Raw genomic sequence first — 72,089 nt, forward strand, 5'->3', positions numbered from 1 at the left:
TAAGTCAAATCAAAGGAAGAAAGGATTAAGCAACGAATTTTGGTGTTGCACTAGCTGAGAGATAAAATATCGCAGGAATTGATTTGACTGCTGTAAGAAAGCAAAGAAGGCTATAATATGACCAATTTTGAAATTATCTCAAGGGGAAAATGCATCAACCCCAACAAAACAAAGGCCGGGGATATTTGTGAAGGATACGTAGAGATCAGAGAGAACAAGAATTCTAGAATAAAATGAAGATGGGATTGGAAATTGGATAAAAGTATGTACCGGGAAAAAAGAGCATATAAAAGTGCAGACAATGGAGGTGAAAAGATAATTAGAATGACTAGGCACGAAGAGTTAGTAAGAAAAAGGGGCGACCTTGAGCACGAGCATAAATTTTTGCCACAAAAGAAGAAGGATAGATGGCGCAATTCAAATAAGTTCAGTCTTAATGAGCAGGTCAGACTTCCCGTAAGTAAGTAAATACCAGCAAATACAGGTATGGACAGAACTACACCCCGTAGTTCTGTACGTTGAGATTTATAAGTGTTGGTTGTTTTAGGTATGGAATCTGGAGTTGCCTTTAAGGATATATATGATTGTATGCACTTATCTTATGGTTATGAGGGTTTAAGTTCATATAATAAGCTACGGAAGAATTGGAAGGCAAGTGAATCAAGGAAATTAAGTTTGTTGGACTTTGGAGAAAATATGAGGGCAATTTTGGTCAAACTTGGAGAAAGAATTTATTTTAGTATATGAGGAGTTTTGGAGCAAAGCAAAAGCCTAAATTGAAGCTCATGAAGTCAAGTTTCCAATACAATAAACCGTTCGTCGATAGGACATCGGAATAGAGAGTTATGGATGTTACAAATTAGGCCACCAGAGTAGAAATTAACCTTTCGCGAACACAACCAAAGGGCCGCGAACGTGAAGAGAAGTTCTGAATAACCCTTTGCGAATGCCACCCAAGGCCGCGAACGCAAAGGGAAAATTCTGAGTCGGTACAAACCGACTTAAACACTCTATAAAAGGAGCAAAAACCCTCATTTTCACGGAAAAAAAAACATTTCCCCAAAGCTCAGCCAACATATGAGAGTAATAATTGAGGATTTTGAGTGATTTCAAGCAACGAAGTATTAATTGAGGCTCGGGTAATGTGCAGTTGTGGTTATAGTATTGTTTTGCGATGGAGTTGGCTTGGATTCAAAGCAAATATTTAAAATCTTGTGGATCTAGTGAGAATAAGGTATTAATCTCTCCTTATTAATATTAATTTCGGTTTATTTGTGGAGAAAAAGTTATTAAATAGTCGTATTACAAGTTGGCTAGTTGAAAAATTTGGAAAACATCATGTGAGATGTTTTAGGGAATATATTGGTATTGATAATGATGTTGTTGATGTTGGTATTGTTATTGTTGTTGTTGGTTGTTGATATTATGATTTCGGGCTAAGCATATAAATAGGGGAGATGGTGCCCGAATTTCGGCAAATTCTAAATGGATTTAAATTGAAGGCTTAAGATAAGCATGTGAAAATGAGCCTAACAATAGTATGAATAGTTTATATGCAGATTTACGAGCTTGAAAGGATAAACGTTGAGTAGTTAAGGAGACCAAAAGATATGCAAGGCTAATCCCTTTCTTTCTAAAGGCATGATTCCGTCCTTACGAACCCATGCATGAATTCCATAAAATCCTCATTTCCAAGAACGTTAAAAGTATATGATTCTCCAAGTTCCTATGATGCTAAAGACGAATGTTTTCTATAATGACCATGATGATGATTATGATGACCCCATTTCTGGAGATTCCAAAGTTATGGTTTTAATGTCATTATGAGATAACTGAGCTGGTTTCAAGATTATTGATTATATTTGTTGATCTTGATCTCATCTTATGATTTTTTTCTTTCAAGGTGAGATATATGCATGTTGATAATTCCATAATGAAAATCGAAGGTTACCGACCTTACGTCACTCCGATGTATTTATAGCTTTTATTTGGCTCTCATGCATGCTTTATATATATATATAAATATATATATATATATATATATATATGTATATATATATATATATATATATATGTATGTATGTATTTTCTCACACCGAGCCGTGCTACAGTCTGGTGGGTACGGAACCTATTGTGCAACCACTAATCAGTTGGTATTACATATCGAGTCCCGAAAGGGCCGGGTACATTACACATTGAGTCCCGAAAGGGTCGGGTACGTTACACACCGAGTCCCGAAAGGGCCGGGTACGTTACACACCGAGTCCTGAAAAGGACGGGTACGTTATGATGATGATATTATATATACGTATGTATGAAAAAGTCTTTTTAAAAGCTGAGCATGCATGACATCCGCCTTTTGAGGCATCCAGATGTACAGGTTATCTCTCTTATTCCATGTGTCTTTCCAATCTATATTATGTTGTTATTCATGCCTTACATACTCAGTACATTGCTTGTAATGACGTCCTTTTGTTATGGACGCTGCGTTCATGCCCGCAGGTTCAGGCAGTCAGGCCAGTAGCCCAGCGCAATAGGATATCCAATCAGTCGTAGTCAGAGCGCTCCACTTGGTTCTGAGCTACAGTTTCTTTTGGTATGCCATTTTGATTTGTACATATAGGTATGATCAGGCCTTGTCCCGTCCCCTCTACAGTTTATGTTCCATAGAGTTCTGTAGATAGTTGTACGTAGTTTGGAAGTTATGCCGTCTTGTCGGCTCTTATTTTTATCATATAGCATATCTAGTAGCCTAGTCGGCATGCACTGTTATCTTCTGCACACACACAGACACACAGACACACACAAATATATATATATATATATATATATGTTATGAGTTCGTGGCGCAGAGTCGGTTATATTGTTAGTACATAAAAGTATAATTCAGTTAAAAGTCCGATATGGGCCACCATGTTGTTCAGTGAGTATCAGGTACGAATGTAAGGGTGCTTGATCAGAAGAGGCCGGGCACTCGTCACGACTCCTCAGTTTAGGGCGTGACAGACAGTGAGTTCAGAGGTGGCCCAAGGCAGCAGTTTTCTAAGTGCTCAACTCATCCAGCAGCTAGTGTGCCTCCACAGTTTCCTGGACCCAGGTTTGGTAGACCCTCTTATTTTAGGCCAGCTCAGGGTTCCAGAGCTTCTAGTTCTCAGATTATGATTGGTTCCAGTCAGATGAGACCATCTATACCATGATGTACTCAGTGTGGTAAGCTACATTGGAGACCATGGCGATTGAGTTCAGATGTTTATTATGCTTGTGGTTAGCCAGGCCATATTATGTGTGAGTGTCCATTTCGAGGTGGTAGAAGTATGGTTCAGCACACAGGATCAGCAGCGGGTTCCTCATTATCCATACGCCCCCTGGGAAAAGATCACAGGCACCAGTAGGCCGTGGTGGAGGTAGAGGGAGAGTATCTGGTTCGAGCGGTCCTCAGAACTGCATCTATACATTAGCTGGGCAACAGGATTTTGACTCTTCACCTGATGTGGTTACAGTTATATTACAGTGTCTTCTCATGATGTATATTCATTGATTGATCCAGGTTCTACATTGTCATATATTACTCCTTATACTGCTGGTCGGATTGGGGTGAAACCTGAACCAATTAAACCTTTCGGAGTGTCTACACCCGTTGGTGACCCAGTGATAGCTAGTCGGGTATACAAAAATTGTGTGGTTATAGTCTGTGACCGTCGCACCATGGCATATTTGATTAAGTTGAATATGGTAGATTTTGATGTCACCATCGGTGTGGATTGGTTGGCTTCTTGTTATGCCAATGTTGATTGTAAGGCAAAATGGTTTGTTTCCAGTTCCCAGGAGAGCCAATTCTTGAATGGAAGGGTAATACAGCATCTCCGAGGGGTAGGTTTATTTTCTATCTAAAGGCAAGGAAGATGATTGCTAAGGGATATATTTATTATCTAATTCGGGTTCAGGATACCGAAGCAAAGGCACCAACTCTTCAATCTGTCCCAGTAGTGAATGAGTTTCTGGATGTATTCCCGGACGAGCTTCCAGGCCTTCCACTAGAGCGAGAGATTGGTTTTTCCATTGATGTGTTACCGGATACTAAGAAGATATCTATTCCTCCTTATAGAATAGCTCCTGCAGAATTGAGGGAGTTGAAGGAATAATTAAGTGATTTGCTAGAAAAAGGCTTTATTAGGCCTAGTTCATCGCTGTGGGGAGCACCTGTGTTGTTTGTAAGAAAGAAAGATGGTTCCTTGCGGATGTGTATAGACTACAGGCAGTTGAATAAGGTGACAATAAAAAATAAATATCCGCTTCCAGGGATTAATGATTTATTTGATCAGCTGTAGGGTGCCAAATGGTTTTTAAAGATAGAATTAAGATCTGGGTGTCACCAGGTGAGAGTTAGAGAGGAGGACATTCCAAAGACGGCCTTCAGAACCAGATATGGTCATTTCAAGTTTCGGGTGGATAACCAGAAGATTGAAGCTGTAAAGACTTGGCCAAGGCCTACAATACCTACTGAAGTTCGTAGTTTTCTGGGTTTAGCAGGTTATTACAGAATATTGGTAGAAGGCTTTCCTTCTATTTCTGCACCACTGACGAAGTTGACTCAGAAATCAGCTAAATTTCAACAGACGAATGTTTGCGAGCGCAGTTTTTAGGAGTTGAAAAAAAAATAAGTTGACTTCGGCCCCGGTTCTAACACTTCCAAAAGGATCGGAGGGCTATGTTATTTATTGTGATACTTCAGGTGTTGGACTAGGGTGTGTATTGATGCAGCACGGTAAAGTTATTGCCTATGCTTCAAGACAATTATGGAAAAACGAGCAATACTATCCAACCCATGATCTAGAGTCAGCTGCTAAGATTTATACATTGACGATGTGGAGGCATTATTTGTATGGTGTTCACATTGATATTTATACAGATCATAAGAGTCTTTAATATATTTTCAAGCAAAAAGATTTGAATTTACGGCAAAGGTGATAGTTGGAGCCGTTGAAAGATTATGATGTTAGCATTCTATATCATCCAGGGAAAGAGAACGTCATAGCTAATGCTCTTAGCTATAGATCTATGGGTAGTTTATGTGACGTTCGGCCAGAGAAGAGAGAGTTAGCTCGTGAGCTTCAGCAATTAGCTAGCCTAGGAGTTCAGTTAATGGACTCGGGAAATATAGGAGTTACTATTCAGAATTCAATTGTTTCGTCATTGGTATTTGAGGTGAAAGGACCAGTATGAGGATGCCATGTTGGTTCATTATAGGGATACACTTCCTCAGAATGAAAAGTCATCCTTTGAGATCTATGTAGATGGAGTTCTCAGACATCGAGGCAGATTGTGTGTTCCTGATGTTCTAGGATTACGTCGGCAGATTTTGGATGACGCCCGTTGTTCTAGTATCCATTATTTCTGATAGAGCAGTATGGGTTACAGCTAATTTCCAAGAGTCTTTCTAACAAGTTTTAGGGACTCAGGTGAGTCTTAGCACAACATTTCATCCGCATATTTATGAAAAAGCTTAGCGCACTATTCAGACTCGCGAAGATATGTTAAGAGCATGTCTGCTAGACTTCGGAGTCAGTCGGAATGATCATTTACCACTTATTGAGTTCGCATACAACAATAGCTATCACTCCAGTATTCAGATGGGCCTATATGAACCTTTATACGGACGAAAGTGTAGATCACCAATCGGATGGTTCAAAGTAGCAGAGACTAAATTAGTAGGGCCAGATTTGATCCAGCAACCAGTGGAAAATATCAAACTTATTCAGGACCAATTATTGATAGCCCAAAGTCGACAGAAGTCTTATACGAACAATCGCCGGTGAGATTTAGAATTCCAAGTTAGTGACTGGGTATTCTTGAAGGTATCACCTATGAAAGGCGTTATGAGATTTGGTAAGACGGGTAAGCTTATCCCTTGATACATTAAACCCTACAGGATTATACACAAAGTGGACCTGGTAGCCTATGAGTTAGATCTACCTTAAGACTTGGAGTTAGTTCACCCAGTTTTCCATATATCAATGCTTCGTAAGTGTATTGGAGATCCTTCCAGAGTTGTACCTGTAACTGATGTACAAATTACCGAGCAATTATCCTATGAAGAGGTTCCCATTGCTACCCTAGATAAGTTCGGAGATTAAGGACTAAAGATTTAGCTTCAGTTAAGGTTCTATGGAAGAACAGGAATAAGGAAGAAATGACTTGGAAGCTGAACAAAATATGAATTCCAGGTATCCACATTTGTTTCTACTCCCAGAGGACGTTCAGGCAGAGCCACCATTGTCTTCAGGTGCGTAATGCTTTTTTTTATGATTTCTTGGTCGTGTGAGGCCAATATTGTTGTAGCCCTGTAAAGCATTGTATATTTTGGCTTGTTGTGACAGGATGGCAGTGGTACAGTTACAGGGCAAACTATGGCAAAATTTATGTAGAATCCCTAAAAGCCAAACATTCGAGGACGAATGTTCTTAAGGGGGGAAGGATGTTCCACCTCGTAGTTTTGTACGTTGAGATTCGTTAGGTGCTAGTTGTCCTAATCTTGGACACTGGAGTTATCTTCTAGGATATATGAGATTATATGTGTCTATCTTATGGTTATGAGGGTATAAGTTCATGAAATATGCTATGGAAGGATTTGAGAACAAGCGAATTAAGTTTGGGAAAACTTGACAGAATTTTGAACAGGTTTTTTGGTCCAATTTGAGAGAGGTATATCTCCTAGAATATGAGGAGTTTTGGTATGTTTATCTATCCAAATTGAATTTCATTGAGTCTAGTTTCCAATGCAACAAACCGTTCGTCAACGTGACATCGGAGTAAAAAGTTCTGAGTGTTTTAAGATAGACTGCTCGGGCAAAGAAATTTGACGGTTCAGTTAGACGGACAACAAAACTTTCTGTGGCCCATCAAATGGAATTTTTCCCACCGTAAAACAGTTCCAGTGAGGCCATTTTGGGTGGTCCATTTGACATACCAATTTGACAGAGCGTCAACTATTCTGCGGTCCATCAAAGTGGCCGCAAAAAGTAAGTCGGTGTCCGACTTTTTGATGTTATAAATTTGACCCAAAGTTCATTTTTCACCATTTCCACCTCAAAATTCATCTAAATACTCTCCAAAACCCTCTCCTCAAGTTCATATGCTAATCAAGGCCAAACGCAAAAGGATCAAGGGATTCAAGTGCTAGGAAGCTCACTAGGGTTAGTAAAGTTTAAGTATCTCTTTGATGTTGAAGTTGGAGGTTTTATCCTAGTGAAGTAATTCGATCAAAAGCTTGCTCTTATGTGATTAAGGTAAGTTTTCTCATATATTGCATGTTGTTTGATTGTTATACAATTTGGTTGAAGGAGGAAAATGAAAAGAGAGTTCAAATATGAATATGAGGATATTTTGAGCTATACATTAACTTGAGTTATAATTTTATCATGTTATGTGTTACACCTCGGAAATTTCCCCGCGAACGTACCATGAAAAGTTGCAAGTTTGCACTTTGACCCACTTGGTCGTAAAGTGGAATACGGCCCGTAAAGTGATTTACGGACCGTAAACTGTTGTCGTCCTCCAACCTTCCAAGATTTCAACTTTCTGTCAAATGTTGAAATGGTAAAATACGACTCAGTTTACGGACCGTAAATTGAAATACGGCCCGTAACCTGCGACCGTAAACCACCATGATCCCAGCAGACCTTTCTGTTTCTGATATGCTTAAATACGGCCGTGGAGGACGGACCGTAAACCAGTATACGGCCCGTAAACTGGGTTTACGACCACTGTACACTCCGACCACTGTTCATTAAAAATCAGATTTTTGTGATTAATATAAAGGACCCTTTCATTCTATTTTTCATTTCATTCACTCTCCACTCCTCAAGAACCATCTAGAAAACTCTCCACTCTTCCAATACAAGAGAAATCAAAGGAAAACTAAGATCATCAATACCAAATCTATGAAACAAAGTGTATGAAACCTAATTGGAAGTCATCTCCTTCAAGAAATTCCAAAAGAGGTGAAGAAGGGTTTTAGTGCTAGAGGAGTATTCTCACTCAAGGCTTGTTCAATCAACCTCCAAGGTAAGTTTCATTACTATCCCATGTTGTTCAAGGCATTGAAAGGCTAAAATACTTAAATTATAGAAAGACATAGAAAATGGACCATTACTGAGTGAATAGTGCCATAGTTGGGAGATAGCTAGGTTGGATCATGAATGTTGGTGTGCTATGATTATGAATATGTTGTAAATGACGTTTAGGTCATGAAATAAGTATTATATACAAGGAAATGCGGTAACGAGCTATAACCATAAATGTGAAGAAATTGGAGAAAAATGGTGGATTTTGCTTAAGGTATATAAATGATGATTGTTGCTTGCAATGTTATGAGTGTTGTTGTAAATGTTTGGGAGTTGAAATAGAACATGGGGAAAGTAGTAGAAACAAAGGAAATGCTGCCCAATTTTCCCCAGAAATAACGATGCATTTTTATAGTCGATTAACTAACATTAGTCCAAATTCTCTCGTGAAGGTAAAGACGTGATATCGAAGGAGAACAAGTGAACGATAGCGTAGCTAAACGTGAAAGGTATGTGAGGCTATTCCTTTCTTTCTAATGGCATGAATACTATGACATAACTTTCTTTCTTATCCAAGAATCTCTTAAGTTCCGAAAGATAGGAGTCTACGTCCATAATTAGCTATACAAGGTAATGAATTAAAGTATAGAGATGCTAAGATGTATGATGTCATCTATCGTTTATACTCACCTTATACGCTAATTTCTTCAAGGTGAGGCAGATTATCGATGAATGTTCCATAATGACATCGGGGGATTACGACCTTACGTCACCCCGATAGAGTACAGTTGCCTTGAGTCTTATGCATATGTTATGATAATCATATTATGATGAGCATGTCATGATGATATTACACCGCGCCTAGTTGGCCGGGCAGTCACCGCTAAGGCGGGCAGCTATGTTACACACCATGGCCAAATGGCATGGGCAGACACCACTAGTGGGCGGCATGAGAGGATACCCCGGGCGCGGGAGGCCTGGACGCGGGCTAATGTTATTGATTATCACACCGTACCTATATGGCCGGGCAGTTTATTTACACATATACATGTTATGCATACATGAGATGATGATAAGCATAAAGTAAGTCAGTATGCATTACTTCTTATATGATTCACAGTTAGATACAGTTTGCTCCATATTCGATACTTCTCTTATTTCTTTGATGTATTGTTATTGTTCATGCCTCTCATACTCGGTACAATATTCGTACTGACGTCCGTTTTCCTTGGACGCTGTGTTCATGGCCACAGGTAGACAGGGAGGCGAGCCTGACCTAGATACTTAGGAGCTGACAGCTGATTGAGACCACTCCATCATTCGGAGGTGCCTATGATTATTCTTTTGGTACATATGTATATTCTGGGCACGACGGAGTCTTGTTCCGTCTATATGTATAGTATGTCAGTAAAGGCTCGTAGATGCGCAGTATGGGTAGTATGGTCTCACATTTTTCATATATGTGTACATTTATTATTTTGACATCCTAAAGGCATATATATATATAAAAAAGTATTTACGTTTTCATATGAAATATGATTTTCCCATGCTTTGGATATAAATGTGATAAAAAGGGCATTAAACGGATAAGGTGAGCAATAGAGCGAGCGGTGCTCGGTGGTTATCCCCGAGTACCCGTCGCGGCCCCTAGCTGGGTCGTGACATTATGAGTATAATCATGCTATGAGTGGTAATAATGATGATGAGGAGGAAGTGTTGTATACAAGTGTATATGGAGTTGTGTTGAAATTGTTGTTATGGGTTGATTATGAAAAGGGGTGTTGGGATTGAATGGAGCATAACTCGAATGAAGTCTCTTAATTATGGTATTGTTGATGATGTTATTGTTAATTGAGAGTTGTTTTGGAATTTGGTAGAAGTAGATGAAATACGGGAATGCTGCCCAATTTCCGCTAGCTCACAAATTACTCTAGTTTGAACTTAAGAGTGTTTTTAAGACTTAACCTTAGTATGAATCCTTTTGAATGTAGACTTGCGGGATTTGGAGGAGAACCTTAAGTAATTAAGGAGACGTAAAGGTATGTTAAGGCTAACCCTTTCTTTCTAAAGGCATGATTCCCTTATTGTGAACCCGTACTTGATATCCATAACGTCCTACAACCAAGAGATGCTAGAAATACATGATTTTCAAGGTTCTTATGGTATTGTTGATAAACATTCTTCATGATGATGGTGATGATGATTTCATTTCTAAAGATATCAAAGCTTATGTTTCTTAATGTTCTCATGACATTGTTGAGCTTGTTCCATGATTATTGATTTCATTCCTTGTTGTTGGTCTCACCTTATGGTAGTTGTTCTTTTGAGGTGAGACATAATGATGATGATGTTTCCATAGTAGAAATCAGAGGTTTACCGATAGAAATTGGAGGTTTACCGACCTTACGTCTTTTCGATAGAGTAGTAACGTTTTATTTGGCCTCTCATGCATGCTTTATATATGTGTATGTATTTTCTCACACCGCGATACGCTATAGACGGCAGGGCAAGCACGTAGATGTGCACACTACTGCAGTGGGTAGCTTATGATATCATCTCGGACACGGGTTGGCCGGACGCGGGAGGATGATGATATGATATATGGATCGGGATGCACATTCCGCAGCAATACGTATGTGTGTGTGTGTGTGTGTCTATATATATATATATATATATATATATATGAATGGAAGACGTTTTTCTTTAAGAGCCTAAGCATGCATGACATCCTCCTCAAGAGGCATCCAGATGTACAGGTTATCTCTCGTATATCATGTTATTTCCATATATTTATTATGTTGTTATTCATGCCTTACATACTCAGTACATTATTCATACTGATGTGGACGCTACGTTCATGTCCGCAGGTAGGCAGGGAGATGGATTAGATCCTTAGGTTCTTCATCAGCTATCTCAAGGAGCGCTTCATTTGCCTCGGAGTTATAGCCTAGTAGTACTATTCTTTTGTGTACATATGGGCATGGCGGGTTCCTGTCCCGTCCTTATGATGTCATGCACTCCATGTAGAGGCTCATAGACAGATTTATATAGCTAGGTGTCCTATAGCCTCATCGGTTCATATTTTTGTATATCACTTTTGGCAGCCTTGTCAGCTTGTATATATGTGGGCATAGTTAATGATGATCATATAAATGAGCTATTATTTTGTGGATTCATGCCCTTATAGATTATGATGTTCATAGGTTATCTTTATGGTCCACCTAGAATGATAATGTGAAGCATGTTAAGAGGTGCTCGGTAGGTTAGCTCCGAGTGCCCGTCATGGCCCTCTGGTTGGGTCATGACATATTCTCTTCCGCTTGATTGATTTATTTATTTATGCCTTTATTATCGTCGGGTTGAGGGTTCACTTACCAAGGTGGGAAAGGTAAGTTCCCACACGGCTTAGCCAAATTGGGTCATGACAAGTTGCTGTCAAAGCCCTAGTTTACCCGATCTATAATACAAGAGCGTGTCTAGTAGAGTCTCATGGATCAGTACGATGAGCTTCGTATTTGTCTGCGAGAGGCTACAGGGCATTTAGGAAATCTCACTTTCTTCCATTCTTTCGTGCTACTTTATTCTAATTGGTATCTGGAACAATTAAATTGGTATCTGACTCTTATCGCTTCTCGCACAGATAGTGAGGAATCGAGCTACTATAGCCCGAGGTCAGGTGCTAGAGCTCGCAGCTGCGGCTAGCACCAGAGGATGAGCGATAGCCCAAGGACTCAGTAGCGCTAGAGGTCGTGGGGCTGCCCCAACCCTGGGCAGGGCTCCTGCAGTCGGATAGCGATGTGAGAGATCTCCATCTCTAGAGCCTGAGGATCAGCAGGATCAAGGCCAGGCCGCAGAGGATGTGGCCCCAGCACGGACACAGCCTGATGTTACTTCTGATCAAACTATGCGGGATACTATGGCCAGGGTCTTACTTCATCTAGATGCCCGGCAGGCTACCACTGGTGTTACTACTCCTGGCGGAGGTTCACATACTAGAGTTGGGGCGCAAATACCTACTCGAGTACCACACCCCGCTACAGCTATGGCTCCCCGTATTGATGCGATACCAGCCACGGGTGATAATCTTCAGGAAGTTAGAGCCGCCGAGGTTTTTGGGTACTTCTTCTGAGGACTCTTATGAGTTCATCCTGGATATGCATGAGTTGCTACATAGGATGGGGATCTTGGAGACCCGTGGATTTGACTATGTTTTCTACCAATTTTCCAGCAACGCGAGACTTGGTAGAGGTATTTTCTTGCTTACAGACCAGAGGGTTCCCCTCCCCTAACTTGGATTCAGTTCTACCGGGCCTTCTTGAGAAGCATATGCCCCGATCTTTAGGAGAGGTGCGTAGGGAGAAGTTTCTACATCTTCAGCAGAAGGGTATATGTGTGGATGCCTATGTGACCCTCTATCTGTATCTAGCCCATTATCCCACTCCTTTGATCCCTACTGAGCCTGACAAGATCAGGCGTTTTGTTGGTAGGCTAGTCGGCTCTCTTCAGATTCCTTGCCTTCAGACGAAAGCTATAGGGGCTTTCCTCCAGTCCATCGTTGAGCATGCTTCTTTGATTGAGGGCGCTAAGGCCCATGTATTTGGAGGTGGTGGTGACAAGAGATCGCGTCACACTGGGAGTTATGGTGGTTCTAGTTCGAAGGGCGCCGGTCAGTCTTCTAGGCCATATCAACCATATTCTAGCCACCCTGTGCACTCAGCTTTGCAAGTTTTCTCAAGTGAGCCACCCAGACAGAGAGCTCTCGAGCGTTCATTTTCTCGACCGGTAGACAGGGTTGTTTCATTCGAGTCCTCAGCTTCAGTTTATCAGCCATCGTCCTCTTTGATCTATTTTTCATGCGAAGAGATTGGGTATATTTCTAGGAGATGTTCCTGACCCCGACGGGATTATCAGTCACAGAGGACTCCGAAATCATCTGGTGGTCGAGGTGGTGCTTCGAAGAGGGGCGGTGCTCAGTCAGGCCGTGGTGGTTCTCAGAGTTCTAGAGGTGGATCCCAGGCAGTTAGAGGTGAGTCCCAGAGTGTGAGAAGGGGATCTCAGGCTGGACATGGCGGGGCCTATTTTTATTCGTTTTCAAGTAGGCCCGAGGTAGAGGCCTCGGATGCTGTTATCTCGGTGCCATTTCTGTCCGTCATAGAGCAGCATCTGTGTTATTTGATCCTGGATCCACTTATTCATATGTATCTGCATATCATGCCGTTGATTGGGATTTGCCTTGTGATATCACAGCTATACCTGTTCATGTTTCTACTCTGGTTGGAGATTCGGTGGTTGTTGATCGAGTTCACCGGTCCTGTTTGGTTACTTATATGGGGTATGACACTTGGCTAGATTTGATGATTCTTGATATGGTGGACTTTGATATTATCTTGGGTATGTCCTGGCTTTCTCCTTATCACGCGATATTAGACTGTCACGCCAAGACACTTACTTTAGCCATGCCAGGCATTCTAAGACTTGAGTGAAGGGATACTCCTAGTCCCACTCCGAAGAAGATCATTTCCTTCCTTCAGGCGAAGAAGTTAGTGAATAAGGGGTGTTTATCCTATCTCGTTCATGTGTGAGACACGACTATTGCATCTCCACCCCTTGAGTCTATTCCTATCGTGAGCGAGTTCGCGGAGGTATTCCCGTCTGATCTGCCGAGTATGCCACCCAACCGTGACATTGATTTTTGTATTGACTTGGATCCAAGCACTCGCCCTATTTATATTTTGCCATGTCGGATGGCACCTGCCTAGTTGAGAGAGCTTAAGGAGCAGTTACAGGATTTATTAAGCAAGGGGTTTATTAGACCGAGTGTCTCCCCTTAAGGTGTTCCTGTGTTATTTGTGAAGAAGAAAGATGGGACCATGAGAATGTGCATTGATTATCGCCAGCTGAATAAGGTTACCATTCGGCACAAGTGCCCTATGCCTCGTATTGATGATATATTTGACCTGCTTCAGGGTGCTTCAGTATTTTTGAAGATTGACTTGTGTTCAAGCTACCACCAGTTGAGGATCATGGCTTTCGGACGAGATATAGACACTATGAGTTTCTGGTAATGACTTTTGGGCTTACCAATACCCCGGCTGCATTTATGACTTTGATGAATGGGATCTTTTGGCCATTCCTTGACTCCTTCGCGATTGCGTTTATTGATGATATGTTGGTGTATTCCAAGAGTAGAGAGGAGCATGAGAGCCATCATCGTACTGTTCTTGAATAAGGAAATCTTGTTTGCTAAGCTTTTGAAGTGTGAGTTTTGGTTGGAGTCTGTGGCATTCTGGTGCCATGCTGTGTCTAAGGATGGGATTATGGTTGACTCACAGAAAATTGAGGCTGTGAGAGGTTAGGCGAGGCCCATTACTGTTACTAAGGTTCATACTTTTGTGGGTTTGGCCAGCTATTACTGCCGTTTTGTGAAGGGTTTTGATGCTATTGCTTCATCTTTGACCAGATTGACTCAGAAAGATGCTCCCTTCCAGTGGTCAGATAATTGTGAGGAGAGATTTCAAAAGCTCAACCTTCTTTTAACTTCAACCCCGATCTTAGCATTACCCGTGAAGGGTAAGGATTTCGCGGTCTACTATGATGCATCCCGTATGGGTTTGGGTGTTGTGTTAATGCAGGAGGGTAGAGTGATAACTTATGCTTCCCGTCAGTTGAAGATTCATAAGAAGAATTACCCTAGCCATGACTTGGAGTTATTGGCCGTGGTCTTCGCTTTGAGGATGTGGAGGCACTATTTGGACGGTGTCCGTTGTGAGGTTTTCACATATCACCGTAATCTTCAACATGTTTTTACCCATAGAGATCTTAATTCCTGGCAACGCCGATGGATGGAGCTCCTGAAGTACTATGACATCTCTATTCTTTATCATCCCGGGAAAGCCAATGTGATGGTTGATGCCTTGAGTTGCAAGATAGTGAGTATGGCGAGTTTAACTCATTTGATTATTTCCGAGCATTCGTTGTCCATGGAGGTTCAGACTCTGGCCAACAGTTCCGTTCGCCTTGATATTTTAGCCCCAGGCTGGGTTTTGGCTTGTGTAGAGGCGAGGTCATCTTTATTAGACCAAATTAGGACTCATCAGTTCGAGGATGCTCAATTTAGCAAGATTCGAGATAGAGTTTTGAGGGGTGAGGCCAAGGAGGCCGTGATTGACCCCGAGGGCATTTTGAGGATTAAGGGACGCGTGTACTTCCTCATGTTGGTGATTTGATTCAGTTGATCTTGTCTGCGGCTCATAGATCTCGCTATTCCATTTATCCGAGGGAGACTAAGATGTACCGTGATTTAAGACAGCACTATTGGTGGTGTTGGATGAAGAGGGATATAGTTGATTTTGTGGCTAAGTGTAGGAATTGCCAGCAAGTTAAGTATGATCACCAGTGACTCGGTAGTGTACTTCAGCGGATGCCCATTCTCGAATGGAAGTGGGAGAGGATTGCTATTGTTTTGTTGTGGGTCTTCTGAAGACCCTGGGTAAATTTGATTCTATTTGGATGATAATTGATCGGCTGACTAAGTCTGCTCACTTTGTTGTGGTTCAGGTTTCTTATACCGCGGAGAAGTTAGCCAAGTTATACATCTAGGATATTATGAGGTTGCATGGGGTTCCTATTTCTATCGTATCTAATCAGCTTGCTATCTTCACTTCCCGATTCTAGAGGGTTTTTCATGAAGAGTTGGGTACCCGATTGGATTTCAGTAAAACTTTTCATCCCCAGACCGATGGCCAGTTCGAGCGAACCATTCAGGTGTTCGAGGATATGTTGAGAGCGTGTGTTATTGATTTTGGTGGTCATTGGGATCAGCACTTACCACTGGCGGAGTTTGCGTACAATAACAGTTATCATTCGAGTATTGGCATGGCGCCGTTTGAGGCTTTATATGGTAGGAGGTGTAGATCTCCGGTTGGCTGGTTTGATAGGTTTGAGGTTTGACCTTAGGATACGGATCTGTTGAGAGAGTCCCTTGTTTGAGTGAGAGTTATTCAGGCAAATCTTTTGACAGCTTAAAGTCGGTAGAAGATGTATGCGGACCGGAAGGTCCGAGATTTAGAGTTTGTTGTTGGTGACCAGGTTCTATTGAAGATTTCACCTATGAAGGGTGTTATGCGGTTTGGGAAGAGGGGCAAGTTGAGCCCCAGGTATATTGGCCTGTTTGAGATTGTTGACCGTGTGGGCGATGTTGCTTATGAGTTAGCCTTACCGCTAGGTTTGGCGGGAGTTCATCTGATTTTTTATATTTCTATGCTGAAGAAGTACCATGCCGACGGTACTTACATTTTTTGTTGGGATTCGATATAACTTGATGAGAATTTCACCTATGAGGAGGAGCCTATTGCGATCTTAGATAGGCAGGTTCGAAAGTTGAGATCGAAAGAGACTACTTCTGTAAATGTGCAATGAAAGCATCATCCTGTTAGGAGGCGACTTGGGATACTGAGTCCGACATGTGTAGCCGATATCCCCAGTTGTTCACTGATTCAGGTATTTTCCCGCTCTTTTCCCTTCACCGCTTGAGGACGAGCGATGATTTAATTGATATCTGATGTAACAACCCATTTGGTCGTTATAGTCTTTCCGGCACTTTCGCCCCTTTTTGAGCTTGGTTAGCTCATTTTTGACCCGAGGGGACCGTTGCCATGCTTCACGAGGTGTCTAGATCTGATTGGGGGGACTTTTTGTGAAATTTGGGCTTAAAGCAAAAAAGAGTTGACTCAAAGTTGACTTCTGGGTAAACAGACTTTTTTTAGAAATTCGTCAATTCCCAGAGGATCGGATGGTCGTTTAGAACTTGTGTGTATATCTGGTTCGATTCCAAATGCACTCAAATGCATTTTGAGACTTGGGTTGGGAAGTTGGAAATGAGGTATCGAGGGTTGACTCGGTCAATGAGACCTCCGTTGGAAATTCTGAGGCCACAAATGCGTTCGTAGCGTGATTTTATGTGTGTATGTGTATGTGGTTTGAGAGCAGATGGCCTCGGGAATTAGACGAAAATTCAAGTTGAAGTGTGAAAGCTTGGGAAAGTTTCTAGTGTCTGGTGCCCGCTTTGGCGGCACCAGCACCGCGGTAGTGGTACCGCTGAAACGATCATCCTGCCTCTGAAAAGGTCTTTGCCAATTGGGTATGACCGCTGTAGTGATCATGGGACTGCTAGAGCGGTAGTAGTGTCGCGGAAGCGGGTGACGGGCACTTAGTTCATTAAATGAAGTGTTAAAAGCCCTTAGTCTATCATTTGATACAATTCCGAAAATTGAGCTCTTAAGAACTATTCTGGTGGATTCTTGGAGGAGATTCTTGGTGGTAAGTCCTCTTAACCTTCTTGCTAATTCATTATTCCTAATCATCTTAGAACCCTTTCTTCCATGATTAGTTCATTAGTAATGAAAGATTAAAAAGGGGTTTGATGGATTTTTCTATTTAGGCTTTTTAATGATGAAATTGATTGGGTTTATGCTAGATTATGATGTATCTAAGGTTGTTAATCATACATCTCCCATTATTAGTGTTGAATTCTTGAATCTAAGAGTTAGGGTTTATACCCAAAATTGGGGGTTTAGCTTGAATTTCGAAATTGGGTGAATCTTTGAGTTAATTTAACAATTAGTTGATGGGTTTTGATCACCTGGTGTTTAATTGGATATTTTACCCCCGAAATTCCCGTTTTAACCTTCTGGGTCCCGTTTTTCCAAATTCTAGGGCTGGGTTTTGACATAATTTGAATGATAGCAATATAGGTATCAATCTTCATAATTTCTAACCTAGATTTCTAATATGCCTAGACTTTCTTGATCTTGAGGCTCAACGGAAGGGCAAGGCTAAGGAGTGATTGTTGGTGTATTGATGTCCGGCCATCCAGGTAGGCTATGGCTTGCCCTTGGTGAGACTTCATGTAGCAAAGCATATATTTAGATGATACTGTCATAGACAGCATGTAGACCTTCGGGTATGAAGTTGGGTTGGATAATGTCTTAGGTTAGGCCCTGTTGTGTGATTGGGGTTAGACAACCCGTTGTGTTGTGACTTGATTATTCTATTGTTGTTAGCTTGAGGCCACGTGATGATAGTAGATTTTGGGGATTGTTGTTACATCCTGATTGTGATATTGTAGTACCTTATTTGTTGATGTTGGTATGAGGATAGAGTTCTATATGACTTGTGTAGTCTTTCATGATATTGTTGGCGTACCCGTGTTTGGTAATTGTGATATTGATCTGATTATTCATGTTGACACATACATTGGATGCATTCTCATCCTTCATGATATACTGTTGATACATTGTTGATACTTGATGAAACACCGTGATGAGCTGGGCTCGGTTTGGATGAGAGTAACGTGAGAGTCTAATATCTGATGTTTCTCCCGAAATCGTGGATTAGGTGAGTGCATGGACTCCTTGGGTCCCTCGGGGTGGTGTTAATGAAAATCCTCCGTGAGCAAAGAACCGAAGTCTCATCTGTCTGTTCGGCAAAGATCCGAGACGAGTAACACATAGACTTCGCGAGTCACCTTGGGTTGTGCTACTGAGACGTCGATACTTCCGTCTGGAGTACATGTGTACACAGCATTGCATTGCATTGCATTTTCATTCATACATTATTGCATTGCATTATGGCTTATAATGTGATGATCTGGTGTTTTACTTGTGATGTTGGTTTCGGATTGGATATATTGAGACTTGGCACACTTGGGTTTAGATTTTTCTACCTAGGTGATGACGTGTACTTGGTTCAGATTATGTTTGACTTATACTTGTTGATTTATCTTCCTGTCTTGCTTTATTGTCTGAATTATGTTAGCTATACTTTGTCGGCCTATGATACTTACCAGTACTGTGGTTTTGTACTGACCTGCACTTGCTACATTCTTTTATGAATGCAGGTTTCCAGGTTGGATCTTCTTCCGTCTCCAGTGGATGATAGTCACTGTCAAGATTGCTTTGAGTCTACAGGGTGAGCACGAGAAGTCTGCGGCCTTAAAGACTCTTCTTATTTATGTCTTACTTCCCATTCTGAAACACATATAGATTTGATATATTATTATATTTCCAGACTTGTATATTTCGGATCTAGATGCTCTTGTATGGCTTAGACCAGACCTTAGGTGTATTTTCTTACTTCTCTACTATTATCGTAAGACTTACGTGAATTATTCTCTTCCGCTTAATTGATTTATTTATTTAAGCCTTTATTATCTTTGGGTTGAGGGTTCGCTTATCGAGGTAGGAAAGGTAAGTGCCTGCACAGCTTAACCAAATTGGGTCGTGATAAGGTTTCGGCGCGGTAGTATATGTATGTATGTTCTATACCTTAGGGAATAAGTTTATTTTGACTTTAGCCATAGAGCCACAACTATGAGGATGATAGATCGGATTTGAGACCCTAAGGAATAATAGGTTATGAAGTTGGCCGCGACAGGCATAAATTGCTCGCGATAGTTTGGTCAGAAAAGGGCCTAATGGCAACAAACAAAAAAATCATAGGAGTCAGACAAGTTTGATGTTGCAAAAGAGGTGATTTCAGTAGGTTCAAGTTTAATCAGGTTAGAACTAGAGAGTACTACGTTAGTAAGTTACTACAACAACTATTACTATAAGATAAGAATAGCTAACAGTTCCCTCTCAGGTCATGTGATTAAGTGTTTACCCCAGATGTGTATAGTTTGTCATGATTTTAAAGTGCATAGAAAGCTTGGGGTTAGGTATTTTAAATCTTTTATTTAAGAGAGACGTGATTGCCATAAGATTGATCCATGACGATAGTCAGAAAAGATAGTATGCGATCGCAGAATAGGTTAGGGGATGAGGGAAGTTATAAATAACCTTATGCTTCACGCTAGTTATTCAAAACAGAACAATAGAACATGATGATTAGCAGGTGCTTAGTAGAAAAATAGTAAGTCGTGAGTAGATGTAGTGAATTACCAATTCCATCAGGGCTAGTAGAAATACGATTTGGTATCCTTGGTCAGGTTAACGCTAGTAAGTGGATAACAGTTGGAGTACACAAAGTGTGTGTTAAAGCCTAATGAGTTAAAATTAAACTCGAATTACAGTGTCAGTGGTAGAAGAAAACCAGCTAGGCAGAACCAACATAATGATCAGATAGCGAGTTATTGCTAAACTTAAGGAATCCTCAGGCTTAAAATGTCAGCTTTTGAACTAAGGGGGAGATGGTACGACAAGGTAACAAGGTATACCATGTGTTCCTTATATTAATAAGCATCGAGAGAGAGAAAATTTCGAGGTAATGTTACGTTCCTAATCCTGGAGTAATTCATGTACTAGGTGGTACTTAGGCCCAGAAGTACTCTACTCATACCTTACATACTATATGGTGCCCATGTTAGCATTTTACACTCATGAATATGATTCAAGAATGATGACTTCATCACGATGTGCTCTATGCAAAAGAAGTGTTCTTTCATGTTTTGTATATCATGTTATGCTCATGTCTAAAACAAAAACAAAAAAGAATTGTATCCATGTCTCACGTATCCATCATGTTTTTTTTGTACCCATGTCATGTTTATGCTTTTAAAACGAAGTGTCCCTTATGATTCGTACCTATAATTCATTTTCCCTCAATCATTCATAATCCTCGCACGATAATAATCAAGATGATCCAAGGTATTAATATGTATGTTTCAAAGAGAACAAGGTAAGGTCCGAAGTAAGGTATGTTCCAATTTCAAAGTGAGATCCTTTCAGGTACTCTATGGTTCATCTCAAAAGTATTCTACACAGATTCATTCATGTCATGCCCACGATAGAGCTTATGCTATATGTTAGGATCATATTTCTGTTATATGACTCAATTCTGTCTCATTCGCACCGAGTTGCACTTACGTTCAAAGCCCAAGTAGTACTCCTACCTAATATGTCTATCATAGTGATATATGAACATCTATGATCAAATCTCTAAGTGTTCGGATCCTATCTCCACTCAGCATACAGATCTCCTACTATAACATAACATTTATGTTTTTCAACATTGAGGTTTCATGTTATGATATCCATGTTTTCACGCATTCAAATCTAATGTCAGTTCAGTACTCATGTATCCATGTCGGTCAGTATTCATGCTCCGCACGTCCATGCAATCATGTCATGTCTATGCTAGTGTTCCAGTACTAATGTCATTCATGCCTACGAAATCTTCTCAAATCTCGTGTATAGTATCCATGTATTCTTTCTATTCAGTACCTATGTGTTCATCTCAGACCGGGATTCACGAAAATCATCATTCACGTATTCATCTCAGTCCAGTATTCATGTTAGCCACGTTCATCTTCTAATACCCTGTTATGCCATGTCATGCGTGTTATGATGCCCTTTCCAGCTTGTGTTGTGCTCTGGTTAGGTGGTAGGGGTTGAGTTTTTAGGGCTAGATTTGATGTATCAGGCTATGGAAAAATTCAAGTTGATCCAAGGGTATTTGAGAACGGCTCAGAGACTCCAGAAGTCTTATACCATTGAGAGGAGAAAGGACTTAGAGTTTCAAGTTGATGATTGGGAGTTTTTAAAGATTTCACCTAGGAAAGGTGTGAGTAGATTTTGACAAGAAAGGGAAGCTTAGTCTCAGATATATTGGGCCTTACAGAATCCTACGGAGGGTTGGTCAAGTAGCTTATGAACTTAAGTTGCCACAATATTTGGCTGTTATACACCCAGTGTTTCATGTATCCATGTTGAGGAAGTGTGTGGGTGACCCGTCATTGGTTGTTCCTATTGATACTATTACGGTTAAGGACGGTTTGACCTATGTGGAGATCCCCGTAGCCATTCTTGATCGTCAGGTTTATAAGTTGAGAACTAAGGAACTAGCCTCAGTTAAAGTTTTATGGGGAATTCAGAAAGTTGAGTAGGCTACATGTAAAGCCGAAGAAGATATGAAATCCAAGTATCCGTATTTGTTTGAGAAACCGGCAGAGAATACTCAAGGTAACTAACTTCTATATCTATGTCATGTCCCTTACATATTCATGTCCCATGTTTCACGTTCACATTAATGTATTCAGCAGTCAAGTCTCATGCTTCAGTATTCACGTTTCCACATAATCATGTCATGTCAGCTCAGTCCCTATGTTTCATGTCATGTTTCCTACACGTTCATGTATTCAAACCATGTCCAGCCATATTCTTAACCATGACCCATCATTCGAGGATGAATGATCCCAAGGGGGAGATAATGTTACACCCCGTATCTTAGAACTAAGGTTAGACTCGTATCGTTAAAGTTTTAGCGAAAAATTTGAAAGTTTGTACGTATTATGAAATGATTGACAAGCCTACTTCGGGCATCCATAACCCGTTGATTCATTGAGAATTTGGAAAAGGTTCCTTAATGAAAGTTGTAGTACATAAAAATACCTTTGTAGGAAAATAAGGACCAGGCCAATTGGAGTTCAGAACAAGGAGATATGATCATCTTAAAATGGCTAATAGAGAGGTGCTTAAGATTTGGTAGAATCGATTAAGTTTTCGATACGTCTGCCTTCCAGCCCAATTACAAGAAAATCCGTTGATAATATGAGAAAGCTTAAAACATGAAAATTGTAGCCCTTTCAAATATCTTTTCAATGGTATATTGAAAAGCCCTAACGGAGCTTTGTGCTAGGAGTTATGCCCATTTTACTGAACACTGTCGACTTAGCATAAAAGTGACAGGGGAGCTAACTGAGCTCGACCCAAAGCGAGGCAGGGGAAAGCCATAGACTGTACTTGGCGAGCTTGAGGGTCCAAAATACCCCATGCTATAAATTCAACACTTAACTCCAAATTTCATTTATCAGACATTCCAACTTCGTTCTAAAGCCCTAAGCAGTCGTTTTCCTCCTCTCCTCATCCTCTCACGTCAAGGTAAAATCACTCTAACGATTCCTAAGTAATTCTAACATTAATTCATGAATTGTAACATGATTCTTTAACCAAAACATAGGATTTCCAATGTAAATCCTTCCCAAGCAATTCAAAGCTAGATTTTTGGTGTTCTGCATCAGAGAAGCAGTTTAGCTCATTGGATTGGAGCGTTTACATGTATGTAGGTTTTTGTCTACGTGTGGGAACATCTTTGTTCTTCCCCACGCCACGTTCTTCCATGATTATGCAAGAGTTCACTAAACTAATGTTTTTAGCCAAGTCCATGATAACCCTAAGTTCATGTACCATGATTTACCATGTTTGAAATATATATTCATTGTTGTATTCCTAATCTTCCTTTTTGGTTATTGGAAATCCGTCTGTAATCCATGAAAACCCATATATTGCATTTCATGGGTTCCTGCGTGCAAGTTATGAAATATTGTGCTTACTTTCATGAATATCCTACATGTCTACATGTTTTCATGCAAATAAATTAAATAATCCTTATCCATGTTATGAATAAGATATCTATGTTATAATAAAAGTCATGTTTTTACGAAATTCATGGGCTTCTTAGCCAAGTATATCATGTTCATGTTATTGGGAGTTGTATAGATTACCCAGTAGGACGATTCCTCTATATATTCTCCATTGAGGAATTTTGGATCTATTCATGTCAAGTTCACGTCTTGTAGCCCGGCAAGGTACAGGACGGCTTAACTGATCAGGCAGAGATCAAACGCCACGTGTTAACGTAGTGGTTACATGTCGGTTATACTAATGCTCTCCCACAAATATTTTTTATTATGTCATATATATGTATGTATTAATGCCCATATTCATGACCAGATTTCAATTTCAGTTTCAGTTTCAGCTCTTATCATGTTATTTCATGTGCCGTGTTTATTTCATTCAGTTGCTTTACAAACCAGTACATTCAATATGCTGACGTCCCCTTTCTATTGCCTGGGGCTTGCATTTCACGATGCAAGTATGGATTTACAGGATGATGCATCTGCTCAGTAGGACTTTACACGTATCAGCTTGTTGATGAGCCCCATCTTCTTTAAGGTTTAGTCATAATTTACATGTTAGTTATGCATTTATGGTATGCGGGGGCCTTGTCCCAGCAGTTATTTTTAGCAGTTCAGACTCATATTAGAGGTTTCATAGAATAGTCAGTCAGTCATGGTATGCCAGATAATCAGATTCATTTAGCCATCTTTGGCTCAGCATTTATGACAATCCGCATTCATGTTTTAAACAAGTATTTTTATTTGATATTTTGAAATTTCATGTTTATTAAGGATCATCATGTTTTATGTCATATTCCGCCCACGTTATGCCTCATGATGATTCAGCAAGCCATGTGGTTCGCTCGGTCACATGCAGTAAAGCACCGAGTGCCGTGTAACTCCCAGGCCATGGTTCGGGCGTGACACTATAGGAGTTAGTTCCTAGGTTACAAAAGTGTAATTATATAGATAAACAAAAGTGTAATTATAAGGGTAAGGGATTATAGGAGTTAGTTCCTAGCTTACGATAGAGTTGTAACCTGAAGTTGCTCGGTGTAGTGGAGTTGAAATCCTACTAGGGTAGCTCGTGATTTTTAATCCCTTGAGCAAGGAGCTTTCCACGTAAAAATCTTGTGTTGATTCCCATACTACACTGCATAAGGGAACTGGTACACAACCAGGTCCCCCATGCACTATTTGTTGGACGCATAGCCTATATCAATTGGTATTAGAGCAGGTTCTTTCTAAAAGGTTAACACCTACAAAGGATCTTCACTATGGCCAGTTCACTAAACCAAATGAAGGGAGAGCGTATCACTAGTCCTCCAAGATTCAGTGCGGAACACTATGACTGGTGAAAGGCTAGAATGCAAGACTTCATCACTGATGAGGATCCAGAACTGTGGAACATCATTTGTGATGGTCCATCTGCTTTTTCTCACCAAAGCCATACTCTGCGACAAGACCAGAGAGCTAAGCACATTCTTCTTCGAAGCCTTGGACAAAAAGAGCACAATCAAGTTTCTTCGTATAAAACAGCAAACGAAATCTGGGAAGCTCTTAAAAGTACATGTGTTGGAATAAACAAAATCAGCACAAAGTTAGATCTCTTAATATGAAGGATGGTGAGACCACTCAAGATCCAGAAAGAAGAAACAGTCTTGATGATGAGAGCAGAAATGAGTCAGGCGATGATGACTTAGAAATCGCATATCTTACTCACAGATTTCAAAGAATTGTTCAGAAAAATGCTGAATCTTTGAAGAGAAGGAGTAACAGTAAAGATCTGAAGGATAAATCTAATAAGACAGCTACAGGAAGTTAGACTTATGTCAAAAAGGTTACAGAGAGAAGGGCGGCTGAGAAATTGATGAAGGAGGCTCAAACTGCACTGAGAGATTCAATAAGGGAATCCGAAGATGAAGTAGACTCAAGTAATACACCTAAGGGTGGATTCAATCATGAAGCCTCAATGAGTAACTTAAATCTCTGTCTCCTAAAAGAATATGGGACCTATGATGAAGCCAACAAAAAAGAGGCAAATCCTCTTAAAGATTAGGCAGAACTGGAAGGTCACTCTCACAAAAGGTTGATCTCAGTCGTAAAAGGATTGATAAGTAAGCTTCATGGACTCGCTAAAGAAAAGAATGAGTTAACTAAGAAGCTTGACAGTGCTGAATAAGAGAGTTATGATATGGTTGTCAGCATCGTAGATTTATAAGAACAAGTGGAAGAAGTTACAAAGGAAAATCGTCTACTAAACAGCCAGATCAAAAAGCAGATGAATACGATTTATGGAAAGAAGGAGATAGCAAAAGGAGATCAGGTAGGGCATAAAGGTAACAAGAATGTGAACCCCAAAAGATCAGCAGTATCAATCATCATAAAAATGAAGATACCGCCAAACAAAGGTCAAGGGATGAGGAACACGGTCCGCATCAGAAAAAAGAAGACGTACCTAGTTTAGAAGGAGGAATATCAAGCTTCACTGGTCATCATCCTAAGGGACACGATCTGATACTGGTTCCCAAATGGAGCCAGTAGTTCAGTTTGGAGACCTAGGTAGAAAAGGACAATCAAAAGGTAGCATATGAAGTGTTGTTGCTCAGAATCCTTTTGAAAAACTTGAAGAATGTCATCTCACTCAAGGAACTCTAAGAGGAGTGTGCGCTTTTGAAAAACACTTTCCTGTTATATTGAATATTCTTGCTGCTGAAGAAAATGCTACAAGGTTCAAAAACCTCAGGGTGAAGTTATTTCTTCATAGATGCTTAGTGGAGCAAGCACCAAGGGACCTGGTCTCTATGACTCAGGTTACTAGTATTTCTAATGCTTATATCTGCTAAATTTATAAATGCCATGTCATTAAACTCCTCTCGCCCTCTTTTCAAAACTTAAGACCAAACGTTACTTTTTATCCTGAACCGAACCGGTTTGCAAGAAAACTTTGGTGATCCCTCCTCTTCTTACTAAATCTTGCCCTTATCAATTATGGATAAAATGAATCTACCTCTCAAGCTGTCCCAGACATGAACAGTTCTTCCTTACTCTTTAAGAACGCATTCTCGTTGGAACCATAGTCACCAAAATCCTCCACACCATCTCCAGCTTTGAAAGAACAAAATTTGTCCTCTGCACGCTTAGATTCCCTCACGACAGGTCCCTCTACAACTCAAAATGACCAAACTCATGAAAAATTAGTGTGCCAATCCTTAAATTCTATTCCATCTGGTAAACTTGATCCGATGAGAGCGGTCAAAACACTTTCTGCTTCCAAATTCCTCCAAACCACTGAGATAATCAATGCAAAGGATGATGGAGCAGAGATATCTAGCAAAATAAGGGATTTTGAATTGTAACTACTAAGGTCCAAAGTTCTGCTGCTGAAAAGTCGAGTCGTAGGGGCATAGGTGACTCTAAAAGTACCGATACTACTGAGCAAAATGAATTTGCAGCGGGAATTTTAGGTAACCCCATCTCCTTCAATTGGGTTAAAGATGCAGAGGACTCTGTCTTAAATGTAGATGGTAACTTGGCCCGGAAAAAAAAAAAAAAAAAAAAAACTTAGATAGTGAAGTGGTAATTGTGGCTAGGTGTGTTGATGCCCTGCAGGCTGCAAGGGATGATGAAAAGGTTAAAGGGGAAGGAAGTAAAATAAGAAATGTGTAAGAGGGACCTGGTCTCTAAACTCCAGGAGTGTTCGAATCATTCATTCGTCGGACCACTCCTACCTCAACTGAAATTCCAGACCCCTCTAGGGTGATAAAAGATAGCATCCCTATGGTTATGCTCTTAAAAGAACCTTCTCTGAGAAGGCAAATGAGTATAACAACTCCGTTCTTGAAATAGATTCTGATAAGGATGTACAGAGTAAACAAAAAGTCAAAGAAAAGAGCATGGGTCGACCTCCTAAAAGGTAAAGGAAGCAAAGCAAGCAAGTAACCCTGTTCCTCCAAGAAAAAGAGCAAGATACAAGACTAGAATAATGAAAAGCAAGTCTCTCTGATAAATCAAAAGGTGCTACCTGGCAGAGTATTTAACCCAGACATCTCTGAAAAACATGGCATGAAAGAGCTTCTGGAGATGTCGAGTTTCAGCAGTGGGAATAAGGAAGCAGATGATCACTCTAGGGATCTTGGAAGAATGTGAATGCAAACCCAAAAAGGAAGGTATGGGGAGCAGTTATGTTATCTCTGACCTAATCAAAACACAGCAAGCTAAAAATAATAGTCTGACAGCTGAATTGGTTGGACAGACACACAAACCTGGTCCCACCAGTGAGCTTGTCCGTGCAAATGCTGAGCTCCATGCTGAAAATGCTCACTTAAAGAAGAATGAGGTCAGCTTCATGATTAGTTTATAAAGAATTAACGAGCTGCTGGTGCACAAGCCCCCTAGCTCGTGCTCCCTAGCTCTTCTCCCTGTTATGTCCTCTATATTTCAGTCTCTTAAGCCCTAAAGTCCCTTTTGGCTACCTCCAGTCCTCTCTGCCTCTGACATGATGTTTTAGCTCTATAATTATCATGTTTGTATTATCTAGACTAGTGCTTTGGATAATTACCTCATCCTTCCATTACGCATGCCTGTGTTTTTTATCTTTTTGATGATGTCAAAAGGGGGGAAGACGATACTGAATTAAAAGGGAAAACATTGTGCATGATGTCGAATTAAAGGGAATGTTGAACTCAGGAGGAACATTGTATGCTAAACTCAGGGGGAACATTGTCTATGAATTTGACATCATCAAAAAGAGGAAATTGATAGTTCCAAGTGCATTTATGTTTTGATGATTGTCAAACTGTTTTAGAAGTTGTTCTTCTGGTTCACACAGAAACTATATTTTATTGTTACAATGTTACAGGTGCCTTAAAAATAATGGTCTGCTTCGAAGGGAGAACAAGTGGAAATCTGGTTCTCAGGGGGAACATTGTCTATGAGTTTGTCATCATCAAAAAAGGGGAAATTGATAGTTCCAAGTGCATTCGTATTTTGATGATTTTCAAATTGTTTCAGAACCAGATAGAGACCTGGTCTATGATCTTCTCACTGTGTACCTCGTAATGTCGGCAAAAACAGCTGTAAAGTTGTGCCACTCACTGCACACACAAGTACAGCAGTGAGTTGTCCTATACTTTAGGTAAAAATTGAAGAGTGGTCTCTTTTCAACCCGCATGCCCCCACTATATATACAACATGATGGCAACAAATTGAACAGACTTAGAAACCTAATCTGAATCGTGCAAAGCTGCCGACACAAGTTCTCAAGATCTCTCAATAACAAAGTTACCTACAAGTTGAAGAACCTGATCCAGACACAAGATTTAGTCGAAGTTCTTTATATTGTTATGAGTCTTTGTTCGTTTGTGCTTAAATTGTAAACCTACTCTTCTCTTCCTACTCTTCTCTTCAAAGGAAGCTATTTGTAGGTAGATCAAAAGTCTCAAAGGGCGCTTGTTGGAAGTATGTTTCCTCAAGCTGTTTAGTGGTACATTAGGCTAAGATTAGTCTAAGTGTATTAGTGTCCTTATCTAGAGTCGGCTAAGTGGATTTGCTTTCAATCGAAGTATTGCAAAGGTTAAGGGACTACGGGAGTTTGTTCCTAGGTTACAAAAGAGTTATTGTAAGGGTGAGGGATTATGGGAGTTAATTCCTATCTTACGATAGAGTTGTAACCTGAAGTTGCTCGGTGTAGTGGAGTTGAAATCCTACTGGGGTAGGTCATGTTTTTTAATCCCTTGAGCAAGGAGTTTTCCACGTAAAAATCTTATGTTGATTGTCGTACTGCACTGCATAAGGAAACTGATACACAATTAGGTCCCTCATACACTGTTTGGTGGACGTTTAGCCTATATTAATAACTATCAAAGAAACCATTAAGAATCATAAATTACAAATCCATTATGCCATAAATTACAATTTGAGTCTTTCCATTTAGAGTTCAATATCATCAATAATCCACTCACAGGCAAACAAGTTCATTATCGTCAACAAGCCACTCACAGGCAACAAATATACGAAACAAGCCACTCCCAGGCAACCAAATTATAAAACATGCCAATATAGGACTAAGTCAATAAAACGAAGGGATGACCATGTAAGGTTCCTTAAACAGCATAGAATCACCACACCGGGGCAATTTGACCCGTGATGACTATCTTCCTCCCAAATAGTTAGGCAAATACCACATCGGGGTGTGTAACCCTCAATGACCACTCTTCCTCCCGAATGACTAGGCTAACCCCACTAGGATCCATAGTGACTACCCTTCCTCCTTACTAGCTAGGCCAAGCACAAACAATATAATTCATGGCAAAAGAGCCGAATCACAATCCCAGCATAGAAGCCGAATCACTCAAATCATGGCATGAAAAGCCGAATGACAAGTCATATCATGATAGTCACATTATTTATTAAGGATTATGTTCATCATCCTATTATATGGGTACATCAAATCATTTCAGTTTTAGAAATTCGGATTCACTTCTTTAAACAAGTTTCAAGTTCAACACAATCCATTATAGAGCATTCACATGAGATAGTCAAGCTTTTCAATTATCAAGTTTAAACATCCCTTATAGGGTAGTTCAAGTTTGAATACCACAGCTTTATATCTCAATTTTCAATCATCCTTTAGAGAGGAAAACAATCATGAATACGTATATATAATATAATACAAATAAGGTTTAATGTGGGCTTGTCCCTCACGCACACAAACCACAACCAAAGAGTTCATAAAAACCGTTCGAAAGAGTATGTTCAAAAAGAGATATACCTCAAATCCCGTTATAAGCTAGAAATCGGATTCTTCCAAGCTCAACAATCACACTACAATGATTTTTAAATGACAAAGTTTAGAACTTTAACGAACTCTAGGGGTTTCTACCCTTATTCGAAAACTAGGGCTTTTTCTAAGCCCATAAACGGGTTCTTGAACCCTTTCATGGATCACTAACGGATTCCAACCTTGTAGAAATTTCTACTCTAACCCAAAACTTTACTAATACTAGGAAAAATTTATAAACTTTACCTCTTAGACAAACTCCACGCCCCTATCTTCTTCTTCTTAAGATTTTAAGAACTGAGGATTTTAGAGAGATGATTAACTATCAAGAGGGGATGAATATGGTGTGGGAATGATAAAGATTGAGAGGGAACTCATGTTAGAGTTAGAGAGACTTTTCTAGGATTCTTTTCCTTGGAAATATTAATTTTGAACAAAGTGGAAAATAACACAACGAGGTAGGACTTAAAGAAAATTCGGAACCAGAAACAATAACCCGCTCTACGTTGAGCCTGCGTCGCGGGTGCAATGCCTGATCATGGGATCCATGCTGTCCACGCTCTCCAACACCTGAACATGTTTTTGTCTATAACTGGATTCTACGCGATGGGCCCACGACGCACGTTTAACACACATTTTTGATAATCAATATTCCCATAGTAAAACGATCATAACTCCATGTATGTATCTCGGTTTGAGCCCCACTTTATATGATTGGAAAGGTATTTCAAAGACCTACAACTTTCATGTTTTGAGTTTTCCCAAATTCCCAACGCAAGTACCCGAAAACTGGACATAACTGAAAACTATCTTCGACTTAAACGAATTTCAAGATTTCCAACGACCTTCCTTACCTCGTTTGACCCCGAAAAGATCATTTAACACCTGCACCCATCCCGAAGGGATCCATATAGCTAAGATGACATCTAAACCCAATTACTTCACATTCAGATCTAACTCAGATTTACGGGATGTTACAAGTTCTGTGTCGAGGTAGGTTACAGTTTACTTGAGTTAGACTTTGATTAGTTGATTGTATATGTTATGAAATTGATAGGAGAAAGCATGATTAGGGCTTCAGACACTAAGTGTCGTTGGAAATTCCTAAGTTTGATATTGATTGATTGATTATGTGATGAACTATTATAATATAATAAAGAAGAAGTTAATGAACACTCTTCTTATTGACTTGGAGAAATCCCTTATTCATGCTATTGATAAATTGATCCTTGAGTCTTGATATGACTTGTGGCATGGTGACTTACGTTCCGTGATATTTATTCATTGATTGTTCACATTCCTTATTAATTGTGGAACGAAAATACATTGAGATGAGAAAGAGCATATAAATATGAAATGGCACATTTGACAGGGGGTAAGGATGTGGCCTAGTTAATGGGATCGTGATCCAAGATCAGTTCTGGAGCGAGTGGTACATGGACATCATGGGTCCCCTGCGGGTCATGGCTATTTAGGCAAACAATACCATTTATCATGTGGGTACGGATATGTGGCAGAGTTGATTTGTGAGTTACAATTGCCTTGGTGACGACATGGGTTGAGTTACTTTTATTGATTGCTGTTTGTGTGGGCTTATCTTATTTCGATGATTCTTGTTGATAATTTTCATATAGTTATGTGTTGTTATGCCTATCTGTCTATTCTATTGATTTGGATTAACTGTATGACAAGCAAAGCTGGGATGTAGCTTTGCTTTGAGCTTATTTGCTACACAATTGTTTAGTTGTAAAAAAAAAGTGACGTCTTTTTGGCAAAAACTATTAGAAACCACATTAAAACTTGAAAAAAACTTTTTTGCCAAGACCAGGTGAGAGAGATAATCCGATATAGAATTTGAAATTAAGGGTCATTTGGTCGGAGGGATTAAATGGGTTATTCCTATATAGAATTTGAAATTAAACTTATCCTATATTTGATTTAGGGTATTAACTAAAACCAGGTGAGAGAGATAATTGTAGTTATACTAGAGGGGTCATTTGGGACAAGGTATTAGCTGGGATATCCCAGCACTAACTGTAGGATTAATTTTATATCTTGTTTGGTAGAAGGTATAATTTTTTTCTGGGATAAATTTATACTTTGTACCAAACAAAGTATAAAATGCATCCCAAACTTAAAGATGAGATATTGCATCTTATCCCATTAATCCTGGGATTATTTTATCCCATCTCCTAGATGGAATAAATTAGTCCCAAGAGATGGGATAAATTAGTCTCAGAAGTATAATCGTGGGATAATTTTGTCTACGTACCAAATGACAACTCTGGATTATAATTTTGGTTAGTATAATTTTAGGACAACCAGATATTGCACCAAATGACCACTCGTAGCTTTAAAGAACGCCTCAACTAACCCTGGCAACCGGTTTGGACCGGACCGGACCGGTAACCGATTGGTAAACCAGCCGGTTTCCGGTCTAAAACCTGAAACCAGCCACCGGTTCCGGTTTACCGGTTTCAAACTAGAAACCAGATCGGTCCGATCCAAAACGTTACAAAACCTCTCTTTTTTTTGTTTTTTGTATAGTATATATATATATATATATATTATAGTATTTATTAGTATATTGTAGGTATATTTACATATGTTATATAGGTTTATGAGTAAATTTTATATATTTACTGACTAACAGCATATACGTATATATATATTAAGTTATATGCTTAAGTTATACTACATATACCTAAAATATATTAAGAATTAAGTTTTTTCTAAGTTTATAAATTCCTATTTTATAAATTAAGTATATTTATATTATAAGTATATTCTTAGTATATTTTAGTTATTTTTCAAGTATATAACTTTCTAGTTTTTAATTTAAGTAGATGTATATTATAAGTATATTCTTAGTATATTTTAGGTATATTCCTAACTTAATATAAGTAAATAGAAGAAAGCTCAATGAGCCATATATTTTATTCATTCATGGATAACATTTATTTGCAAGTTGTAATTTTTTTTAACTTGCAAATAATACATGAGTTGTAAAGAAATAGTAGAATAATAAAATCAAAAATTGTCAATCATTTGGTTAATATCTGCCATATCATATTCGGTCATGGAGATATCTTCAAAGTCTTCCATTTGATCCGCTCCACTTGCTATCAAATCTTCCATCTCTTCCTCTTCGCCTTTCAACGCTTCTAAGTTTTGGTCGCGTCGCTCCGATCTAATCCAATCGCGAATGCACACTAGTACTTGCAAGATAAATCCGGATAATGAATGTCTATGGTCTCCAATTTGTTGTCATCCTTGGCTAAATGCACTCTCCGAAGCCACGGTTGATATTTGAACCGTAAGAATATCTCGAGCCATTCTTGAAAGTATCGGATGACTCGCCTTGTATTTCTTCCACCATGCTAAGACGTCCAAATCATCTAGTTGGTCGATATCCACATTTTGCTGCATCAAATAGAGGTGATATTCATCAAAGTTTGCATTAGAAGAAGAAGTTGGATGTGAATGTAAAACTTTTAAATGCGACAAACCCGACAAGTCCTTTTTGCTACTTTGAGAAGTAACAGGGCGTGGAGCAACGGGTATAGCATTTTCTTCCAAATTAGAATAATGACTAAAAACTTTTCTAAACTCAGCATCAATAGCGAGCTCGACTTCAGCAAAAGATGGTTCAACTTCCTCTTCAACTTCTAAAAAGGTATAAATTTGATTAACCAATGCTCTAGTATAAGACATTTTTAAACAAGGATTTAAAAGAGAACTCAATATAAATAAAGTTGGGATGGAAAAAAAATACTTCTTAAATTTTGTTGTCATATTAAAAATAACCGCTTGATAACCGGATTTATTTTTATACTCTTGTAAAACTCTAGCTATTTCCGCTAAGTAGGCTAAAATTCTGATTACCGTGGGATAGAATTGTCTAAAAAAAGCAAGAGTTGCATTATAAAAATTTTGTAAACGTTCAACACGTTCCTTAACATCTTCCCAATCGGTAATATTTAACCAATCATTACTATTTGTATTAAAATGGTTGTGAACTTGTTGTATGTGAATCCTATACTCATATGCTTATTGTAACATAATGTAAGTGTAGTTCCACCTTGTCTCAACTTCTACTTGAATTTTCCTAGGTCTAAGGCCATTTTCCACACAAGAATTCTTAAAATCTCTCAATTTTGCCCTATTATCATTACAAAAAAGAAACGCAACCGCATTTCTAACTTTTTCAATAGAATCTTCAAAACACTCAAGACCATCTTTAACAAGTTTAAAATGTGACAACTACATCTCACATGAAAAATATTTTTTAGCAGAGGGTTTAATTCCCTTTTTAAAAGACCAACCGAATTTGTATTATTAGAAGCATTATCTAAAGCAATACAAAGTGTTTTTCTATAAATGTTAAAAAATCTCATAATAGTAGATATTGAATCTGCTAAAAAATTTCCATCGTGACGACCTTTCCGTTCATCATATAAAAAAGTTATAATTCTTTTTTGCATCACTCAATTATCATCAACCCAATGACATGTAATAGCAAAAAAAATCTAACTTGTTAAGACTAAGACCCAAATCGGCGGTAAGAGAAACATTACAATTTAAAGAATTAAATACATAGCACAAATAAAATCTATATTTTTTATACAAATCTATAACATTCGCTCTACAAGTACTTCTAGGAATACCCTCAAATAACGGATTATAACAACGTTGAATATAAGTAACAAACCTCAAACCCCAAGGAAAGGAAAATGGTAGAGCATCAAAAGCAACCATTTTAGCTATTTCTACACACTCTTTTTTCTTGTCATACTTAAAAAAAAATCCGATTCATGGGTCTATCGTCATTTGAATACCCCCAGATTTAAACCCGTTTGCTCTCCCCAAACATCTTTATGTCTACTTTTCATATGATTCGTTAGTGTACCCGTTCTACCATCATTACTAGTTTGTTGCTTAAAAATAAATTCTTGTTTACATATATTGCATGTAGTTGTTTGTCTTTCCTTATTCTTAGTCATAAATCCCCAGAATTTAGCGGTTGGCTTACGAGTTCTAAGCGGTTTGTCTTGCGTATGTGATTGTGCAGGACCTGTATCTCCTATGGGATTTTCGGGGGCTTGTGTTTCATCATCATCAATTTCATTAAAAGTGTCGGTATAATGTTGTTGCATTGCCTCATGATCTAAAAGTGGATTATTTCCACCAACATCAATACCTAAATTAGGTGTTTCGTTCACAAATGTTTCCTCATTAAACTCACCCCTAACAATACCACTACTACCGGCACCACGTCTAAATCTCTTCGCCGTTATTAAATAGAATTAATTTAAATCACACTCAAATAAATCACAAGAAAATAAATTGCAACAAATTAAATTGCGTAAATTAAATAGCGAAAAATAAAGATAGAGTTGGAACGAAGGTACCAAATTGCCGGACTAATTTCCAACAAAGTGAAGGCGGCTAGAATTGCAAATCCACCAAAGCTACTTCGGATTGTTGCAAAATCACCAACTCCACCAACGATATTATAATTGCAAAATTAATAATTGAAACTAGAATAAGAATTTATAATATTTAATTGAGAGAAATTTAAAGTAGCTAATTGTTGCAAAGTAACTATAATTGAGAGATTGAGAGAAAGAGAAGAGTGAATTGGTGTTGATTAAAATGGAAATGGAGAGGGGTTTATATAGGGGTGGGGGATGGGTTAAAGTGTTAAAAAAAAGTTTGGAGGGGTTGGGGGGGCCAAAAGGGGAGTTTGGAACCGTTTGCCAACGGCCATTTTTGCAAATGGACCGTTGGCCAACGGTCCAGCCCATATACCCAACGGCTACATTTTAAAAAAAAAAAAAAAAAAAATTTGATCGGTTTAACTGGTCTGTTTCTGGTTTAACCGGTTCTGGTTCCAAAAAATCGAAACCGGATCGGTATGTATTAAACGGTTAACCGGTAAACCGGTTCCACGGGTTCCGATTCCGGTTCCGATTTTACTGATCCGGTTACTGGTTTGAACCGGATAACCCAAACCGGTTGACAGGCTTAGCCTCAGCATAAGCAGCAAGATTATTTACAAAAATTGGAACTCGACCCTCTTCATTAACTGGCACGCAAATTTGAGTTCAACCTAAATACTTGAAGACTTACTGCAGAAAGTTGGAAAATGCTGTACGAGTATCATTATCTTCGGTTATGGAAGACTCAGTAGGGAAGCATTCAATGTTTTCTACAATAAGTACCCAAAAAGAAAAGAAAAAATTATGAATCCATGAACAACAATGAAGCTACATTTTATTGAAGATATATATAAATTGTTACTTATCACACATATTGCTGCAAAACTTCAAAGTGTAAGAAAGCAAGTTGAACAATTTTTCGGTTGTGGCTTAGGGATGACATTGATCTCTTTTTTATTTTTATTTTTTGGGTCGGTTGGTCCATAAGAAAAAATACAAACAAAAGGTGCATAGTGACCAAAAATGGTTTGGATATTTTCAAACTTTGACGGGAACATTTTTAAAATTTTTTTTTTTTTGGACCATTTGACTATTCCATTTGGTCTGACTTCAAGGTAGCCTCCACATTTTTTATTTTTTTTTTGGCTCATGCAAAGAGTAAAGAGTATATTTCTCTTCACCAAATTTTTGCTAATCCAAGGCGCTTGTAGACTGTCAAGGCGCTTTCTCTCTCTCTCTCTGTAAGGAATTGTCAAGCTTTGGTTTTGTTACTTATTGCTATTGTTTTGCAAAAATTACTTAATGCCATCGTTGACTCTGATAGCTGTGTAATTTCCAGTCAATACTCACTTCCTTTTACTCTTTGATTGCTTGTTGTCAAATCCTCTTCTTCTTTGGAAGCATGGGTATGTTGATTTTTGTTCGTTTCTTGATAGATGTAGTAAATTAGTTAAGTGGTCGCAATGATAAATTCTTGTTGTCTGCTAAATGGCTAGCTGAAATTAACAGATTATCTATGATTCACATTTTGCATCATTGCAGTGATATGATGCCAGAATATTGTCAATTAGGAGAATTTTTAGTAGCTAGTTTGTGGATTCATTCATTGTTCCTTCTTTTGGTTTAGTTTACTAACTTCATTATTGCCATGTATTTAACTTGGGTTAGCAAAGTTAAAAACTTACCAAATCTATTGAATCTAAACGGTATATTATAGATGTGGCCATTTAGCGTTGGACATATTTTACTAACTGTGTCCATTCCTTGCATATATAGTAATGCGGTTCTATAACGTCTTGGTCTTGTCTAATTTATGCTGATTGTTGAAATTCAATAATGGTAAAGAAATTCAATAATGATAAATATAGATGAGCAGTACGAATAATTAAAAGGTTGTAAGGAGGATGATGATTCTCTAGTCATCAGGTGTCATTAGGGCAAGTGATATTGAGAGGTAATGCTGAGAAGTGAATTTACCTTATCAAAAAGAGAAAAAATAAGTAATAGTGGGAAGTATAATGGCCAAATATATAACCAGCCCCTCAAACTTGTCATAAAATTCCATTTAGACACTTCAACTAGGGGTGTAACCTATTGAGCACCTAAAGTGTATTAAAAATGTACCCATTAAACCCTTGGTGCTGATGTGGCATATGTGATGTTTTTAGGCGCGTGACTTTGTTTTTAATCCCTCTCTTTTCCCATTTTACCCCTTCGTAATTCCAACCAGATTCCTCTTTGGTATTCATCTTCATCATCGAACAAAACCCACTCTAACAATATTCATCTTCTTCTTATTGCAAATAAAAACCCCTTCATCTTCATCCTCTTATATTATACGCAAATAAGCCCAATTTATCTTGTAGGTTAAATTAAGCAAATTTCAATTTTACTGGAGCAGAAAATTCAGAGCTAGTCATATATATTTCCTCGACCTAATCGATCTTCTATCATCTACTAAAGAGGACACAAATATGCAAATCTTAATCTCTAAAATTCTCCCAAGTTTTTTGTGACTATTTGGTGGAAGAAGAAAAAGTGAAAAAATCAGTTCTGCGTCTCGACCTCTGCCTTTTCAGGTACACTACTTGGGGACGCCGATCGTTTTCTAGATTGTGAGAGCAACAATGGAGTGGCTTGTGAAAGATGCTTAGTGGGTTCTGTAATTTATTCATTGAGGAAACATAGTAAAAGGACTTCTTAAAGAATGATGAATTTAGTATAAGCAGTTTTTTTTTGGCCCCTTAGCGTTTAACTATGTGTTTTACGTTCCAGATTGGTAAATCATTTGTGTTTCGTTCACCAAGGATTTTATTAAGGTGTATGAAGATGATGGGTTAAAGGTAGGTGTTAATGGTGGTAACTGGTAAAATATGAACAGGGGTGCTGACGGAGTAAAAGCAGCACGGGTGGCCACCTATATCTTAGGTCTAGGTGTCTTTTTTATTTTTCCATTTATTTACTTGCGTGTCTTTGTTATTGGTTGTATTGCCACATCATCAGAGATTGATCTTCACACAACCAAAAGCGTTTGGTAATTGTTAATGGAAGGTTTAATAGGTACATTTTTAATACACTTTAAGTGCTTAATAGGTTACAACCCTAGTTGAGGTGTCTAAACGAAATTTTATGACAAGTTCAGGGGGCTGCTTATGTATTTGTATAATTGTTGGTGATTTATCCCTACTCCATACAACATTTTCTATTGTTTATGACAATTACTCACCAAAAATAGGCAGATATTTGTAAGTTACAATTGTGTTAATATCTGATGGAATCTTGAACTGCTTAAAACCGTTGCCATTGATGCATCTAGCTCTCACAGTTGAATTTCTTGATCTAACTGGAGATGTATTAGCTTTTACTGCCCTCGTCGTATTCAGTTCTCATTAGAATATTTCAATTAGCAACCTGCATTTAACTGGTACTTGGGTCAAATTAATATCGAGATACCAAATTTTGCAAAATTGGTAGGAAATGGAAGATTCATCTACCGAAACATTTAAAGATGTCACATCTAAAAAAATCGGAACAGGATCGCCACCCGATAGGTTTAACTCCATACGGCAAACCATAATAATTTAGCCAATTGATTAGCAAGCATCATCAATATCTTACAGGAAACTGGGATGAGTTTTCCCTATCTATAGAACTATCCATGATTTCAGGCCTAAAGCTGAATCCCGTACAACAACAAAATGCATTAAGCCTTATCCTTAAACCACATAATATGTCCCAAAACCAAGTATATAGTGTCAGCTTACAATATGTAAAGCATAAATTTCAGGGTAGAGCCCCGATACAATCATAGCAACTCGTAAAACGGATGCTATTACTATTACAATCCGAGGGAGTCGATAGAGGGAGTGCAGAGTTTAATACAAAATAACTAAACTACTAAAATGAAAAAAAGCTCAAAGGCACAGATGAAAAGTGTGGCTCACAAAGATAGCCATCTCAAAGCTAACAATGCTTCTGCTCTAGTGTGGCGTCTCAACATCTAAATCTCTAAATGTAAAGGAGCAAGTCTACCGACTCAACAAGTGATAACTTCATCCAAATTAAGAGACAAGTTAAAAACTTCATATATCGTTACCACAGTGACAGAGTCTACATCCACAATGGCATCATATAAATATGGAAATATATACCACATATAAAGGTGTCAACCGGTTCATTGTAACCGGTTTTAACCGGTAACCGGACCGGTTAAACCGGAACCGGAACCGGTATAACCGGTTAACCGGTTCCGGTTAACCGGATATTAGTTTACCGGTCCGGTTCCAAAAAAATTTTAACCGGAACCGGACCGGTTAAACCGGTTAAAATTAAAAAAAAAAAAAAAAAAAAAAAAAAAAAAAAGAGCCGTTGGGCCTCGGTAATGGACCGTTGGCAACGGTCCATTTGCAAAAATGACCGTTGCCAAACGGTCATTTTCTTAATTTTTGGCCCCCAAATTTTTTTTTTTAACACTTTAACCCCTCCCCCACCCCTATATAAACCCTTCTTCATTTTCATTTCAATTCACTCTTCTTCATCTTTCTCTCAAATCTCAATCTCTCAATTATAGTTACTTTGCAATAATTAGCCACAAAGTCTTATTATAGTTTCAACTTTCAATTATTAATTTTGCAATTATAATATTGTTGGTGGAGTTGGTGATTTTGCAACAATCCGAAGTAGCTTTGGTGGATTTGCAATTCTAGCCGCCTTCGCTTTGTTGGAAATTAATTCGGCAATTTGGTACCTTCGTTCCAACTCTATCTTTAATTTTCGCAATTTAATTCTAGCAATTTATTTTTCGAAATTTAATTTACGCAATTTAATTCTAGCAAATTTAATTTGTTGTAATTTATTTTCTTGTGATTTATTTGATTGTGATTTAAATTATTTCTATTTAATAATGTCAAAGAGATTAAGACGTGGTGTCGGTAGTAGTAGTCGTACTGTTAGGGGTGCGCTTAATGAGGAAACATTTGTGGAAGAAACACCTAATTTAGGTATTGATGTTGGTGGAAATAATCCACTTTTAGGTCATGAGGCAATGCAACAACATTTTACCGCACTTTTAATGAAGACTTAGATGATGATGATGATGAAACACAACCCCCCGAAAATCCCATAGGAGATACAGGTCCTGCACAATCACATACACAAGACAAACCGCCTAGAACTCGTAAGCCAACAGCTAAAGTTTGGAAATTTATGACTAAGGATAGGGAAAACCAATCAGTTACATGTACCCTATGTGCACAAGTATTTAGTTTTAAGCAAGGAACTGGTAAGGATGGTGGAACAGGTACACTAAATGCTCATATGAGAACCAAACATATGGATATTTGGGGAGAACAAACGGGTTCAAATGTGGGGGGGATTCAAATGACGATAGACCCACGAACCGGTAGAAATTTTAAGTATGACAAGAAAAAAGAACGCGTAGAAATAGCTAAAATGGTAGCTTATGATTGTTTACCATTTTCCTTTCCCTCGGGTTTGGGGTTTGTTACTTACATTCAACGTTGTTATAACCCGTTATTTGAGGTATTCCTAGAAGTACTTGTAGAGCCGATGTTATAGATTTGTTTAAAAAATATAGATTTTATTTGCGCCATGTATTTAATTCTTTAAATTGTAATGTTTGTCTTACCGCTGATTTGGGTCTTAGTATTAACCATTTAGATTTTTTTGCTATTACATGTCATTGGGTTGATGACAACTGGGTTATGCAAAAAAGAATTATAGCTTTTTTATACGACGAAGGAAAAGGTCGTCACGATGGAAAATTTTTAGCCGATTCAATGTCTACTATAATGAGATTTTTAACATTTATAGAAAAACACTTTGTATTGCTTTAGATAATGCTTCTAATAATACAAAGGCAATTGGTCTTTTAAAAAGAGAAATAAACCCTCCTCTAAAAAATATTTTTCATGTAAGATGTAGTTGTCACATTTTAAATTTAATTGTTAAAGATGGTCTTATGCATTTTGATGATTCTGTTCAAAAAGTTAGAAATGCTGTTGCGTTTCTTTTTTGTAATGCTAATAGGGGAAGAATTAGAGATTTTAAGAATGCTTGTGTGGAAAATAACCTTAGACCTAGGAAAATTCAAGTAGAAATTGAGACTAGGTGGAACTACACTTACATTATGCTACAACAAGCATATGAGTATAGGATTCCCATACAACAAGTTCACAACAAGTATAATATTGATAGTGAGGATTGGTTAACTTTTAGGCATTGGGAAGATGTTAAAGAATGTATTGAACTCTTAGAAAATTTTTATAATGCAACTCTTGCTTTTTCTAGACAATTATATCCCACGGTAACCGGAATTTTAGCCTACTTAGCGGAAATAGCTATAGTTTTACAAGAGTATAAATATAAACCCGATTATCAAGTGGCTATTTTTGAAATGATAATCAAATTTAAGAAGTATTTTTTTCCCATCCCAACTTTATTTATATTGGGTTCCCTTTTAAATCCTTGTTTAAAAGTGTCTTATACTAAAAATTTGGTTAGTCAAATTTATACATTTTTAGAAATTGAAGAGGGAGTTCAACCATCTTTAGCTGAAGCCGATCTCGCTATTGATGATGAGTTTTTACTCATTATTCTAGTTTGGAAGAACGTGCTACACCCGTTGCTCCACGCCCTACTACTTCTCAGAGTAGCAAAAAGGGCTTGTCGGGTTTAAAAGTTTTACATTCACAGCCAACGTCTTCTTCTACTGCAAACTTTGATGAATTTAACTTTTATTTGATGCAGCCAAATGTGGATATCAAGGATGACTTGGACGTCTTAGCATGGTGGAAGAAGTACAAGGCAAGTTATCCGGTACTTTCAAGAATGGCTCGAGATATCCTTACGGTTCAAGTATCAACCGTGGCTTCGGAGAGCGCATTTAGCCAAGAAAGACAACAAATTGGAGACCATAGACATTCATTATCCGGCTTTAGCTTGCAAGTACTAGTGTGCATTCGAGATTGGATTAGATCGGAGCGACGCAACCAAAACTCAGAAGCGGAGCAAGGCGAAGAGGAAGAAATTGAAGATTTGATAGCTAGTAGACCGGACCAAATGGAAGACTTTGAAGATATTTCCATGACCGAATATGATGTGGGGGAAATTAACGAAATGGTTCAAAATTGGTGATTTTATTATTCTACTATTTTTGTATAACTCATGTATTATTTGCAAGTTAAAAAAAATACAACTTGCAAATAAATGTTATCCAAGAATGAATAAAATATATGGCTCATTGAGCTTTCTTCTATTTACTTGTGTTCATATTTTTACTTTTATTAAGTTAGGAATATAAGTATATATAGTATATAAGTAAGTATATATAGTATATAGTACATATATACAAGTATATATAAGTAAGTATATATACTATATATATTAAGTTATACACATATATAAGTATATATAGTATATAAGTATATATAGTATATATAGTATATAAGTAAGTATATATAGTATATAGTACATATATACAAGTATATATAGTATATAAGTAAGTGTATATAGTATATAAGTAAGTATATATAGTATATAGTACATATATATATAAGTATATATACTATATATACTATATATATTAAGTTATACACATATATAAGTATATATAGTATATAAGTATATATTAAGTTATACATATATATAAGTATATATATTAAGTTATACATATATATAAGTATATATATTAAGTTATACATATATATAAGTATATATATTAAGTTATACATATATATAAGTATATAGAGTATAGTATGTAAGTTATACATATATATGTGTACGAAAAACACTATTCTGTATTGCTGACTTGCTGTTAGGTTGTTAGTCAGTAAATATTTAAACTTTAATTATAAAGTTGTATAACATATGTAAATATACCTATAATATACAAATAAATACTATAATATATATAATACAAAAAATAAAAAAACAATATTTTAACCAATCCAAACCGGACCGGTTCCGGTTTGGACTTTAAAACCGGTTAACCGGAACCGGCCGGTTTCCTAACCGGTTCCCGGTCCGGTTCCGGTTGGAACCGGTTGACAGGTCTAACCACATAGCACCATTTATGCACATTAACCATTTCCATACTCAAAATAGGATAAGGGTACAATCATCATTCATCACTTACTTCTAACCTCTTTATTAGCCCAAACCTTGATAAAACACCTCTCTACAATGCTACAATGTCTATACTAGAAAAGATAATCACAAGTACCTGGATAATTAAAAAAAAAAAGGAAAAATAATTAAAAAAATTGGTTAACTCATCAATGATCTAGTTAAGATGCTTAAAACAAGGTTATGAATAAACCTCAAACATGCCTATGGTCAAACTCCATTAATTGAATAAACCTAAGTGAGAATAACTCTTTCCAAGTGTAAACTTGAGTTCTTCACTTGAATTCTTATGGAGAATCTTGATGGGATGTTATCCCCTTCGATCGCTCTCCACAATTTGGCGAGCAAGAGCTTATTTTATTGTTTCTTCTTCAGCAAAAGCAATTCCATTTCTTGTGCATCTTCCTCCAACAGAGTTAATGGCATTGAATCTAGCTTTACGCTCTTCTTTTCTCGCTTAGGCTACAACTCTGTGTATTAGTATTTTAACCTCTGCAGCCGCTGCTGGAAGTCCTGTCCAGGGGATAATCCTATTTGATATGGTAGGTGTTTGAAAAAGGTGTTTTTCCCATCCTTAGGTCGTGCTGACATTGAGAAAATAGATGGGAGTCGTGGTTTATATAAGTGGAGGGTTCGGACACACTTGAAATGGCCTAAGTACCCTCAAAGCTTCACCGCCGGAAGCCTTTGACGCGACAAATCAAGCATTCCATAAAATTTCTTGGCCAAAATGACCTCTAACACATCGCATCAACATTTTCTGTTGTGCCATGTCAAGTGTTATCCCTCAGTAGTGTGCACGTTCACTAAATGGTCGTAACTTTGTCCAAATGGCAAAATGTTTGAACACTTGGAAACGAGACTTCAAGGGTTACAAGTTTTATTCATAGCTCATTATCACGTCTTTATAGATTGAGACTTGTGCATCTTTAAAGTTAAGCTATATTTCACTTGTTAGCATAAGTGCAAGGTTCCACCTCCTCTTGTTTCCAGAGCACTCAGATAACACCAACACATTAAGCACATATGCTTTCTCATGTTGTGTGTATATATATATCTAGTCAAGAAATGGGACATTACTGTTACATTGGGACTCACACACTTGGTTTGTAAGATTAATTGTTGAACTGGATTTCATTTGTCTTGCATATTTTTCTTTTTCATGCTGTTTTTCAGCTGGTGCCAGTCAGCAGTAATTTTATTTGACTTCGTATTTTTCATCTTCTTAAAAGACAAAGAAGAATGGAGAAACTGGTGGTAATCCTCATTTTTACAACTGTAATTATGAGTCTTGAATGCCTAGTACAATCAGATGCCTCTACACATCGGTATAAAAGTGGAGATGAAGTCCCTCTCTATGCAAACAAGGTCGGCCCGTTCTCTAATCCCAGGTAGATGCCTTGACATTTCCATCACTATGTGTTTGATGCTTTTTTCTTATGTCTTTCTTGGAATATCATCCATACTTCAGTTTGTGTCAGGTAAATATAATTTCATTAATGGTTTAGTTCACCTGCTAAAAGAATCACTTCATCAACACTTCGGCATCACATACAAACAAGGAAATTCCTGTCCCTTTCTCCAAAAAGTCACCGTCCATCTAGTTTCTATTTGAAGACACTTTGTTCATTGCTGCATACGTATTAATAGATCAAACTTCTTCAATTGTTTTCTGATCAATCTTATTATTTACTTGCTGCTTGATGTGGAAGGTTAGCTTGGTGAAGCAGATGTTGATTCTACCTGATTATAAATCTGCTAATACCCTTAGGACTGGTCAATAGAAAACGAGCATAATATAATTTAATAAATCAGATATATCTCTTTGTGGATTAAACTAAGGCGGTCATCAAAGGCCTTAGATAATCTTGTTAGGCATTTTAATGTAGCAAATGCAATGAAATATTCCTCTAATATTTCTTACTGTTTTTCTCTGTTTCCATAATATTTTTCATTTTTCCTATTGCAGTGAAACTTATGCTTATTTCGATCTTCCATTTTGTCGACCAGGTTTTCTTCTTGCACTTTTGTTACCTTGATTGTCGTTTACTCTGATAAGAATCCTCTATATTATCGCACATTACATCCTTTTCTTTCCTTTCCTTTCTTTTGTTTTTGTCAATCTGCTCTTAAGGTCTTCTTATTAATCTTACATATTGTGCTGAAACATTGGCAGATAATTTGGAAAAGAAAAAAGAATCTCTGGGTGAAGTGTTGAATGGAGATCGCCTTATGTTTGCTCCATATAAGCTCGAATTTTTAGTGGACAAAGATGCCAAGGTTTTATGTAAGAAAAAGTTGACAGTGGAGGAAGTTGCACAATTCAGAACCGCTGTTGCACTGGATTACTACGTCCAGATGTACTATGATGACTTGCCAATATGGGCATTCCTTGGGCAAGTCGAGAAGGAGGGAATCGATGACCCTAATGAGTACAAATATCACATTTATACGTTTTATCACTTCGAAATTTATTACAACAAGGATCGTGTTATTGAGATCATCAATCGAATCGACCCATCTTTTACAACTGATGTAACAAATGATGAGGAAGTTAATGTAGAATTCCGGTACACAGTGGTGTGGAAGGAAACTGAAACCCCATTTGAAAAGAGAATGGACAAATACACGATGTCTTCTTCTCTGCCCCATCACTTAGAAACTCACTGGTTCTCCATTTTAAACTCATGTGTGACAATTTTCATCTTGGTGTCATGTCTGGGAACAGTTTACTTGCGAGTCCTGAGGAGAGATATTTATAAGTAAGAAGATATATCCATTTTGTTCTTTTAGTATGATATAGTTTGATCTTTGTATCAGACTAAAGATACTCATTTTTCCTCAATCTTGTAAAGGCTTGCACAGGATGAGGAATTTTCTGATAACCAAGAAGAAACTGGGTGGAAAAGCCTCCATGGTGATGTCTTCCGGTACCCAAAGTACAAGTATTTGCTTTCTTCAGCGCTTGGTTGTGGAACACAATGTTGGCAGTGTCAGTATTTTCTGAGATCATCTTGTTTAAAGAAGAAGGAGAACTTCAGCATGAACTATTTGTGAAAATTTATGCTCATTAGAAATTCTTTCTTAATCATGTTTCTGCAGCGGGATGACCATTCTAGGTTTAGGCGTGCTTGGTGTTTTTCAACCGTATGATCGAGGAGTTTTGCCCACTGCTTTGATCATAATATATGTAATAACTTCTGCAGTTGCTGGATTTTCCGCTGTATCTTTTTATCATCAGCTCGAAGGAAGCAACTGGGTATGAAATGCAGGATTCTGCCTATCTTTAACTCTTCTTTCAAACTGAGCTCTTAAGAGAAGACTGTACAGATAACCTTATTAACTTGTTTTTGGCATGACAGCTAAGAATTCTGTTGCTGGCGGGAGGAATATTCTTTTGCCCCTTGTTGCTAACCTTTTTCTTCCTTAATCCTGTTGCCATCAACTATGGGTCTACCGCAGCACTTCCTCTGGACACAATTGTTGTTATACTTCTCCTTTGGGTTTTGCTAGCATTACCTTCACTTATATTAGGTGGGGTTTCTGGGAAGAGAATAAAATCGGAGTTTCAAGCTCCTTGTCACACCACAAAGTGTCCTCGTGAGGTTCCACCACAGCCTTGGTACAGGAGTATCGTAATTAAAATGGCAGCGGCAGGAGTTTTGTCTTTTGCTGTCATCTATGTTGAGCTATATTACATACTTGCAAGTGTTTGGGGTCACAGGATATACACAATATATAGCATTCTTTTTGTGGTATTCATTCTCCTTCTGATTACAACTGCTCGTCTCTATTGCTATGACATACTTCCAACTCGCAAGAGAAGATCATCAATGGTGGTGGAGGTGCGGCTTTCTCATCTTATTACTATGATGCTTTTGTTACTGTATATTGGTTTCTTTTCATAAGGTGTAAATTATCATGATCTCCTACCCAAATCAGATTGATTTTCTATTGGTAAAAGGAATTGGTGGGAGAATTTCCATGTCTTTGTTTCCCTGAATTCTTGTGTCTCCCTTTAGTTTGTTCTTGTCTATATTTGCCATTTTATGACCATAAGATAGTGAATGCTCTTTAAACAAGTGCTGCTTTCATGTTTTCTGTTATATGTGCAAATTCATAGTTCTAAGAAAATTTTCGTCTTTATTCATCAAGCAGTAAGGATGAAAAGCTTTGCTTGAAAGGCTTGGGTTTGATTCTTGTTCTCAGCAGTTCTCTTGGTGGATGATCCGTAAATCTAAATTAAGTTTTCATTCAGGCCTGTGGCATGCCATGGCCCTGTAGTGCTGGTAATCTCCCCTTGAACTTTTTTGAATCGAGAAATTCCTGAGGGCCAGTAGCGCACGGTTTGAAACTCGATGGATAGTGGGCTCACCCCTTTACCCTTCTCCACTTCAATACCATGCTTTTGTATGCGGAAGAGTTCAATCCATGATGTGCGCTTCACCCACACGTCATGTGCTGCGCTCTTGCCTCTAGACCAAAGCCCTGTGGACCCTCACTTAAACTTTTAGTTAACAAAAAGGAATGCAAACTACAAGAGCCTCATGCTACTATTTCTCTTGTTGTTTTGGCTCTTTACAGCTGATATGATACTAATATAAGTTTCAGGATTTTACAAAGGTCATAAAAGTGAATCAAATTATCTGTTGAACAGTCATTTGTTCATGCATCTGAGTTGTTGGGGTTCATCCACCTGACTGTTGGATGAATGATTGGGTATTGATCTAATACTAAGGGACTGTTACCTGACAATGCCATAGATAATCGTGGGGAACTCCTCACATGAAAGAGTGCTTAGAATATGTACCTCGTTTTTGTCTCTCCTAAATTTTGTTTGCAGTTCTACCTCGGCACATTAAATTTTTTAGTTTCTAACATCTGTTAAAGGTCTCCATTCTAACCCTTGTCTCTTTAAACAAAGCCAATAGCGAGCATTTGTCTGAATTTAAGTGCCATACCAGCGTGGGATTTCGTTTAATTTGTGAATCTTTCCAGTCTTAATCAACAGGAGAGAATTCCCTAATCTTCATTAGCTTGTATTTTCCCCCAAAATGCAGCAAGTCAGGTTCGAACCCCTGACTTTTCTTAGAGAATTGAGGGGCTTGACCAGCATACTAAGAAGCTCTTTGTTTTCATTTGCTTTTATACTTTCTAAAGAATGTGAGTAGATTTTTCTAAGTAATCTTTTGTTGAAGTCACCTGAATCTCTACCTTTCTGTTACGGTTGTATAAGAGGTGCCAGAGTCTTGCCTTACCGTATAGTGGTTCATGAAGATATCCTTAATTTAACCATCTTATCCATTTAGCTTATTGGAGAGCATAGCCTTAACTTTGCACTATAGGAACTCCCTGCTAGTTCCACAAGGACAGTAGCGCACCGAGTTTTTTTGGTCTTGCAGGCTGTACTTATCTTCATTTCCAGTATTTTTCCTGTAAATTATCTTTGCAAGAGGATTGTCTTAGTCACCTATAATTGCTTGAACTTCAGCATTTTGCACTGATTGCTATTGAAATATTCTGCTATGCCTTTGTGGCTGACTAATTGCTCACTTGAAACAGGTCTTTTCTTTGTGGTGGATCGACTGGCTTGTACTTATTTGGTTACTCCTTCTACTATTACTTTTCCCGGTCAGATATGAATGGTTTCATGCAAACCTCATTCTTCTTTGGATATATGGCTTGCGTCAGCTATGGCGTCTTTCTCATGCTAGGCACTGTCAGCTTTCATGCCTCTTTGCTATTTGTTCGTCTCCTGTATGGCAGTATCAAATGTGAATAGCCGGTTGCTTTCATGAACATCCTTAGCTTGTTTGGAGGAAGTATTCATGCCGTATTTTTCATTTACCTGTAATGCTGACAGTTCAATTTAATGTCTTTACATTCTGAGATGTTGGCAAAGTTTAAGAGGCTGTTCTTATAGGAGGAGGACACAATGTGCCTATATTGTGGGAATAAAGAGATTTTCTTGTTCCAAGTTTAGCTCAATGAATGAAAATAGTTTTTTGTGTTTTCATACTCCTTGAACTGGGGCCTTTACAATTTACTAGCTTATAGTCTTGTTCAAATTACTGCATTTGTGCTTTGTACTACTCAAAAGCTCTACTACCACCACAACTCCTTTAACCCTTTCATTTTCTTAATCTATTGCTTTGGTGCCACTGCAGAAGACATTGTTAGTCAAAGTTGAGGAATAGATAAGTAAATTGAGGGATGTAAACAAAGATCTCCTTAAAACAAGAGAGGATGCAGAGTAATAGGTTTAGCATTTTGAAAAACTGGTTTATCAACTGTGGCTCAATGCTTGCCTGAGGGCTGAAACTTTTCTAGAGAAGAAACAATCAACAATGACGCTCCAAATTTAAAGCATTTATTCAGATACATCAAGCACCACTTGCATTATTAAATCGCTTAACCATGATAAGTTGTATTGGTTTGGTGCCCCCACCGAGTATTTACACTAAGTCAATATATGTATGTCACGTGTGTGAATATAGTGTCCTTTTACTTAACCATGATTAATTAATATGTATTTTTACTTTATTAATCACTATCATAATAAATTGTATTGGTTTGATGTAAACACTGAATGCAGGTTAACGATCACTAATTTAGAAAAAATATCTTCACCTACTTGACTCGAAAACAAGAATCAGATATGCGCAGTAGCTGAGATCTTGTAAACCTAATAAATCAATAAATGAAAAGGGTCAAAATGCTCCTAATGTGTTGGAAATGACTTAGATTTGTTCTCCTTCCATCTATTGGGCCTCAGTTGCTCTCCTTCTTCCGACTATTGGACCCCAATTGACTTTAAGGTTAATTTTCAAGTTAAAAACACTCTTGCTTCAACCTATTGGACCCCAATCGCACGTAACATCAATTTTTGTGTAAAAAATACTGCTTCGTGAAATGGAATTATGTGATTGCACATAGAGAACTTAATGAAATCGGAGGTAATTATTTATTGGTCCACATAGCTCCAATCATAATTAACCCATCCCGGTTAATCCAAAGCAATTAGAAATCATTGTTTTGTACCTAGTTTCTTCAATGCTTCACGTTTTGGAGCTAAATAGATCTAAAAGACAATGATGCCTTATTCATTTGAGCTGCGAATTTTGGGTTTATTTATCGATCGGGTCCAATATCCACGTCGACCAATAAATCAGTATGACCTCTATAATTAAAGTCGGGCAATTTGCAGATGCCCTTCGCTGGGGGTGGTCTTTAATTTTTGTCCCTCAAAATGGTGGTCTTTAACTTTTGCCCTTCTGGCAGAATTTGCATGGGCAGAATTCTGCTTTGCGAATTTTTATTTTTTTTACTGAGCTGGGATTCGAACCCACAACCTCGGGGTATTAGGCGAAGGGCAAAAATTAAAGACCGCCCCAAATGAAGGACAATCCGCACAAAAAAAAGATTAAAGTCTCGCATACGTCACCTCATAATTCTGTTAAAAGAAGGGATATATTTAACCGTAAGGGCAAGTGGGATCCAATAGGTGCGAGGGGAAAATTTATTATGATAATTAACATTAAGGGAAATTGGGGTTCAATAAATGGAAGAAAGGCAAATTTAAACTGTTTTCAATACGTTAGGAGCATTTTTAATCCTTTCCCGGTAAATAAACAAAACTATTTCCGCTATCAATTTAAGCCTTTTTATAAGGTAATTCATACGGTTCAACAATGCTCTCCTGAACCTTTAAGGAAATTTTGGGATTTACTTGTACAATTTTTCTTCTATGTTAAACTTTGGCCTCATGGTTATTTGTCAATTTTATTATGATTTAACATGTATCTTGATAGCAAATGAAGCGCTGACCATGTTTGTTGCAAAGTCACGGTAGACGTGTGGACGCCCAAAAATATTATTTTAATTGAAATGTGAGTAGGTGTCCAACTTACATGTTATGTATTATTTCTGTTAGTGTACGCTGAAGCATATCAATTGACACTTATATAAGTATTTTAAATTTAAATATTTTCATATTATTTGACAGAAAAATATATTATGAGTTAATTTACACGCAAAAAGATCAATCCAAAAATTCAGTTCCAACTGTATACTCCCCAAAACCAAACATATGACAAAATATTAATCAATCCAAAAAATAGATCCATGATACCCTCCCCCAGGGGCGGAGCCAGCCCTTCGGGTGTGGGTTCGGCCGAACCAGTAACTTTTGTCCGAACCATATATTTTGTATTAAAATTTTTGTCAAATATATACAAATTATTAATTAAAAACCCAATAACTTTAAAGAATTAGAACCCCGAATCCACAAATTTCGAATCCTGGCTCCGTCTCTGCCTCCCTCACAAGCCCATTGCCACAATATGTTGGTACTAAAATCTCACGTTATCTTAGTCAGCAAATAAACGAAATGCAACTATCAAAAGCAAATGCATATATTCTCTAATTAGTTAATGCCAAACGCAAATGTCCTATTACTATCTTGACTTATTAGTACATCTATTTTTTAGTCAGACACTCTTATTCCTGTTCTTTTTTCAGTTTAATAATCAGATATAGACAGCGGCATGATATACTACGACATAATGTTTAAAGAGATTCAATATTGAATCATTTAAAAAGTAATTTCAAGTGATTACTTATAATGAGCAGAACTAGTAATATAAAAAATAAAACAAATAACTTTTTAATAGCAGATTAAATTATACACAGTGTAAAATTTCATTAGTCTGCCAATAGATTTAGGCCAATAATATAAACGTTAGAGATTAGGGCTAAATCCCAGCAAACATAAAAAATTATGTGATATCTTCCTTTATGTGTAAGTATTTTTGAAGGAAAAAATAATCTAGTACATCTATATATTTGTTAGATGTAATAGATAGTCCAAATTAGCTCAGACATCATTGCTTTTAAAAACAAAAAACAAAAAAAAAAAGATGAGATATAATTGTAAGAATTGTTTATTACAGTACTATTTATTATTCAGTACATATTAAGCCGATTCAAATTTGTGCGGCCTAAAAATCACTAAAAGGGAAAACATTTTTACTTAAAAGTTTTTTCATTTTTCACTCGAAGATGAAACTTAACACAAGCCAAGAAAATGACAAAATATTGTCTCTTATGTTTGAGCGTAGACTCAAAATAGTCCTTTAAGTGTGCACTTAGTAGTTTTGTCCTTTAAATTTGTCAAAAGTTAACATTTTTATAGTCTCTATAAAATACTTACTAAGCTTTTGTTCATTAGATTCGGCAGAAACAGTGGAAATATTTTTACTTATAAATATCAAGAAAGGCCTATAAAATATGCAACACAAAAACTATATAAAACAGAAATTATACCTCAAAAGTTGCACTCGATTTTAATTAAAAATAACATAAACTACATAAATTGTACCTCTAAATGAGATTTCCCACTTATTTGCTTCTTTTTCCATAGTTCTTGTTAAATCTAACAGGCAGGGTTCGGTATATATTGAACCTGCAAGGGTGGCTTAGTTGGTTGAACATGGGGCTTCCATAATGGAGGTCTTAGGTTCGAAACTCCCTGCCTGCGATAGCAGGTGATTTGCCTTCTGGGTCGAGCACATCGCACGGGGCTTGTCTAGTGCGGATCATCTCTCATATGTAATTTGCGGGCTATTGCACAAGAGCGAGATTTACCTTGTGCACACTCGAAGGGTAGCTGCAGCGGATTCCCTTGTCATAAAAAAAAAAATAGTTTGGTTTATATTGACGAAAACTAAGGCACTTTTGACAAACTTAAAGATTAAAACTGTTAAATTCATACTTTAAGGGACTATTTTGAACTAACCCTCAAACACAAGGGACCATTTTTATCATTTTCTTAGCACAACCCTCCAAAACAAAATGTGCACGTTTTAACCTAATATAAGGAGGAAATGAGATCTCGCCCTCTTACAATTAGATAGAAGAAATTGATCTTTTCAATCTCTTATGTATAAAAAATAAAAAAAAAATTTGTAAAAAAATCATAAAATTGAAAAAAAAAATGTAAAAGATTAAAAAACTATTTCTCCCCCTAGTAAGAGAGGTCCACACTGAATTGACCTTAGCTGGCCCCTGCCAAAATATTTTTGCAGCGAGTCCATGACTACCTTTGTTTTTTTCTTTGTTGTGGATAGAGAGTCGCAGAGGAGAATTATTGAAGTGGCTACGTATGGTAGAAACAGAGGAAAAGTTACATAATGGCACTCTGGCTTTTGTCTTTTTGCTCTTGTCAACCTTCTTATATTGTTACATCTTTTGACTTTGAAACTACTGTATATTCACTTTCTCTAGCTGTCTACTTCTTTTTGTTTTGAAATTGAACACTAACGGGTCGTTTGGTTTGAAGACAAGTAATGTTGGAATTAGTTATATTGGGATTAGTTATCCTATGATTAGTTATATTGGGGTTAGATATCCTGGTATTATTTTCTATCCACTGTTTGGTATGTTGTATTAGAAATAACATGCATTGCCTAATTTTTAAGAAGAAATTGTTTGTTTACAAAAATACCCTCCACCTTATTTAGCCTAAAATGCCTAAAATTTCCCCTCAGGGTTATTTTCGTCATTTTTCCTGTTTTATCCTGGGATAAGTTATCCTAGAATTATTATTCCACCCTCTGATGGGTATAAGTTATCCCGGTACTATTTTTAATGCTGAGATAACTTATCCCAGGATTAACAACCAAACAAGTGATAAGGTGGTACTAAATTTTTATTCTAAGACTATTTTTGCTTAGACTTCATACCAAACGTTCCCTAAGGGATCGTTTGGTAGCTGGTTAGGAGTTAAGTTATTTATGTATTAGATCATGTATGGTATTCTTTTGTCTTAATGCATATGTGGCCCTCTAAACTTATTCTTTTTTTTTCATTTTAGCGCCTCAACTAAGTGTTGTTTCTATTGAATCCCTGAATTTGGCCTCAAGTGTGGATATCAAACACAGCGCTTACATAGCATATATGGTGAGTTTCACTTTTTTTTAGCCTTGCGTATGAATGTCAATCGCATCCTACGTGGAATATATTTAATGTAAAATCCAATGTAAATACTATCTGAGCTTGCTAGTTGCCTTGAGCTTTCAGGTTGTCCCATTCCAGCCTATCAACAGAGTAAAATTTAATGTAAATGTGTGCCAAAATATTCTACTACGCATTATTGAATTGACTCTCAGATTTACTAACACTCGGAATGTGCTTATATTAAATACATTCCACGTAGGATGCGATTTGTATTCACGAGCAAGGCTAAAAAAAATAAAAACTCACCATATATGTATGTAAATTGGATTGTGTTTGATAGACACACTTGAGGCCAAGTTTAGGGGCTCAATAGGAACAACACTCAGTTAAAGTGTCAAATTTATTTATTTATTTAAAAAAAGGACAAACTTAGGGGGTTGCATATGCATTAAGCCTATTATTTTGCTATGTATAAAATTGAACACATCTAATTACAATGTTTGGTTTTGATTTAGAAACATGCATAATTAATGCATGTATAAGTTATGTTGGAATCTATATATGATTTAGATCAAAGGTGCAAATATACCCCCCAATTTTGCGATTTAGAGCAGATATACCCCTCGTTACAAAAGTGGTGTATATATACCCCTGCCGTTATAAAATGATATAAATATACCCCTACCGTTACAAAATGGTGCAAATATATCCTTTTCACTGACAAGAGTTTTTTAAAAAAATCATTTAGGTTATTTTTTAATTTAAAAAAATACCACGTGACTTTAAAAAAAGTCTACATATTTTTTTTTGGGAAAACTACATATATATACATGTTAAGGAGAAATAATCACGAAACGTGACAATAGTTTTCCTTATTTACAAAACATAATGATATATTACAAAACATGACGGATTTTCATATATTTTTCGTTTTTTTATTTTTTTCCAAAAAATATATTATTTAAAAAAAAAATTTAAAATATTTTAATTTTAAAAAAAAAAAAATATTTTTATATATTTTAAAAAAAAATCTCTCAAAGGCTTAAAAAATTACCTCAATTTTTTGTGTATGAAACATGTATGAAATGTGTATATGTGAGCTAAATTTTGTAATATAATTTTCATACACAAAATTGTGAGCGAAAACTTTAAGCCTTGAATATTGTATGAAAGTTGTTACAATGTTGTTGTAGTTGTATTAATTTTCTAGAAACCTAATATGAACTTTATATACGAAAAATTTGAATGAAAGTCTAAGTCTTGAGCGAGATATACACATTTCATACCATTTTCATGCATTAAATTTTGAGCATAATGTTTAAGCCTTGATCGAGATATACACATTTCATATGTTTTTCATACATAAAATTTGAGCGAACTTTTTAAGCCTTGAGCAAGATATACACATTTCATACACAAAAATTTGAGCGATTATTTTAAGTCTTGAATGTTGTATCAAAGTTGTATACAATGTTGTTGTAGTTGTATTAATTTTACAGAAATCTAACATGAACTTTATATACGAAAATATGAGCGAAATTTTAAGACTTGAGCGAGATACAAATTTCATATTGTTTTCATACACATAATTTTGAGCGGATTTTTTAAGTCTTGAATGTGATATACACATTTCATACACTAAATTTTGATCGAACTTTTTAAGCCTTGAGCGAAATATACACATTTCATACAACTTTCATACATAATTTTTTGTGCGAAAAAAATATTAATTTTTTTTTTTTAAATAAAAAAATATTTTTTAAAAAATAATTATTATTTTTTATTTTTTTAAAAAAAGCATGTTTTGTATAGGGTTTGTAATGTTATGTTTTGTAAATATAAAACAATCGTCACGTTTCGTAAATATTTCTCCTTAAGATGTATATATATGTAGTTGACCCCTTTTTTTTAGTAGACATATTTTTCTAAAGCCATGGTAATTTTTTTTCTGGTGTGTCGAGCATGGTTCGTTTAAAAAAATATCTCCGTGACTTTAAAAAAAATAAGTCTATCCATTTTTTTAAACGAACTAGATCCGACTCATTAGAAAAAAAAATTATTATGTAGCTTTAGAAAAGTAATTAAAAAAGTCACGTGACATTTTTTTAATTAAAAAATAACCTAATGATTTTTTTAAAAAAAAACTCCATCAGCAAAAAGGGTATATTTGCACCATTTTGTAACGACAGGGGTATATTTGCACCATTTTATAATGGCAGGGGTATATATACGTCACTTTTGTAACGAGGGATATATCTGCTCTAAATCGTAGAGTTGAGGAATATATTTGCACCTTTGCCCTATTATTTATACATGATAAAAGATAGAATAACTAACTAACCCTGCGTAAAGTAATAAATAAATTCTCTCATAACTAGTCTCTGCGTTACTAACAATTTCATAACTCTAACCGACTACCAAACGATCTCAAAAGTTCTTTACATGTGCAACTTCTATCCCCTTGCACTGTGAAAATTGGCTGGCACCTTAACAGGAATACGTGGCGCTTGATTCAAAATTTTGAAAAAGTTTGCAATTCAATTTTAATCTTTTTGAATTTTTATGTTTGAATGAAAAATATTTTTTACGAAAAAGTTAAACCTCCTCTGTAAATTTTTGAAATAAACACCACGGGCTATATTTAGTTGTTCACTTTAGTATTGAATATACTTTCTCCTAAGTCCCGTGAACCATGTAATGTACTTCGAAGAAAAAAAACTATTAATCTGTTTGGTCAAACTTTTAAAATTAACTTATTTTAAAAAGTATTTTTTACAAAAGTGTTTATAAAAAAAAGTACTTTTGGCAAAGCAATTTGTGTTTGATAAAATAAATTTAAAAAACACTTTTGAGCAGCAATTTATGTTTGGCCAAACTTTTAAAAGGTACTTTTAAGTATATTTTTTTCAAAAGTGTTTTTCAAAAAAGTATTTTTGGGCTTAAGCTATTATTTTTTAGCTTGTGAAAAGCTGCTTCTGCTACTCCCCAAAAATACTTATTTTCTCCCAAAAACTTGATCAAACAACTCACTTTTTTAAAATAAACACTTTTGAAAAAAAATAAGCTTGATCAAACGGGGGATTTCAAGAGTTTTTTTTTTTCTTCTTAAAAATGCCTCTTTACCACTTATGTACTTGCTTTCAACAAACCTTCTGTGGGTGATATTACCAGGAGCTGTTTCCCTTTTAAAAAAGGATCCTTTTCCCTTAATCTCACATCATTTTCATTGCTATGTATTAATAGTGGTTCTTCACCTTTTTTTTAATTCATTGATTACTCAAACTTAATTTCAGTCCTTTGGAGAGAAAAAAATAACAATAAAAATTTCAGTCTTTTGGTTCGGAGTGAAAGGGAATCACGAACTCAGCCAACACATACTGTGACCAAGAGTTGTTAATGTGTGGGCGCAGAGATTGGATTAAGTGATGTCGAATCTTTTGATTGCTTAATTAATTGAGGGGCTTAAAAATGTTATTTCGAGAATTAAGTGGTAATTATCGGAAAACTTATATTTTACAATAGGGTGAAAATTATTTACGCCCCCCAACTATGCTTTAGAAATAAAACTCCCTCTCAACTTTGAACAATAGACGTTCTCCCTCCATTATCCTAATTGACTTTTTTAATTGCCTATTTTACCCTTACAATATCATATTTTGTCTTTTTTTTCACTTTTTTAAAATCATGATATTTCTCGTTTTTTAAAATTTATGTAACAAATTTCTCATAAAAAATAAATATTATCTTCTAGACGAAGAAAAAAGTGAGAAATATTAATTGAGAAGATAAGTTAATAATGTTCTATAATAAAATAAATTAGCAGAATAAACAAAAAATTAACTTTATTATAAGTAATCAAAACTTTAATATTTATTTTATACAAGTGAAAAATAACAGATCATAATAACTTTATAAATATATTTCTATGCAGGTAATGCAAAAACAATTAAAAAATAGATGCAAATTTTTAAAAATGATTTATTTATACTGTAAATGAATTTTCTAATAATTTAAGAAAAATATTTCATTAATGACAACCAAAACTTGTTTATTTACATAAACAATAAAGAATAAGAGAGAAGTGGAACTTAAATATACACACTTGCATGTACATACTTACTACATATAATATTGAAATAACAATCATCAAAAATAGCATTAGATTTTCTTACAAATTCATAAAAATATTATTCTACTTATAATGTTAATGAACTTAAATAAGAATCTATAAATACCTAGATTAAAAAAATATATATTATATATAATATAAAAATGTATTATGGAGGATTTAAAAAAGCAAGGGTGAAATAGTCATTGCATAGAATAAAGAGGAGAGAATATATATTGTTCAAAGTTGAGGGGAGAGTTTGATTTTTAAAGTAAAGTTGGGAGTCTTTACCTTTTTACAATAAGATAACATCATTCTCATTAAATCTTTTTCTTTATATAGTCCAGGTACGAGATGAAATTTAAAAAGTTACCATCCACAAGGCAGAAGGGTAAAAATAAATTAAGCCTGGTACATGCATGCAGAAAAGGCAGGACATGTGATATAAAAGCTTAGAAATGATACTAGCGTGACTTCTTTTTGAAGTTATTACATAATGAGATGTACACTTTGTCTTCAAATTTCTCGTGCTTCAGTTTTCCTCTGTCCAACTAAACGTATGCTGTTTTGCAATAATTACTTCTTTATTTAATTAAGTCTCAGGTGAATATTGGAGGAAGAATTAATTATCACTCTATGTTGCCTCCTCACTTAAATGCAAACGAAAGTTATGATATGTTATAAACTGTTTTTCTTAAAGGCGGGAGAGAACTTATTACTTTTGCTTCTTAAGTTAATGAAAATTGAAATAGATATATCGAATGTTTGTAATTTCAAAAGTTCAAAAGTAAGTTTTACTAAACTTTTTCGAGCCTGATTGTACAATGTGACCTAATGGATGCACCCTTAGATATCAAAATTATATTTTAGTAGAGGTAGAAAATATTGGGTAACTTTTTAGTGGATAGTATTATTTTGAAGGTAAAAAATACCCGGTGTAATAATCGAAATCATATATAAGTTGACCTGCTAGAAAAATATATTTCAGAAATGGGGAAGAAATAATCCGACTTTGATAGAGTAGTCTTTTCCTTAAGAAATTTAAGCCTTCCACTTCATTGCCGCAGGGATGGTGGCAGAATTCCTCCAGGGTTTTACAAAGCCTCCTAAATTCGAATACCAGCAATTAATTCGAATTTCTCACAAGAACAGAATGTTGTGATTTGTAGTGAAAGCAGTAGAGAGAAGAACAGAAAGTCTGTAAAATTGTCCATTTGTTTCGAAGTAGTACAAAGTATTTATAATACCTTAGGAATCTGTTCGTAACAGACACATCTGTTCAAAGAGACTTTTCGTAACAGACACATCTTTTAGAGTGACTTTTACTCTGAAAAAAGTGACTTTCTTTTCTGTGAAAAGAGTGACTCTATTTTCTCGGAAAAAAAAAAAGTAACTTTCTTCCCTCTAGAGCTAACCCATCAACCCTAACTAACATAACAATCCCCCACTTACTTAGTGATTGATGATGTTTATGAGATCTATGCATATATAGTAGGTCTCTTTCGAGTTGAATATTCTACTTGTATAAACGATTCAAATCCTTGTCAAAATTGATAGTTAGATTAATTTCTATTGAACTACAATTCCTTAATGACAAAGACGGAAAAACATTATACACATAAACGTACTTCAACTTTCACAACCTGTTCACTGCGAGTTTTAGGACTTAGTTCTTAATCCAAACTCTGGTTTCTTCATTAAGATCGTACTTTTGTACTCAACCTCTTTTTTCTAAGTACTAAACTCCAGTACTTGCTAACAGTCACATAATAACTACTTGTTACCTTTTGAACCTTTAGTATTGTTGTAGAGCAATAGTAGAGGTAAGATTCCCATTACCCATGATAATTTAATTTGCCTTATACCCACAACACTCATAGTGCTATAATCATACCTCTCGAGAGCATTTTAGACGTCAATGGGTCGGCATAGTCGTTTAAACATCGTAAACAACTGGTGATAATTCCACCATTCAGTTGTCTTATACATGATTCAAGCAAAATGTCTAGATTTCCATTCTTGCCAAATGCTTTAGACATAATTGCTTCATAGTGCAAAGAGAACAAATTGGCTTCCGTTGTGGCCACAACTTTGTAATAACTTTTCCAACCCTTTTGTCTCTCTTTCTGCACCTATAAATTCAAATTTCATAAATAAAAAAATAGCATACGTTTGTTTCTTAGAAGCTCACAAAACTGCTTCTCCATCCAAAATAGGATTTAGTGAGACGCTAACTTATTATCATTTACACTAGTTATCCTACTAGCATAAGAATATCCATCAATATTGAAGACATATATTTAAAATAAGGCAAAGATTTGTCCTTTTAAGATAACCAAGTATCCTTATGATACCTCTCCAATGTTCACTTCTAGGATTATGAGCATATTTTGATATTTACAAATATAAAAGACAAAACTTAGTGCAATTAAACTTGGGATCCCATTAAATTACCACTGCACTAACATAGTTTTATTGACTAATAAATCTTTCCCGTTTCTCAATCAATTTATAAAAACATCTAACTAAGTATAAAATTCCTAATACCCAAATGATTAAACACCATGGAAAGAACCTTTTCAATGTAGTAATATTCACATAAAATGAAACCTCCACTACATTTTAAATTTTGATACCTAAGAGATAGTATCAACTTCTCTCAAATCTTTTATCTTCACTTGAGAGTTCAAAACTTCTTAGTTTCATTCATGCCTTGCATATTAGTTCTTATAGCATGTCACCAATATAAATTATATTATCACTCTATTATCCTTTGTTAACCTGAAATTTATTTGTCCACTCCATAATGTTTAAAATCATTTGATAAAATTACCTTATCAATTTTTTGTGCTTTTTGGAGCTTGTTTAATCCATACAATGACCTTCTAGTAACTTTCTTCTCATTTTCAAGAAGCACAACCTGACATCATTGCTTCACGTCTTTTGATCTTCATCCAGATTCAAGACAGTAATATTTTATTTAATAATTTACTTGTACTTCAACTAAACATAATTTGCTTGAGAAGAAATAAAATCAGAATTTAAATTCTTACTCTCAATAAGTCTTTCACTCCTCCTAGGCTCAATAGGAAACTCGATCTCTTTTCTTTATCCAAAGAATAAACAAAGTTCATACTACCTATTGTCCAGAATTAATAAACTCTTATGCACAATTACCATAGTATCATTTTGACTTGCTACATTCTCAATTGTTGTTGTAGTATTATCTTGGGTTACTTTCGAATTAGAAATTTCTATATTCATAAATAAATTATTATCCTTCATTGGAAAATATTTCACTTCCTCGATCACTTTTTAGGACTTTTTAATTTCTTTTCCAATGGCTTTTCTACTAATCCTTAGTAACCCTTAAATATCAATTGTTTGACCTTTTGTTCAAACGAACATATGCATATCTTCTTTCATCCAAACTAACATACAAAATATTTCATGATCTCAAGAATAAATATTTCAAGTATTAATGTAAGCAATAATTCATGCCTTACTAGATTGAAAAATAATCTTACATATATTTCATGCATGCTATCAAATTGTATAGACCAACAAATTAATTTCATTAAGTAAAAAGAATAACGAAATTAACATTTAAAAACATGTTATTCCAAATAATCATAGCATGCAAATACTTTAAGATCCTCATATACTCCCTCCGTTCACTTTGGAATTTTCATGCTGTTTAAGAAATAATAAATGGAGTACATAATTTACCCATGTACCCATATTAATTGATGCATATTTTTATTGGATTTAAAAAATGATTTGAAGTGAATAATTAATACTATCGGTAAAATAGAAAAAAAAAATCACTACTAAAAAACAGGACGAACTCCGTCGTTTTTTTTTTCTTTTTTGAAAATAAAATAATGAAATGTAGCAACTTGGAATCGAACCCGGGTATACCCCGTGGCATCAAAGGGCTCTACCACTAGACCGCTCATATTCTTTGATCAAATGCTTACATTGATTTAATTTATACTGTTTTTCGCTCAAAAACCGACGAACTCCGTCAGTTTTTAAATTAAAAAAAAAACAACGGAGTCCGTAGGTTTATTTTAGAAAATAATATAAAAAATAACCGAAGTAATCCGTCGGTTTTCTTTAAAAAAAAAGATTTAAAAAAATTGTCGAAAAACCGACGGAACCCATCGGTTTGTTTCCGTCGATTTTTGCCAGTTTTTTAGTAGTGAATTGTCTTCTCTTGATATGCTAAAAGTGAAAATTTATTTTTAGAATACTAAATAAGTAAAAGTGAACTGAGAGAGTAATTATTAACTTACCCTAACATTTATTTATACCAAATTTCATAAATCACATAGGATAGGAAAACTAAAAGAGTAGAATAAAGAAAATAGAATCCGATATTTATTGTCATCGAGATATTCCAATCTTCTAGCAGTATAATGGCATCATTTTCAGTTTCTTTGCCAAAGTGACGAATACCAAAAGTCATTATCCAAACCGATTTAATGTGCTCAGGACTTCACAATACCAATTTAATCTTGATAATGCCATCTTCAGTAACCAAAGGAAACAGGAGACAAGTTGTATGTTTTACAACTCATCCTTTGTTGTTGACTTTTCACTAACATCAAATTAGTTTGATGCCATCCCCCAACATATGCTGTTATTAACAACAGTGCTTGCATCAATGTAGAACTCAGTACCACGTTGATTGCTTGCCCAAGAACATCGTCAATCCGCCAATCATTTTTTCAGTGCTTCTTTGAATAGTTAAATTCCTTAAGATTGTTAGAAAAATAGGGTTCAGAAGTGGGGAAGAAATAATTCGGCTTTGATAGAGTAGTTTCTGTCGTTAAGGAATTTAAGCCGTCCATTTTGTTGTTGCAGGTGTTGGGTTTTTGAGTTTCCCTCATATGTGGAATTGAATTAATAAAACTCAATCCAATTTGGATCAGGTCACTTTTTCCACTATATATAGGATCAACTTAGGTCTTTTTTTTTATAACACAAGAGTGAATTCATAGCAGCCATATCGAGAGAAAAATTGAGAGAGAAGAGGTGATTTTCGGACCAGTGAAAATCAACCACAGTAGTCCACTTAAAATTGCGTTTTCCGATTCGTTAACCGTTGGATTGTGCTGAAATTTGAACTGGGGGTTCTCAACATCTGGTTCTTGGATTTCAACAGTGGAAATCGAATTTTATGGTCTGTAACTCCAGTTTTCGAGTACGAACAATAGCTCATTTTTGGGGGTGATTTCTCTCCTTTCTTCACTAGTTTTGGTGTTATCTTTTATGTATTGTTGTTCCGTGTTTGGTTTTGATGTTGTATCCATTTGGAGAACATTGTTGTAACCCTTGTTGATTTTAGTGTAGCTTTTGTGGGCCGGAGGTCCCGTGAATGTTTCCTCTCCACCTTGAAGGGGTTTTACCACGTAAATTTGGTGTCTCTCATATTGATTTACTTTTGCTTGCTTTGCTATTTTGTCGCTGGTATAGTTGTTGTCTGGATTTTCATTTGTGTTAGTGTTTATTGTCTTCTCTTAGTTAAAATAGTGTGGGAAGTTTTGACTTGGGTATTTCTTCGGCTGTTACCTCGTCGTGCAATTTAGTTGTTGCTTGTTTCTTCCCAACAACAGGGATGGTGGCAGAATTCTTCCAAGATTTGACAAAGCCACCGGAATTCGAATACCAGCAATTAATTCAAATTTCCCACAAGAACAGAATGTTGTGATTTGTTGTGAAAGCAATAGAGAGAAGAACAGAAAGTCTGTAAAATTGTCCATCTTTTTTGAAGCAGTACCGGGTATTTATAATACCTTAGGAATCTGTTTGCAACAGGCACATCTGTTCAAAGAGACTTTTCGTAATAGACACATCTTTTAGAGTGACTTTTCTTTTCTGAAAAGAGTGGCTTTTACTCCGAAAAAAGTGATTTTCTTTTATGTGAAAAGAATGACTTTATTTTCGAAAAAAAAAAAAAAACTTTCTTCCCTCTAGAGCTAACCCATCAACACTAACTAATAGTATAACATGACCCGAGCACCATCATTATAAAAATATTTTTGTATGCTTGTATACAATGTGATAGAAGGCTAGGTTGCTTATTCTTCCACCATAGTAGTTGTAGTTTTGCTCATTCGTTTATTGCCATTTGATTTCTGCTTATATTTGTTAGGCCTTTGTACTTTGATTATCTTATTTATCTATGGTAGTTAATGCTCCTTTCTTTCCGGATTGTTCTACCATGACTTTCTCGCTTTTGTTATTCCTCGTTTTCACATTGTTTTTGATATGCTTGTCCCTATCTGACTTTTTGTCTTGTTTTCCCCTCTTGAGCTGAGGGTCTTTCGGAAACAGTCGCCCTACATTTCAAGGTCCCGTTAGATCTGCGTACACTCTAACCTTCTCAAACCTCACATAGTGGGATTCTACTGGGCTTGTTGTTGTTGTTGTATACAATGTGAAAAATATTTTAGAATTGGCAAAAAAAGTGAGTATATAAGGTTTCTTTAAAAAACATTTTGTTTTAATTTTCTCCCCTTAAAATACATTATAGTGTGAAGTGCTTGCGCCCGGGGGGGGGGGTAAGTGGGGTCCCTTATGGTTGGAGGTTTTCAGTGGAATTGAAGGAAGCTTTAAAAGCGATAAATTAAGAAGATTGTCCTGCAAAATCTGAGGCGTACCTACCGGATGTTTCACATTTACTACTCTCATCTCATTTCCTTCTTTTATTTATTACACTCACCTAGTCACCTGTTCCTTCTGTCTTCTCCAACTACCTTACCTTCTTTCACTTTCAGCTTCACACCAACCACCCCACCCCACCCCCCTCTTGATATGTAACTCCTTTCGTCCCTCAACTTAAGTGTCCCCAAACAAGTCTTTTTATATATGTCCCCAGCCAACACTCCATTCACATAAATAAAATAATTACACTAAGTGTTTCATTATAAAATCATTTGAAGTTTTTATAATTAAGTAATATATTACCCAAAGTAAAATAATAAATTATGTGCAAAAGACACATGTTATGTTTTATTATTATTACAATTGTGATATATACATGGTATTTATGTTATTCAATCATAATGTTGTATATGCTGACAAAATGTTTTAAAATCATTCTAAGCTCCAATTGTTCACTGAGGAAATTCTTATGATGCGCCAGAGCCGTGATTAAATTGATTGTGCAACAATTGGTGTTGACATCAAACATATAGTGTCGAATTTAGGCGGCTCAAAATTAATTGTAATAATAAGCTTATAAGCGCATGAAGACCCAATCCGTCCAAAGCTTGTATGGGTCAAAATATACTAGATTAAAATGCCTTGAATTGTGAGTCATAACCTGACCGTCCAAAGTTAAGTTAGTGTTTGGCCATAGATTTTGTGAGAGTTGAAAAAGAAGTTTTTGAAAACTTAAAGTTTCGAACTTTGATTTTTTTTTTCTTCAAAATCTTTTCAAAGACTGATCAAACTCCATGAACAAATAATATTTTAATTTTTTTGGTTTTGAAAAAAAGCTTCCAAAATCTATGATCACACTGGAGCCAAGTCATTTCTGAAGGAAAATATTCTATTGATAAACTTTTTGAGTCTCTGAATGTTCTCTACAATCTTCACACCATAAAATAAATTGCAGCAGCCCTATTTATAATAGTATAAAACCTACTTTAACTCAAAATAGGAAAACTTATTCCTATACTAATTTGACTATAAATCCTAATTGGATATGGAATAAAATATCAAATCCTAACCAATTTTTGTTTCCTACAATTTTGAATTATTATTTCCAACATTCTCCCGTAATTCAAAATTGTATATCTGATTCTTGATGCACTTGTCATCATCTTCCAATTGCTGAAGCACTTGTTTCCAGCCCATCAATTGTTGAAGCACTTTCTCTTCAACCGTCACTCACTATCTTCCAATTTGTTGAAGCACTTTCTCTTCAACCTTCACAATCGTTGCAGCACTTTCTCTCCAATATTCCAATTTGTTCATGCACTTTCTCACCAACCTTCAATTGTTGAAGCACTTTCTCTTCAACCTTCACTCGTTGGAGCACTTTATCTCCAACATTCCAATTTGTTGATGCACTTTCTCATCAACCTTCAATTGTTGAAGCACTTTCTCTTCAATCTTCACAATTGTTGGAGCACTCTCTGTCCAACATTCCAATTTGTTGATGCACTTTCTCACCAACCTTCAATTGTTGAAGCACTTTCTCTTCAACCTTCACTCGTTGGAGCACTTTATCTCCAACATTCCAATTTGTTGATGCACTTTCTCACCAACCCTTTTTTTTTTTTTAACTCACTTCTCCAATTTTTAGAGAAGCGTTCCTTCCTCTTATGCAAATTTGTTTGTATCTTTTGAAACCTATAATTTTTTTTTCCAATCATTCTCAGCATGATTGTTTTTCACATGCATATGATTGGCCGACGTGTGCCAACAAAATCATTGGCCTGACGGGCGGCATATATGGGTTATAGCCGCTCGCCGGCAGCGAAAGCTCTTTAATTCTTTACCAGGATCGTAAAAGCTCTGATACCAATTTGAAGGAAAATATTTTATTGATAAACTCTTTGAATCTCTGAATGCTCTCTACAATTTACACCCTAAAATAAATTGCAGCATATAATAATATAAAACTTACTTTAACTCAAAATAGAAAAACCTATTCCTATACTAATTTGACTATAAATCCTAATTGGACATGGATTAAAATATCAAATCCTAATCAATTTTTGTTTCCTACAATTTTGAATTATTATTTCCAACAATTTCTGAGCATGTTACATATTTTTGGATCAAATTTAATACATTTATTAATTCTTTTGACTTTACAGATTTTCATAGCGTACTTTTTCTACTTTACATATATTTAGGTGCATCTGAAAGTTTGTCACGTCGAAGCATAGTCCAATATCATAAAAACTAACGACCTCTGATGGTCTCTTCTTGTTGGAGGCCGCAACTTAAATGACTCAAAAAGTGGTTGTAGGAATCAAATAACGCAATAAAAAAAATGTAACACAATAAACTTTGCGCCCTAAATTAGTGCGCAATATGACTGAACTGCAAATCTACAGTTAAGTCCTGTTGCACACTAAATTCGTGCGCAATAGGGGTTATATTGTTTTCGTACAATTTCACGTTTTTTCATAGTTTGACCAAAGATTAGTGATAAAACACTTAAACCTTTTAGATAACAAGTTTTCAAACAAACAAAACTTACTTTGGGCTACTTTACAACCCCTAAAACGACGATCCTAATGTTTACGTATACTTGATGTATTGAGCCTACATTATTGTTCGCAGAAAAAGATATCATGTTCTATATAAAATATTAATATTCCAACATTTTGAAACATGACTAATCTTTGGTCAAAGTATTGAAAAAACGTGAATTTAAGAACTTTAAAATTGTACAAAAAAAATATAACCCCTATTGCTCACTAATTTAGGGCGCAAAGGGTACTTTGGTTACTTTTTGTTTTTTACATTATTTTGATACCCAAATCCACTTTTTGGGTCATTTAAGTTGCGGATTCCTTCTTGTTGTCGTAGCAATTCCTATGCTCCTTCGAATATATTATCCTCCTTTTACCCATTGATTAAAAGTCAATTAACATTGAACAAAATGGGTATGCTGGAATGCTTCAATAGTACTCCAATACATAAATAAAAGGTCAAACTCATCGACAAACACCTGTGGTCGTCCACTTCTTTCACTTGAGCACCTAAAGTGCCCTTGTTTCATTTAAACACTTTAGGTGGGCCATTCCTATTCCACTTAGACACTTTTTGTACCGTTATCGGAGCAAAACCAACACCAGTCGTCTCCTACGTGGATTAAGTGGCCAATTAAATTGTGCCGACTCATTTAAATTGTGTCAGCTCAATTAAATTGTGCCAACTCATTTTAATTGTAAATTCACTAATTGTAAATTCGTGGAGTTTTGACCATTAAAAATTGAGATTTTTGGGCTGGTTGGCTGTGCAATGAGGTGGCGCCCCCTTTGGTGTTGGTTTTGCTCCGATAACGGTGCAAAAAATGTCTAAATGGAATAGGAATGACCCACCTGAAGTGTCTAAATGGAACAAGGGTCACTTTAGGTGCTCAAGTGAAAGAAGTAGACGACCACATGTATCCGTCGATGGGTTTGGCCTAAATAAAAGAAAACACAAGTGCATTTATTGCTGCTTCTTATTTTTCCTTCGCAGTGGGTGGTGGGGTGCTATTAAATTTCCCACTTTATTTATTAGTACTACTTCAGTTTAGTGATTTTTTTTTTTCGCGGATTGGCCTTCGTTTGGGGTGGTCTTTAATTTTTACCTTCAAATTGGTGGTCTTTAAGTTTTGCCCTTCGCCTAATACTCCGAAGTTGTGAGTTCGAACTCCAGCTCAATAAAAAATAATAATTCACAAGGCAGAATTATGCCCATGCAAATTCTGACTTTAAAGCCCAAATTCTACTTGAAGGGCAAAAGTTAAAAAACTACCATTTTGAGGGACAAAATTAAAGACAACCCCCAGCGAAGGGCAATCCTGCAAATTGCCCAATTCTTTTTCAGGTGGGTCGGCTTGTTAATTTTATCCCTTTTTTCAGGATTCAATTAATGTTTTCTAAGCAAGCGTTTAGCCCTAAAAATAAAATTTTTTTCACTTTATTTGAAAATTTTGAAGTTGGAGTTAAAATAGAGTTGTGTTTGATTATAATTTTTGCAAAATAATATTTGATTGTTTATATGTACTAAAAGTGAAAAAAGATAAAAAAAAAATAATAAGAAATTTTAGATATTTCCAAGTTGTATTTGAAATTTGAATGGTCAAACGCTGAGTTTCAAATAAAGCAAAAAAAAAAAAAAAAAAAACCGAAAAAAGTGAATACTCCCTCCGTCTCAAATTATTTGTCGTGGGTACTAAAAATAGTTGTCTCAAAATAATTTATTGTTTTAGGAGTTTAAGGAACAATTGATTATTTTTTCCCCATTTTACCCATAATATAATTTTGTCATTAATGGAGATGACACATAAATAGAGTAAACATAATGGAGAGAGATTAAAACTTGGATATGAATAAGGGTAAAGTTAGTTAAACACCCCTCTTAATTAATATTTTTTAAGGGGCGTGTAACACAAAAAAACGATAAATAAATTGAGACGGAGGGAGTAACTTTTACTTGAAATTTTTGAAGTTAAAGTTGTATTTGGTTATAATTTTTGCAACAAAATATTTGTTTGTGTAAATATACTGAAAGTGAAAAAAGTTAAAAAAAATAAAAATAAATTTTAGATATTTTCAAGTTGTATTTGAAATTTTAATTGCAAAATGCTGAGTTTCAAATAAAGAAAAAAAAATCCAAAAAAAAAGAAGTGAGTACTTGTCAGGGCGAAAAGGTCCTTAAATTTGAAGCATTATCACTATTTAATCGTCTGACAAAGACTACGTGGAATCCACATCAGACTCTAAACAACCTACTATACACCGCCACGTGTCGAATATAATAAAGACAGCATCCCTCTTGTTCTTCTGCTTTCTCCCCTTTGCTTCTTTTTCCCGTTATTAAAGTCTCTCTGTCTACCACTCAGACTAAAATAGAAATAACAGCCTTTTAAATGCTTCACTGACTCGCCGTCGCCGGAAAACTCATTCTTCCCCGTCGGCAAATTTTCCGGTGCAGGCGGTTTCTTTTCCGGCAAAATCTCAAACTCACACTAAACTGTTTGGGTCCTTAAAGTTTTCTGGTTGTCGGTTTTGGTCCTTAAAGTTTACTCTTTTGAGCAGATTTGCACAACTTTTTTCCTGTTTCATCTGTATTTTAAGAAATTCTAGGGTTTTGGGTCTTGCTTTTGGGACCCATAACTCGTATCTTTAGTTTTAACTGGTCATTTCAACTCCTGTTTTTGGAAGTTGGAAAACAACATTGTTTTCAGCTAACCTCCTACTTTGTCTATATAGTCTTGCTATGGAAATATAAGCAATACATTTTGCTTTGTATTTGTTGGAAATGAGAAAGCTGTTTGTTGTTAATGTGTTTTTATTTCTCTTCTTGGTGCCTATTTTTGTGGAATGTTTGAACCCATCTTTGAATGATGATGTACTTGGATTAATGGTGTTCAAATCTGATGTTCAAGATCCAAATGGAAAGCTAACATCTTGGAATGAAGAGGATGATAGTCCATGTAATTGGAATGGAATTAAATGCAACCCTAGATCCAATAGAGTGACTGAAGTTGTTCTTGATGGATTTGGTTTATCTGGAAGGATAAGTAGAGGCATTTTACGGTTACAGTTTCTTCGAAAACTTTCACTAGCTAAGAACAAGCTTAGTGGAAGCATTAGTGTTAGTCTTGCTCAGCTTGCTAATCTAAAGAATCTTGATTTGAGTGAAAATAACTTATCAGGGATGATTCCTGGTGATTATTTTCAACAATGTGGCCCCTTGAGATCGATTTCTTTGGCCAAGAATGAAATTTCAGGGCAGATCCCGGAGAGTTTGAGCTCTTGTGTGACACTCGCGACGCTTAATTTATCGTCGAACCAGTTTTCAGGGTTGGTTCCTTCTGGGATTTGGTCTTTGAATGGATTAAGGTCTCTTGATTTGTCGAACAATCTGTTGGATGGCGAAATTCCAGTGGGAATTGATGGTTTGAGTAATTTGAGAGCGATAAATTTGGGGAGAAATCGTTTCAGGGGTGAAATTCCAGATGGAATTGGAGGTTGTTTGCTTTTGAGGTCAATTGATTTGAGTGAAAATTCTCTATCTGGAGAGCTTCCAAGCACAATGCAGAAGCTTAGCTTGTGTAATGAATTGATATTGAGCCGTAATGCTTTTGTGGGCATTGTACCTGAATGGATTGGAGAAATGAAAAGCCTTGAGATTCTTGATTTTTCTGAGAACAAATTCTCTGGTAACTTTCCTGTTTCAATAGGGAAACTTGAGTCCCTGAAAGTATTAAACATGTCGCAGAATGCGATTTCTGGAAGCTTGCCAGAGTCATTGAGCAGTTGTGTTAAGCTCCTGGCATTGGATGTTAGTCATAACTCTTTGGCGGGTAAATTTCCTACCCGGGCTTTTAATTTTCTTAAAAGCTTCTAGCACTCGAAATATCTAGCAATGAGAGTTATTTGGTGAAATTTCATTTAACTCTTTGAAACTTAACTTGCAGGCACCATTCCTAAGATTGTAGGGCAATTGAAATCCT

General features: G+C 36.3%; 1 protein-coding gene and 1 pseudogene across 1 annotated transcript in view; both read left to right on the forward strand.

Moving 5' to 3' along the window:
• The first annotated feature begins 43,721 nt into the window (after positions 1-43,721).
• On the forward strand, positions 43,722-49,838 carry LOC132611246 (transmembrane 9 superfamily member 3-like; annotated as a pseudogene).
• A 20,587-nt stretch (positions 49,839-70,425) lies between these two features.
• The window catches only part of LOC132611247 (probable LRR receptor-like serine/threonine-protein kinase IRK), a 3,997-nt gene continuing 2,333 nt past the window's right edge, over positions 70,426-72,089 (forward strand). Inside the window, exons 1-2 of the mRNA XM_060325670.1 lie at positions 70,426-71,939; positions 72,054-72,089. The exon at positions 72,054-72,089 is cut by the window's right edge and continues 154 nt beyond it. Of these exons, the coding sequence (XP_060181653.1) occupies positions 70,892-71,939; positions 72,054-72,089 (1,084 nt within the window). The 5' untranslated portion in view covers positions 70,426-70,891. The remainder of the gene's footprint in view (positions 71,940-72,053) is intronic.

The sequence above is a fragment of the Lycium barbarum genome, chromosome 9 (assembly GCF_019175385.1).
Source record: "Lycium barbarum isolate Lr01 chromosome 9, ASM1917538v2, whole genome shotgun sequence".
In the NCBI taxonomy this organism is placed as follows: domain Eukaryota; kingdom Viridiplantae; phylum Streptophyta; class Magnoliopsida; order Solanales; family Solanaceae; genus Lycium; species Lycium barbarum.